The sequence below is a fragment of the Triticum urartu genome, chromosome 3A (genome assembly GCF_056163025.1).
Source record: "Triticum urartu cultivar PI428250 chromosome 3A, HENAU_Tu73, whole genome shotgun sequence".
Lineage (NCBI taxonomy): Eukaryota > Viridiplantae > Streptophyta > Magnoliopsida > Poales > Poaceae > Triticum > Triticum urartu.
The window spans coordinates 441,046,662-441,118,750 of record NC_141875.1 but is presented as its reverse complement, the minus strand read 5'-3'; the positions used below and the strand labels follow the sequence as shown (position 1 = coordinate 441,118,750).

The window sequence follows — 72,089 nt, the reverse complement described above, 5'->3', positions numbered from 1 at the left end:
ACGCGTATAACGTGCTGAAAATGCCAGGCCCGATAAGCGTCATTTCTGTCCCTGGTGACAAGAAGGACGCTCTTATCTGTGCCGACAAGATCTACCGGGAAGCAGCAGCCACGGCAGACCGCGATCCACTTGCCGCTGAAGCTCCCGGGACCAAGAAGACCAAGTCCGGCAAGAGTTCTGGTGCCAACTCCGGCAAGCGCGCCTCTTCGGAGTGCTGCGCTACCGTCGAGGACGCGCCATCGAGCTCCACCGGCAAGAAGACCAAGTCCGGCAAGAGCTCTGGTGCCCACTCCGGCAAGCGCACCTCTTCGGAGTGCTGCGCTGCCGTCGAGGACGCACCATCGAGCTCCACCGGCAAGAAGACCCAGTCCGGAAGAAGCTCTGATGCCCACTCCGGCAAGCGCGCCTCTTCGGAGTGCTGCGCTACCGTCGAGGACGCACCATCGAGCTTCACCGGCAAGCACAAGAAGACAACGGCGGCTCCGCCAGAGACGAAGAAGGTGTCCGCCAAGGAGGATGGCGCTGGTCGTACCTTCACCATCAGTGCCACGCTTGACCCTAAATAGGAAAGCGCGCTCGTTGCTTTCCTGCGGGCGAACGTCGACGTGTTTGCATGGCAACCGTCTGACATCCCCGGTGTTCCCAGGAAAGTGATTGAGCACCACCTTGCCGTTTGTCCTCGTGCGCGGCCCGTCAAGCAGAAAGTCCGGAAGCAGGCGGTGGAGCGCCAAGAATTCATTGCGGAGGAAATCAAGAAACTGGAAGCAGCAGGCCTCGTCAGAGGAGTGCTCCATCCCACGTGGTTGGCCAATCCTGTAGTCGTGCGCAAGGCAAACGGGAAATGGAGGCTTTGCATCGATTTCACCGATGTTAACAAAGCTTGTCCCAAAGACCCATTTCCTTTGCCGCGCATTGACCAGATTGTTGACTCCACAGCTGGATGTGATTTGCTTTCATTTCTTGATGCGTACTCCGGGTATCATCAGATCTTCATGGCAGAGGAGGATGAAGAGAAGACCGCATTTATTACTCCATGTGGCACGTACTGCTTTGTACGGATGCCTTTCGGATTAAAAAATGCCGGTTCAACATTTTCAAGAGTAGTCCATATCGCTCTTGAGCCACAAATACACAGAAATGTGGAAGCCTACATGGATGATATAGTGGTCAAGAGCAAGAACAGAGCAACCCTGATCCAAGACTTGGACGAGACTTTTGCAAATCTGCGCAAGATCAGCCTCAAGCTCAACCCAGAGAAATGCGTGTTCGAAGTTCCCTCCGGCAAGCTTCTCGGGTTCTTCGTGTCTCAGCGGGGAATTGAAGCCAACCCCGACAAGATCAGGGCCATTGAGCAGATTGAAGCCCCGAAGCGCGTCAAAGATGTTCAGAAACTTGCCGGTTGCGTGGCTGCTCTCAGCAGGTTTATCTCTCGGTCTGCTGAGCGCGCCCTGCCGTTTTTCAAACTATTAAAAAAGGCAGGTCCAATGAAATGGACTCCGGACGCGGAGGCTGCGCTGCAAGACCTGAAGAGATACCTGTCCTCCCCTCCAATACTTGTCGCGCCTAAACCACAAGAGAAGTTGCTGCTGTACATAGCGGCAACCAATCAAGTGGTTAGTGCTGCGTTAGTGGCAGAGAGGGAGGCGGATGACGAGCCAGCAACCGCGGCAAGCGCATCCAGCGACAAGCAGGGGGCCACCCCGACAAGCTCTGGTCCCGGCAAAGATGAACCCGTGCTGATACACGAGGAGATACGGAAGAAAACGGTGTAGCGCCCGGTTTACTTTGTCAGTTCCCTCTTGCAGGGGGCTAGGTCAAGGTACTCTGGTGTGCAGAAACTGCTTTTCGGCCTTCTCATGGCCTCGAGAAAGCTGCGCCATTACTTCCAAGCACATGAGATCACAGTGGTCACTCGCTTTCCGCTGAAGAGGATACTGCAGAATCCTGAAGCGACAGGCAGGATTGTTGAGTGGGCACTGGAACTGTCAAGCTTTGGTCTCAAGTTTGAAAGCACTTCAACTATCTAGAGCAGAGCATTGGCAGAATTCATAGCAGAATGGACGCCAACTCCGGACGAAGAAATCCCGGAGACGAGCATCCCCGACAAAGAAGTGAGCAAAGAGTGGCTGATGTACTTTGATGGTGCTTTCTCGCTGCAAGGCGCCGGCGCTGGTGTGCTGCTTATCGCGCCCACCGGAGAGCACCTCAAGTACATAGTCCAAATGCACTTTCCCAAGGAGCAAGCAACAAACAATACTGCAGAGTATGAGGGATTGCTTGCCGGTCTCAGGATCGCGGCAGACCTTGGGATTAAGAAGCTCATTGTCAGGGGTGACTCACAGCTTGTCGTCCGCCAAGTAAACAAGAATTATCAGAGTCCGTTGATGGAAGCTTACGTCGACGAAGTGAGAAAGCTAGAAGAGCGCTTTGACGGCCTGCAAATGGAGCATGTTCCGAGAACTCAGAACGCCATTGCTGATGGCCTGTCAAAGTGCGCCGCACTTAAGTTACCTGTGGAACCAGGGACCTTTGTGCTCAAGCTGACTCAACCATCCGTAACACCATCAACTGGACAAAGCAAGAAGAGGAAGTTGATTCCTGGTGACTACCTGCCGGCAGAGCTTCCCGAAGCCACTGCCAAGAAGGTCCCCAAGATCAACACCGAAGGCGCTGAGGAGCGAGATGCTCCGGCAAACCCCAGGGTTTGTTCCGTTGAAGCAGAAGCTCCCGGCAAGTTTGTCACGGGATGTCACGCTCCGGCAGAGACACATCTTCTCACCATAGAAGCAGATATTCCCGCAGCAACCTCCAAGATCAACGCCAAGAGCGCCGGTGAGCCAGATGCTCCGGCAAGCCCTAGGGTTTGTTCCGTTGAAGCTGAAGCTCCCGGCAAGCTTGTCGCGGAACGTCAAGCTCCGGCAGAGACACAGCTTCTCGCCGTAGAAGCGGACGTTCCCGCAGCAGCAGAGTTGCCTTTAGTCCTTGTTGTCGAGCCACAGGCTCCAACATGGGCGCAGCAGATTGTCCGTTTCCTTCAGACAGGAGAACTTCCCCAAGAGCAAGAAGAAGCCGAAAGAGTAGCCCGGCAGTCAAGTATGTACCAGTTCGTCGACAAGATGCTGTACAGAAGAAGGCTCAACGGTGTGAAATTGAGGTGCATTCCCCGGGAAGACGGACAGAAGCTGTTGGCAGAGATACACGGAGGCATATGTGGTCACCACATTGGCGCAAGAGCACTCGTCGGCAAAGCATTCCGGCAGGGTTTCTTCTGGCCAACAGCCCTCCAGGATGCAACTGCACAAGTAACCAAGTGTGAAGCGTGCCAGTTCCATTCCAAGCAGATACACCAGCCAGCTCAAGCTCTCCAGACGATCCCTTTATCCTGGCCCTTTTCGGTCTGGGGACTCGACATCCTCGGCCCCTTCCCCCGAGCTGTCGGGGGCTTTGAGTACTTGTACGTCGCAATCGACAAGTTCACAAAGTGGCCGGAAGTGGAACCAGTGAGGAAGGTGACCGCACAGTCAGCCGTCAAGTTCTTCAGGTCGATTGTTTGCCGCTTCGGGATCCCTAACCGGATAATCACCGACAACGGCACACAGTTCACGAGCCACACCTTCATGCAGTACATCCAAGATCTCGGCGCCAAAGTCTGCTTCGCTTCTGTTGCTCACCCAAGGAGCAACGGTCAAGCGGAGAGGGCAAATGCTGAGGTGCTGCACGGGATCAAGACCAGAACTTTCGACAGGCTGCGCAAGTGCGGAAGAAACTGGATTGAGGAGCTACCGGTGGTTCTTTGGTGGATCAGAACGACGCCAAATCGAGCCACTGGACAGACACCCTTTGCTCTAGTCTATGGAGCAGAGGCAGTTACCCCCACGGAACTCGTATACGGGTCACCTCGAGTGCTCGCTTACGATGAGCTTGAGCAAGAGCGGCTGCGGCAAGATGACGCGCTGCTCCTTGAGGAAGATCGTCTCCAGGCTGCTGTGCGAGCTGCTCGCTACCAGCAAGCTCTGCGTCGCTACCACAGCCGCAGAGTCAATGCCAGGAGTCTCGAGGAAGGCGACCTTGTTCTTCGGCGCGTTCAGTCGGCCAAGAATTCCAACAAGTTGACGCCGAAGTGGGAAGGCCCTTACCGGGTGAAACGAGTCACAAGGCCTGGCGCTGTCCGCCTTGAGACCGAAGATGGCTTTCCAGTGAGCAACTCCTGGAACATCGAGCATCTTCGTAAGTTTTACCCGTAAGGCGCGGTTGTCGGACCCCGTCTGGCAACCACCTTTCTGTACGAGTCTTGCCGCTGTTGCATGTAAACCTCTGTACAGAGCCAGGCGCAGACCCTGAGCACCAGAAAATGAAGCGCTGCATACCCCGGGGGCTATAGCATGCATGCTAGATTGAGTCTGAGTCTCGTCCTTGGTTAGGGTCGATAGTCCCTAACAGCGGCTAACCCCTAGCTTAGAGGTCGAGTGTCCGTCCCTTTGCTTTTCCTTCGTTCGCAGGGCTCGCACGTCCTGGCCAGACCACCTGGAGACGAAAAAGAGAAGAAGGGCGCGCCGGCACCTGGGCCCTGGCAAGAACGCCGGGGGCTGCGGATGCCAAAATGTCACCCCCGGCAAGCCAGAGTTGCCGGGGGCTGCAATATCAGATAAGTCTTTCATCCGTCTTCATGCATCCTCCTATGGACTGGGGAATGTGAAACCGCGTTTCTTCCCAAAAACTGCCGTGCTCCCCCGACTCTAGGCCCTGGAGCGCGTTCCCGGGGCCAAGTTTGGTCGTAGCCGCGGCAGCGAAGGGATGAAACGGGGAGGCCGCACCCACCTCGTTCCCGCCTCCGTCAAAGGCGCGAGAAAGGTCGAGCGACGTGGGAAGGCGGCAGGGCCTGTTGCCGGGGACGTCTGTCCGAGAGACACCAAGGATCTGTTCCTTGGCGTGGGTTCAACCCGCGAGGCAAATAACCCGGCAAACTTCCCCTTTTCATTAAAAAACATCCCATATAGGTACAGTCCATAGAGGATGAAAAACATGAAAGAGAGGATTACAAGTTTTAGATACAGCTAAGGCCCGAAGGCTTACAATTAAAAAGATAAGGTGCCCGTAATCCCTTTCCTGTCCCTCTCTTCAGGAGGTTGAACAAGCAGGCGAAAAGGGGAAAGGGGCGCCAAGGCGAGCTACAGGTGCCAGAAGACACCAAGAGAACATCCCGGGGGCCGGACGGTGATGGCGACGCCGGGAGAAGGGTGCAAAGGAGGGGCGGCAGGACGTCAGCACGCTGTCGAGGGCACCACGCCCTCGTACTCCGACCTGACGGCCTTGTCGCCAGCCCTCTTCCCCTTCCGCGACCTCCCTACGCCAGCCGCCCAAGGAGACGCCCCCGGGGAGTTCAAGAAGCCGGCGCCGTGGATGATAGGGTCGCCGGTGCCGCACGAGACGGCGCCCGACACCTAGTCGGAGCCGCCGTCCTGCCGCCCGCCACCCTCACCATCACTGCCGCTTTCCTCCTCGTCACTCTCGCTCGAGGAGGAGCCTTCGCTATCGGAGGAGCTGTCCACGCAGCACTTCGCCCGGGTGCCGAAGCACCCGAAGACCTTGACGAAGAGGAGATCGCCCTCCACCAGCTTAAAATGGAGGGTGAGTCCCCCCGTCAAGCTCTGGATGCGGGCGAACGTCTTCCACCCTCGATCGAGATACATCACACTAGGGGCTGGGAACACCACGCGGACTCGCGTGCCGCTGATCCCACAGCCCCTCATGTGTAATCTCAGAGTTTCGGGCGGGTCCGACTCCATCGCGCCCGCGAACGGAGCCGGAAGCCGGAGGCAACGACGAGGCGCCCGGCGCAGCTTGACGAAGAACTCGCAAGGGTTGTCACCTATATGGACCGCCGCGGGGGGAGGAGCCGCCGGCGGGGGCGAAGCTGGCGCGTCGCCCCGTCCGCCTCTTCCCCGAGCGCCTCGACCTCGTCCTCGACCTCGTCCTCGACCTCGTCCACGACCTCGCCCCCTCCCTCTTCCCCTTATGGCTGGCTCTGCCACCACGAGCGAGGAAAAGGGGAGGGTGCGCTGCCTGGCGGCGACCCTCGCCGCCACCGATGAAGGCCCAGGATTCCCTTTCTCCATGGCAAATGAGAGAAAGGGGAGCAGAAGCTGAAGAAAGGAGGAGACGAGAGGGTGCAGGCTTCGGTGCTCCCTTCCCGCTTCTTATAAAGGAGCGAAGTGGGAGCCCAGCCGCCCCGCTCGGCGAATCAAGGCACGGGAAGAGCAGGGAGGCGGGCCGACCCGCCCCCTCTGCTCACAACGGCCCAGGTTCCCGCTCCCGCCGTCTGCGATCCCGAGTGCATGGGAGCCGCGTGGCGGAGATGCAGAACTGAGGCGACGGATGGGGCGGCCTCGCCCTACCCCGTAATCTCGGGGAGTGGGCGCTTCGAAAACCGCATGCCGGCCCCGTCCAGTAAATGCGCCACGCCCCCACGCCTATCTCCGCTTGGAGAGGAGGGCGTGGGCCGTTCCCCTTCATCATGGCTTGACGCACGCTCGCGGGGCTCAGCCCCGCGCACCCGCGCCGCCCACGTCACCCACGACGCCGCGTTTGACGCGTGCCGTTCCGGGCGTACGCGGCGGAAGCGGAGGGATATGCGGCGTGACCTAGGCCGCGCATGCCCGTGCACTGTTTTGGGCCTGGCCCAACAGCGCTCGGCACCGTGTCTGGCCCAGGCCCGGGGGCTCCTGTCGGTGTACTAAAGTAGGGGTACCCTTAGTACCCCGAACTTGTGCACGGGCAGTCGCAGCGTCCCGCGGCAAGGCCTGCCAGGTCACCGCCAAGATCCTCCGTGGTCCCTTTGAAGACCATTCAAGAACAAAGTACTCAAGACAAGACCCCGGCAAGAGGAGCTTGCCGGGAAGAAGTCAAGACCCCGGAAAGAGGAGCTTGCCGGGAAGGCCATCAGAAGCGTCCCAAGGCCCCGGCAAGAGGCGCTTGCCGGGAAGGCCGTCCAAGGCATTCCAAGGAACTTGCCGCGGCGCGCTACGCGCCCCGACAAGGCCCGGTGAGCGACAAGCTCCCGGAAGCGACAAGACGACGGCCGCGGCAAGGCGCTTGCCGCGGCAAGCCCCCACTCCACGCCCGCGCTCCAGCACATCCACCCACGTGTCGCTCCGGGGCCCCTCCCGAGCGCACGTGGCAGGAGGCTGTGCAGCTAGGGGCGTGCGATGGCACGCAGGCGCTGACAAGACAACCATCGTGGCAAGACGGTGGCGTCCCTAGCGGTCCCTCTCGGTGCTGTCTAGGCGACATAGACAGGCATTTAATGCCCTTGTCCCCTGCCGTCAGGGTTAGGTATGATAGCACTGTAGCAGCTAGTTGTGCCTACTACAGCACCTAGCTGTGCCTATCCACGACACCTTTTCCACTTTTGCCCTCCGTTGCCCTATGTCGGTAACCCCTTGAGCATATAAAAGGAGGCCCGGGGCAACGTAGAGGGGGGTCGGCCATCTCGAGAGCTCTCGCGAGGTTCAGCAATTCCACACACTCACGCTCGATCTCGCTCCCGGGCTAGAAATCAATACCAATCCACAAAGCAGGAGTAGGGTTTTACGCATCCGTGCGGCCCGAACCTGGGTAAACCGCCCGCGTGCTTCGCCTCGATCTGCTCTTTGCGCAACCTCCGCCCCCCGCCGAACCAAAAGGGACCCGGTCCGCCGGTCCCATAGGTGCCCGTGGATCAGAAACCCCGGCAGTCAAGGATGGAAATGACATGATCTTGGGATGATGATGAGGGTGACAAGCCACTATAAAACCTAGGAAGACATGATCTTCCCAAGTTTCAGAACCACATAGCCACGGAAAAGCAAATCAAATCAAAAATCCAAGAAAATCAAAGGAAAAAGAAAAGGGCTAAAATCCAGGCTGTTACAAACCTTCCCCCCTTAAAGAAATCTTGTCCTCGAGATTTGGTTGCTCAGGGTTAAATAATTTTTCTGACTTGAAGAAACTGTTTCCAACTGGGGTTTCTTTTATTCATTCTCATATAATATTTCCACTGAATTGGATCTGACTGACTGTCTTGATCTGGGGTGGTTTGCTTCGCCGTATCTGACATTCTGACAGGACGTGCCTCATATGTTCCTGTTTATACTGACTCAAATTTTCCTCCATATCTATTGGTTGAACTAGCATCCGAAATATTATTTTTACGGACATACTTGTCCTTCTTGATATTGATTCTTGCTGGAAATGTTATTTTCATATCGAGTACCGTCTTCCCGTGGAACAAAGAATCTCTTCTATCCAGGCATCGGGTTCCTTGAATATATGCATGCCTTCTGGGTTCAAAATAGTGATGTGGATTATATCTGTTTTGCTAACGGATGCTGACATCCTGCAGGAGTTTTTGACTTATCTTGACCGGCTTCATGTCTTGAGCCTTGGCATATTTATCCGGCCCGTGTGTGGTTATACAGATCTCAATACTGTTGTTGATTCTGTCGGATGGTGCCAGGGTTAATAATATCACCTTGCGGGGCTGATTTTGATAATCACTGCCAAGACTATTGCCCCAATGTTGTCTTTCCGTGAATTCTTCCTTATGCGAGAGACTTGCATGGACTTGGCAGCATACTCATTGGATGAACGAATATCTGATTTTCGAGGCATACCTTTGTTCTGACTGATTTTTGTTTCAGACCAAATTGTCGCAGATCTGCCACTTGGAAAACACTGTCATATGCTGATAATTCATAATTTAATGTCTTGTGACGTACAGAAGAAGACTGCGCAGCTTGCGTTTGGACACAACTAGGGTATCATGCTGAGGAAGACTGGATGATTTGTGCCCGAAGCCTTCGGTGGATATCTTATTGAGGAAAAAACGAGGTACCATACCTCATAAGCTTCCCACCTTAAAGACTTCGCTAGGGAAGACTCGGTACCTTATGCCAGAAGCTTTTACAGTATTTTATCGAGAAGACTGAATATCTTGCATGAGAATCCATTCATACCCTATCGATGCAGACTAGGAACCTTGTCTTTGTATACTTCGTCAATAAATTGTGGAGATGGATGGAACTGATTTTTTTTGGTGAATGGAATGGCATATATATATATATATATATATATATATATATATATATATATATATATATTCTTGTCAATCCGGCAGCTGATTATTTGTACGGCAAGAATTGTCTGACTATCCTTGTTGAATTCATTGTGTATTTGGACTGACTTCTATGTGTCGTAGTGTTTTAATTGTGACTTGTACCAGATTCAGTCATTGTGCATAGCCCATACCTTTGACTTGAAATGCACTGTTGATTCAATTTTGTTCTCTTGCTAATTTAATCTTTGTTGCGATAAAGTGTATCTCTAACATGTACTTGTTACTGAAAGTCAGATCAGAATACAATTTGTATCCAGACGGATGTCTGCGATACAATGCTGTCGGCTGAAAATCTCATTGCTTTTAACTGAATTTCTTGGTGTATATTTGTACTGCTTACGGCTTCTTCTGATCCGGTATCGGTCGAGGAATAATTTCCATAAGGGGGTAACACCAAGGATTCAAAACAAAGAAGCATGAGAAAATGATTTATTGCAACAAAGCATACGACAAACAAGCTACAAAGCTGCTCCACACACGCACACACAAGCATGATACTACAGCAGATGCACATGCACTACACGAATGTAACACCCACGATGCGGCTATATCACCCACGTGTCAGAGCACGACTTAGAGGCATAACCGCATGGTAGGCATGTCGCAAGAGGGGTAATCTTTACACATCCCATGTACTGAATAAGAAAGGGATAAAGAGTTGGCTTACAATTGCCACTTCACACAAATACAAGTTAAACATACATCATCCAAATTACAAACAAGGTCCGACTACGGAACCAAAATAAAAGAAGACAACCCCAAATGCTAGATCCACGATCGTCCCAACTGGGCTCCATTACTGCTCGACAGGAAACGAAACAACACAACGAACATGATCTTCATCGAGCTCCCACTTGAGCTCAGTTGCGTCGTCTGCACTGATATCATCGGCGCCTGCAACTATTTTGGAAGTATCTGTGAGCCACGAGGACTCAGCAATCTCACACCCGCGAGATCAAGACTATTTAAGCTTATGGGTAAGAAAGGGTAGTGAGGTGGAGCTGCAACACTAAGCATATATGGTGGCTAACATACGCAAATAAGAGCGAGAAGAGAAGCAACGCAACGGTCGTGAACTACAAGTGATCAAGAAGTGATCCTGAAACTACTTACGTTCAAGCATAACACAAGAACCGTGTTCACTTCCCGGACTCTGCCGGAAAGAGACCATCACGGCTACACACGCGGTTGATGCATTTTAATTAAGTTAAGTGTCAAGTTCTCTACAATCGGATATTAACAAATTCCCATCTGCCCATAACCGTGGGCACGACTTTCGAAAGTTCAAAACCCTGCAGGGGTGTCCCAACTTAGCCCATCACAATCTCTCACAGTCAACGAAGGATATTCCTTCTCCCAGGAAGACCCGATCAGAATCGGAATCCCGGTTACAAGACATTTCGACAATGGTAAAACAAGACCAGCAAGACCACCAGCTGTGCCGACAAATCCCGATAGGAGCTGCACATATCTCATTCTCAGGGCACACAAAATAAGCTAAGCGTACAGGAACCAACGTAACCCAAGTTGCCAAGGGACGGCCCCGCACGGTGCTCTAGTTTGGACCAACACTCAGAGGAGCACTGGCCCGGGGGTTTAAAATAAAGATGACCCTTGAGTCTGCATAACCCAAGGGAAAAAGGCTTAGGTGGCAAATGGTAAAACCAAGGTTGGGCCTTGCTGGAGGAGTTTTATTCAAAGCGAACTGTCAAGGGAGTCCCATTCCCCCAACCGCGTAAGGAACGCAAAATCAAGGAACATAACACTGGTATGACGGAAACTAGGGCGGCAAGAGTGGAACAAAACACCAGGCATAAGGCCGAGCCTTCCACCCTTTACGAAGTATATAGATGCATTAATATAAATAAGAGATATTGTGATATCCCAACAATATCCATGTTCCAACACGGAACAAACTTCATCTTCACCTGCAACTAGCAACGCTATAAGAGGGGCTGAGCAAAGCGGTAACATAGCCAAACAACGGTTTGCTAGGAAAGGTGGGTTAGAGGCTTGACATGGCAATATGGGAGGCATGATATAGCAAGTGGTAGGTATCGCGGCATAGCAATAGAACGAGCAACTAGCAAGCAAAGATAGAAGTGATTTCGAGGGTATGGTCATCTTGCCTGAGATCCCGCAAGGAAGAAGAACGAGTCCATGAAGAAGACAAACGGACGTAGTCGAACGGATCCTCACAAACGTGACGTTATCGGAACTAACCCAAAGAAGCAACACCGGAAAGAAACAAACAACATAGTAAACCAACAAGCATAAACATGGCATGATGCACAAAGAAAACTACAAATTAAGTGGAGCTCAATATGCAACGAGTTGCATATTGACGGAACACCACATTCAAGTTATTTAGTTCGATCTCGTTTATGTACCCAACAATATTAAATGTTGGTTAGCATGGCAAGAGGTGAAGCATATGAAAAACTACCTATCTAGGCAAGTTTAAATGAGGCCGGAAATAACAAACAACAATTCCGGAAAATCCTCATATGCATATAGTAGGTTTGGAACTGTTCTGCCCTAAACACAATTTTAGAGTTATTAAACAAGCAAAATGAGTGCATCATGTTAAACTAGGCATTTTTCTACCCCATTTACATATAAAGTTTATTAAATTTGGAGCTACGGTTATTAAGTTATGAAATAAAGCATTTTAACAAGTTATTTAAGAAAATTTAAATAAACAGTAGTTTAAACATTTTAAACATAGATGAAAATGGCATATTATTAATCTAGACAAAATTCTAAGCATTTTACATATAAAGTTTGTTTTAATCCGATGCACGGTTGTGAAGTTATTAAATGCATGAAGTTTAGGGCCTATTCTGCAAAACTGGAAGTCTCAGGATAAATACAGAAATTCGCAAAGCCTAAAAAAAATCTATTCGGGCCGAATCTGGCAGGCTGGCCCAACAGGTAAAAAAACAAGAGGGGGGCGCTGGGGTGTGGCCTCACCCATGGGCTAGGCCCAGTTCGGTCGAGAGGCTGGCCGGGCGCTGGGCCTGCAATGGTGTGGCCCAATTCGGTGGATCTGGAGGCCTTGGTCAACCAAGCGAAGGAGAGGCGGTCAACAGGTCGAGCGGGGCGGGTGAGCTGCTCTGCTCGTTTCTGAAGAAGAACGGCAACGACAGGTTCAGGGCGACGCCGGTCGGGAACGGGCAAGGGCGGCGGAGGTGATCTCCTGTGGGGCGGGGCGGCGTCCCAGAGGCGGGAACGAGGCCGAGGACACGGGGACTACGTCGGATCCGGCCGACGATTGGACTTGGCGGTGATTGGAGCTCTGGGACGCCCTGGTTGCTCCTGTCCAACAGAGAAGATGGGGAGAGCAGGGGAAGTTAGAGAAATAGTAAGGAGGGGAAGGATGAAGGAGAGGGCGCGATGGGGGCCTGCCTGCTGGGGCGCCTGGTCTCGGGTCGCCGGCGCATGGTGACGGAGACGAGACGCTGTTGCGTGAGCAGAGGAGGAACTCGACACATGGGCTCGGGCGCTTGCTCGTGGCTGACTTCGGCAGCAGGGAAGGAAGGCGCGAGCAAGCAGGGAGCTCGGGGTAGGAGGCCTCGAGTGTCGGCTTGGCGGGACCGATGCAGGCAACCTTGAGGGCGAGCAGCAGATCAACGTAGGCAGTGGCTCACTGCAATGCAGGGATGAGGTGGCACCGTACTTGGCGCGATCTCCGGTGACGCGGGAAAGGCGAGGGAGGACGGAGTTGGGCGGATTCGGGCGAGGAAGACCTTGGATGAGCGGAGGCTTGGAGCGGAGTAAGCTGCATGAGGAGTTCGGCGAGGTGAGGTGGTCGTGGACGAGGAGGCTGCGGCCTCGGACGCCGGCAAGGAAGAAGCAGAGGACTCGGGGCTGCAACTGCTGGCTCCTGTGGGCGCGGACGACGACGGCGGCGGGCGGCTGGACGCGTCCAGGAGCAAGGGAGGAGGAGGCACCAGGCTGCGCTGGGATCTGACGAGGCTGCTGGTTGGTCCGTGAGGGATCCCGAGGAGGACTTGGTGGAGAGAATTTGGACCAGGAGGAGATCCCGAGGTGGAAGAGGAGCGGCGGCGGGGAGGGACAAACCTCCTGGGTTTTAGGGTTAGCTAGATTAGGTATGGGGTGGTTTATAGCATAGAGAGTGGTTTTTAGTCCGTCCGGTCGTAATCGGGCGGTCGAGAATAAATATATTAGGGAGTCCGATAAATAAAATGAAGATGATTTATAGATGTTAGGAGATGATCTGAGTCCAAAGGTGACAACTGCCCAGGTCGGGTTTGGGACAACTTTCGGACGCGCGCGAGGGGTCGATGCACTGTGCAAGGAGGTGTTTTGGGGCCTGGCGGTTGGTAGTGGGCTATGTAGAAGGCCTCGGGCTGAGAGAAAAGAAGAGAGAGAGGCACGACGTCTGTTTCCGGAGACCGAAAACGTCCGACGTTTGACCCGGCTATGCTGCCGCTATAGTTTAACGGTTGGGCTATCAAACGAGCTCTGAATGCGATGAAACTTGGCAGGCGGCCTACTAACAACAAAACAACACCGCACGCCAACTATCATCCCATTCCGAGAACATTTCCCGGTCACTTATAAAATACTATTTCGGACATGCCGCAGGCGCGTGCAAGTGTGTCTGGGCTCAGCACGGACAACGGAAAGAACGGGGAGGCCGGGACGGATGCAAGTTTTGAAAACATGCAGATGCAATGCGGATGATGACATGATGAAATGCAACACGCAAGCAAAAGACATGGCAACGACAGCGAATAACTGGAAGACACCTGGCGCAACGGTCTCGGGGCGTTACAACGAAGGACTACACCCTACGCTTGAGCAAACGCTCGCGCACTGATGAGGAAGCTAAGGGAGTAGCGAGTGGAACCGCTGACTCTGAAACTCCGGATGGACGAGGCGGAAAATTTGGAGAAGCTGGCGGAGACTGAGGTATAGCGACACCAAGAAATCTCCTCGCTCGAATGGCGTCTCGGACTAACTCAGAAACAAGTAGACACTCGGTTGTCATGTAACGAGACATGGCGAGGATAGTCGGGTCATCTTGAGGGTTGACAGACGGAAACTAGATCCGCCTAGGATTCTTGATGATGGTGGGATAATATTGATAAGCACGGTTCTCTTGCACCATGCTCTCTTGATGACAAAGACCGGTGACTCCTGCCATTGCTGCAAGCTGAACGGCACGCTCGGGAGTAGCGTCGTAACCACCGTGGAAACTGTAGGTGCGCTTACCGACAGGAATCGGGGCTGATAGATGGACATGAGCAACATATTCCTGAATTCTTCCTCTGGCAGAAAACTGGAATACTTGATAATGGGGTGGATCTTCGAGTGGATAAATGCTACACCACATGTCGCCAAGGAGGGCGGCAGAGCTGAGAGGTGCAGGAGTGGGACTGAACTCAATCGGAACAGCACCGGGAGCTATGGGAAGGGCACTAAACTCGTGGAAGTTGACCGCCATCTACGCATGAAACAGGGGTTAAGGTAACCGAAAAAGACTATATGCACCAAACAAATGCAACAACCAAATGCAGCAAACAAGGGCAACAACCAGACCCTATACTACCGTTTTCTAACGTTCTAGCGGAATAGGACGCTCTACAGCCAGACCTGCTCTGACACCAAGCCTGTGGCACTCCAGCTCAGAGAAAACCAGAACGCCCCGTATTCCAGCCCAGAAATCGAGGTGAAGTCTTCTGGAATACGGCACTACTTAGCATAGAACAAACCAGCTCTCTATTACAACACAAATAGGAATACATGGTCTCCGATATTAAAATGAATAACATCGGCAGTCGTGCAACTACGCCAACCACGCTTGCTCTATACAAGCAGCATAACAAATCGAGGCAGCGGAACAACAAACGGTGATGATGGACTCCAATCCGCAGGGACTTTGGCTGGAACATTTATCCTAGCTCGCGAACACAGGAACAACACCAAACAAGCAAGCAATCCAGGAACGACCTGCAAACTGGCATGACACGCCAGGTTGGTACATTGAATGTACTTGCAAGCTCACAATAACCAGAAGCATTCAAGACAAACAACAACATGACAATTACAGGTTAAGTAGAATTATCATGAGATCATCAAGATAACATGGCATGAACAACATGAACATAATATCGCTAGAACAATAGGAGCATGGCATGAACATATAAATCTGATGATACTAGCATGCAACATGATGACACTATATGCACCACTTATTCTGTTCGGGTTACCTCATAACCATCACATGCATCACTTACCCACCTCGGACATTACACGATCACCTCAGGATCAAATCAAGCTTGGTACAAACAATACCGTAGTAATCATTAAATGACCACAAGGAGCTTGATCTTTACCCACGATTCTCGCACAGCATCACGAATACTTATCAACTTGGTATCCTCGATACCACGGTGATCATTCACAGATCACGAACGGAACCACTCTGGGCTCAACGAGTTACCTCATAACCAAACGGTGATCATTCACGGATCACAGCACCAACTTATCTCATCATCGAACCGGGGTTGTTATTAAGCAAGTTATTATTATTACTGTTGACCCATAGTATGACCGACACGAACTGGGCACTTATCCGTGGGCACGGCTATCGATAGATTTAATATACACTCTTCAAGGTTAGTACACTGTACCCACACCATGGAACCCATGGCCTCTCGCTCCCATTCGGGTGGACCAACGACATTCCGACAAAACCGATATACTGCCATGACACTCTCCCGGCCACTCCGACCAACTCCCCTCTGGGCCAGGTCATGGGTGGCCCCGTGCCTACCAAAGGCACTAACGGCCACCGTCGTGGCAAAACGGCCACCATCATGGCAAAACGGTCCCAAACAGGGACAATCCGGATAGAACAACAACGGGCACACAAGGTTATGTCTGCTTACCGGGCCAGGGTACCGCACACCCATAACCTTCCCTCATTGGAGGCACTGGCGAGAGGCACGACAATAGACCCAGTTAGGATCTTCACATAAAGGCAAGCGTGGTTGCACTGGTCAGCTCGATATGGTGGTACCATGACTCAGCCAACAGTTGTTCAAGTTCAATTTAATCCGGTTAAACTTGAATGCAATATGCCGAGTCATGATAAAATAACATGATGCAATTACAATGCATGAGCATGATATCAACATAATCATGAGGGTACAACATAACTATCCACCATATCAACAATGAATCATATCCAACTGAGCATGGCATACTGACTAGCATGAACATCACAAGTACATACTTCTCAGAAACATAGCATGACCACTAGCATCAGCAATAAATATCATGCAAGAACATATCAACAATGCCATCATGCAAGCATTTAACCAACTGGATGCAATGGAACATGCATAACAACGGTACTCGGGACAGACGGCAGTCATGCACCGAAGACCATTACCAACATCAACATGTACTACTAGCAAGCATAAGCATATGAAAGGAATACTAGCAACTAGCAGGGCATGATAATCAGGTGCATAACAACATAGCCAAAAAGTAAGCACTAACCCAAAAGCATTACCGAAACAACGATAACCATATTTTAAACAAGCAAACATTTAATAAATATTCAAGTTGAAAACCATGGCTACTGCATGACTATCATGCAAGTGGGTATTGTGGCTTGCCTGGGGGTGACGGAGACTCCGGGAAGAAGTGCGGTGAAGCCGCGGAACGAAACGTCGGACGGTTCTTTCTCAGAGGGGGCTGATTAGGGGCAAGGGAAAAATGGTCATTTTCACTGTGAGACCACCTGGTGAAAATGCTACCAAAAGATAGAGTTCGATGAGACGAAGAAGTGAGCGATGGTTTCACCTCGATCGGAGTTACGGTTGAAAAGTTGCGAGGTGTTGAAGACCAGGGACCAATCTATGAATATTTTTATCACCAACGGGTCCCTGAGAGGAAAAACAGAAAGCACATAAGAGGAAATACGTTTTTTGAACGGTAAAATGTAGTATTTGCTGGAGAAGAAAGGAAATACGGTTTCCGAGCAGAGAAAGCGCACTTTAGGAAAAGGAAGAGTGAAGTACGCTTTGGCTAATGGAACACGTACTTACTGAAATATGGCTTCACTTATCCATGTGGCAGGGCGGGGTCAACGCCCGGTGTGGCTGCCAGGTGGGGTCCAAGGGACAGGGGGAGGGGCCGAGCGGTCGTCGTCTTCTTCCCCGCGCTGTGCCTCGTGTGAGGCAGAGGAATGGAGCAGGGGAGATGGGCGCCGGGGGATCGGCTGGCTCCGGTGGCCTCCGACCGAGCCGAGGCCACCGTCGGCCGCGGGGCGGTGCGCCGCTCCCTCCTGGAGCAGCAGCAGCGCCGGGGAGAGGCAGGGGCGATGGCGGCTCGCGGGGACAGGGGTGCAGGCGGCAGTCTCCAGCGACGGGCCCGGCCAACTCCGTCCAGCTCTGGCCGAGCTGAGGGCACCGGCGGGACCGGGATGGCGAGGGGGTCCCGATCAGAGGGAGAGGGGTCGCCGGGGAGGAGTGGAGGACGTGGGGACGGAGGGGAACCAAGAGGAGACAAAGGTGGCCGGTGGTGATGATCTTCGGCGATGCGGGCACTCCGGCGAGGGGGCAAGGGGGTGGGCGGCTCAGTGGGACGAGGGGAACTTGGTGGACGTTGTAGGAGCAGAAGAGGAGGCTCAGTTTGGTTGGAACCAAGCCGAGGTCGAGGCGGCCATGGAGGACAGAGGCGAACTCCGGCGAGATGGGGCGATCCTGGTGACCAAATGAGGCGAGGGAGAGATGGGTGAGCCGCGGGAGGACTCGGGCACGCTTATATAGCCAAGGGGAAATGCTCTAGAGCTCACGAGCGAGCTCCCGACCAAGCTTTAATGGCGGGCAGAGGCTGGACGCGGCACGGGCATGGCGCTAGCGGCGCATTTAAGGTGAACCACGACGAGGCAAAGGCACAGGGCGACGCAGGAGCTCACGGGGCAGCTACTAGACATGAATGGAGGTCGAGACGAGGAGGGAGGAGACGAGCACAGTGGCCAGAACAAGCCAGAGCACGCGTTCAGCTATGACGCAAGCGTGATCACCACGTGCACTGGCACAAGCGACGCGCTTTGGCGTGGCCGACCATGTCCAGTAGATGGACCTTGGTGCCCTTAGTCCAATTGAAGAAATAATTGGGTCCAGGGGCAAAGAAGAGATTTGCACTTAGCTCCAAAGTAAATCAACAGGGAGGCGCTTGTAACTTGCTATGGTTAAACTAGCTTGGTAACATGGTAAATAGTTTGTCTGGCGATGATCACACACTAAGGTGATTTTGATCACCAAAAATCAGACTAAGAAGGAGTTTAGATGAGGGTTGCTATAGAAAGTGCAAAACTGGCCAGAATTAGGGATCTGGATGATACACTCACATACTTGATTTTCATGAGCTGAAATTTGGCATAGAGGGGTTATATGATGATATGAAGCTGCTGTAAAAATTTCATGCCATTTGGAAATACCAAAGTGGCACTTGCTTCACAAAGCTTCATTCTAGACATAAAGTTGGAAAAATTGCAGAGGACAATTGGACTAACTAATTGAGCTAAAACTTGGTGGAAAGAGTTGATATAGGTAGAAGCATGTCCTGGTAAAGTTTCAGCTCAATTGAAGCAATATAAAATATAGTTGCTTCACAAACTGAAAATCTGACCAGGATCTAAGATTTGGAGCTGGGCTCATATAGATAAGTTACATGAGCTCAAATTTGCTGGAGAGTTGTGGTTTGATCATATGAAGGACCTTGCAAAATTGCAACTCATTTGGATATGCCTAGCTTGTACTTCTGTTACAATCACTTCCCTCGGATAGGAACTTTGAAAATTTGCTCAGGAATATTTACTAGGCAAATTGAGTTGAATTTTGTCATGAGGCAATTATTTGGACAGGAAAAGATTTCCAATAAGTTTGGGTTGAATTGGGCAAAGATAAATGGCACTTGCTTCACAAACTGCCATTTAGGACAGAACAGAAAAGGAATTAATTGAGCATGATGAGAAACATGGACAATGATATATTTTGCCATATTTGAGGAAGATATGACGCAAACAATTTATGGGAATTGTTTGGGAATTTTAGGAGTGACAGAAATATAGGTTGCTTCACAACTTAGGGTTTTAAAAGGGTTATTCCTTTATCAGAAAAGGAATATTCCCAATAAAAAGAATATTGGTTTAGGTCAAGGATGGAAATGACATGATCTTGGGATGATGATGAGGGTGACAAGCCACTATAAAACCTAGGAAGACATGATCTTCCCAAGTTTCAGAACCACATAGCCACGGAAAAGCAAATCAAATCAAAAATCCAAGAAAATCAAAGGAAAAAAGAAAAGGGCTAAAATCCAGGCTGTTACAGCCTGGTCTCACAAGACATGCTTGTGGGATCTGCCTTACTTCAAAGACCTCCTTTTCCCACACAACATCGACGTGATGCACACTGAAAAATATCACTTAGGCACTTTTTGGTACATTGTTCGACATAGAGGGAAGTCAAAGGATAATACTAAGGCTAGAGTTGATCAGGAGGCGCTATGTGATAGACCGTTACAAAACATGCAAGAACCTAAAGGAAAACATAACTGGACGAAGCCAAAGGCATGGTTCAATCTTGAAAGACCAACTATGAGGGAAATTATCTTGTGGGTGAAAATACAGTTGATGTTACCCGATGGGTATGCAGCGAATCTAAAGAGGGGAGCGAGTCTTGAAAAATTGAAAATATTTGGTCTCAAGAGTCATGATTCACACATATGGATTGAGCGGGTAATGTCGGTGATGTTGCGTGGCTTCATCCCTGAGGATGAATGGCTAGTACTGGCAGAGCTGAGCTATTTCTTCCGTGTTCTTTGTGCGAAAGAACTATCGCCTGGCCTACTAGAAGAAATGGAAGAGTTGGCGCCGGAATTGATCTGCAAATTAGATAAGATCTTTCTGTCGAGCTTCTTTAATCCAATGCAGCACTTGATTTTGCATCTCCTGACCGAGGCAAGATTGGGGGGGAGGGGCGTGCAAAATCGTTGGTGCTACGCAACTGAGAGGATGCATAGGACGCTTCAAGCAAAATGTAAAAATAAACATAGAATTTAAGCATCGATGGTCAAGGCATTCATTACCAAGGAGGCGGCAAACTTTGTGACAGCACACTACGAAGCCAAAAATCGTCATTTGCATAATCTGAAGCCTCGGTACAATGTTGGCGACCCTAAAAAGGTGGATCCAACCTCAGCCTATTCAAAGGGAATCTCGCACCAGCCGGTGCTTCAAAACCATTATCATTGGATGTTAAAGAATGGCGGACCATTTCGTTGTATATCTTCAACAACCTAACAGAAGTGCGTCCGTACATCGAGTAAGTTCTCGCGGTACATTGTTTCGCAACTTCTAATTCCTTTGAACTACTCTTATTCCCGGATATTTGATACAGTCGATACATCGCCAAATTCCCGGATCGAGCGGTGATCCAAAAGGAATCCATCGAAGAGTATGAGCTTCTAGCAAAGCAAGGGGCCGCTTTCCCGGTTTCATCTCTTGGTTCAAACAAACGGTAATTTTTATTAGACCATTCTCATTTCTTCGTATAATTTGCGACTAATGCAACAATCCTTTCGTATTAAACTTGTAGGCTAATTTAGAGTCTATGGACACCGAATTGAGACAAGTCGCTAATGGTTTTGACTATAAGGTCCGTTCATTTGAGAAATACTACATCAACCGGTATTGCTTTCGTACCTTCAGCAAAGAGTTATCTATGGCCGATCAAAAGTCTACAAATTTTTGTGTCTCTGCTATCGATGAAGGTGATACCGAGTATTATGGGAGAGTTGAAGCAATTTATGAACTTCTATTCTATGGTGAAAACCCACTGAATGTCGTAATCTTCAAATGTTACTGGTTCCATTCAAAGGAGATTAGAAGGACTCATGAACATATAGGGCTAGTCAAAATCAAACAAAGCACCCATTTAGATGTCCCCAATGTCTATATTAAGGATCAACGGGCGACCCAAGTTTTCTATCTACCGTGGGCCTGCCAAACTGATCCAAATCTGAATGGTTGGGATGTCATTTAGTGTTAGACCACCTCCCCCCAATGAAGAGGATTATGAATCTCACATTAACCTAGATACATATGAAGGAGAATTCTTCCTAGAAACACGTGTTTCCAAAAAACGCTTCAAGAAACACTCTACTTCAGCCCAGAACATTGAAGTAGACAGTGACAGTGAATCCGACTTCACCCCTGAGCCGGAACAAGAAGAGACGGAACAAGAAGAGGTTACTGATGCGGATGACTTGTCAATGCTTGACCGATTGCGTAAAGGTGGCCTTCCACATGTTGATGCCGCTGAACCCGATGAGCACGTCATTGATGATATTGATGATGATGATGCATTTATTGATCCCTGAGCATATACAAACGATCAAGATTATTATTAGTTCATGTCAGGTGTTAAATTTGTATTACACACACACGCATATATATATATATTGTTAGTTCATGTTAGGTATTCAAATTTTTATGTTGTACTTGATTTATATAGTTACTTGTATGATTGTATAGTTTATATAGTTACTTGTATAATTTTCTTACTTGTAGTGCCATGGTCTTGATATCCGTCCCCGTCGGCCCTCGCCCGGTTTATGATTCATATGTGGTATATTCTCTTTTATAACTATTTGTTGCATTTTGCATTTATGACAATTATGGCCATCAAGTTGACATAGAGATATTTTTATCTAGGAGGTGTCTGAACCGGAAATTGCAACTGACCCTCTTGTCGAGAAGTTAAATTTAGTTGAAAAAGCAAACGAGTATTTGAAAGAAAAAAATGAAAAGAATTAAAGATGAGAAGATGAAATTGGAGTTGTATGTTACCAATGTCGTCGTCGATGATCACAAGATGAAGATGGATGCGATGCGCTTGGAGATGAATGCAATGCGCTTGGAGATTAGTAAGATTATAAAATATGCCATTGATAATGAGGCTTGGTATCATTATGCCATTGGATGAATTGTTACCTTAGTTGCGATCTTGATCGCATTTGTTGTGATGAGGGTAAGTTTTCTTTGGTGTTTTGCTTAACAAATGCATACTTAGCTTCGTACATGCTTGTTAGCCCTATTATGCCACATACTTAGCTTATTTTCCCCCAAAAAGACGTACTTAGCTAATTATCCTCCAAAATGACATAATTAGCTTATTCATTTCAAAAATGGCATAATAACCTTGGTTCTCTCATAAATGTCATATATTTAGCTTATTTTCCTCCAAAATGGCATAATTACCTAAGTTAGATAAAAAATGAGCTATACTTACCTAAGTTGGCTCAAAAATGGCATCATCACCTAGGTTAGCACAAAAATGACCTATACTTACCTTATTTTCCTCCAAATTGACATAATAGGCTTAGTTATCTAAAAATGGCATAATTACATAAGTTAGCTCTAAAATGACACAAATAAGGAATAAGAAGAAGAAAAACAAGGAAGAGGAGAAAAAGAAAGAATAGAAGAAAGAGAAAAAAAAGAAAGAATAAAAGAAGAAGAATTAGAATGAGAAGGAAAAGGATAAAAATATAGAAGAGAAGAAGAAAGATGAGAAAATAAGAAGAAGAAAATATGTTCTTCTTCTTCTTCTTCTACTCATCTTCTTCTTCTTCTAACTTTCTTACTCCCATTTTTGCAGGTTTGATTCACTTCATGGAAGCAACATTGATGGACATCTAGTGTTTCGTTCTTGTTTTCATTTGTATTGATGAACAATGTGAAACTATGTATGTATATATGGATGAACTCCGTGAAACTATGTATGTATTGGATCTTTTAATACCCTATGTGTTCTGTTGCATTGATGGACTTCTAGATGTTTGATACATGGGCTATGTTTGAGGTTGAAACTATATATATCATATATATCTTTTGAAAATACAGGGATATTACAGAAAAATAGAAAAAAAAATAGAAACATTACAGGCACTTTCTCGCCTGCCACCGACGGCAAAGGGGTCTTTGTCGTCTGCCACCGACGGCAAAGAAGCCACGTGGCGCAACCTGTGCACCTGGGAGCTGACCCATTTGGTTACTTTGCCGTCTGTGGCAGACGACAAAGGCTGGGGGGGCATGACGCATGGCTGACGTCACATAGAAGACGTCAAAGGGGAGGGCATGTTTGCCGTCTGCTGGCAGACGACAAAGCCTCCCATTAGCCACCTAACATGGCTAACGCCTGTTATTTGTCGTCTAGGTTCTTTGCCGTCTGCCACTTACAGCAAAGGGTTTTTGCCGTACTCTTTGAGGAAGCAGACGACAAGAACCTGTTTACCGTAGCTTTCTTTGCCGGGCACCTTTGCCGTCAACGGCAGACGACAAAGAGGCTTGCCGTCCTCTTTGGTTCCTTTGCCGTGTCTGCCATGGCAGACGACAAAGAAGCTGATTCCAGTAGTGGTTGTTATTGCATAAGTTGAGATAATCACTACACAGAGCCTAACTAAAACTGAAAATAACTAGAAAATTTAGTAAACAACACAACACTGCAGAGTATCCAAATAACGATAAATTTCAAGTGTAAGGATCTTAACATAGTACTCATTTTGAACCAGAGGAATACCACATATACATATTTTACAAAATAACAAAGAGCACATGAGTACATGAACTTCCAAAAGATCCCAATATTTGGAACCTAACTAAACCCTTCTCTCTCTCCCATCGACTCCAAGCAAGGCAGCACAAAAGGCCACAGAAAAGTGGCCATCTTTGGAACCTAGCCAAACCATCGACCCAAAAAATTCTAATACTTGGAATCTAGCCAAACTTGAGAGCACAAAAGGCCCACAGAAAAGTGGCCATCTTTGGTACCTAGCCAGACCATCGACCAAAAAAATCCTAACTTGGAATGTAGCCAAACCTGAGAGCACAAAAGGCCGCCATCTTTTGGAATATGGTCTGAATCCAACATCATCTACAGACAAAGAAGACAAAAAACTTACAAGCCTAGTCCTACAAACAAACAAGAATAGATAAAGGAGAGAGAGAGAGGCATACGAACAAAAAAAGATCAGAGAGGGAGATGTGGTGAGGAGTGGAGGCACCAAATCGAAACATGGAGGAAACAAAGTGTAAACGGTGGCTTAGATATATGACTTGGTCTCGCCAAAAGCCGCGACGGTCCCTGCCCACGCAGTCCCTAGAGGCCCTGCCACCGCATCCAGCGCCGACGATGCCGCGATGGCTGCACGAACACGATCCTCCAAGCCGGCGGCATCGCGACGCCGGCGGGAGGGCTGGCTTCGTGATGAGGAGGGATTCGCCGCTGCTGCCGCTTGGGAGCACGGGCCTGCGCCATGGTCCAGGCATCCTCATTGAGTGGCCGCGGTCCTTGGTGGCACGGTCATCAGCCACAACGAGCGGGACGGGCGGGGCGGTGGGGATGGACGGGCGGGTCGGTGGGGTGAGTGGCTGGGAAGGGGCGAGAGCGACAACGAAGGATGCGCGGATGGGGAGGCGGCTAGGGTTCTACCACGGGGTTGCACGGGGGCTGCTGAGATTTATACCCAAAAGTGAAATGACTAAAATGCCCTCGGCGGGCATCGAATTCACATGCGGTGGCATGAGATATTTCATCGTGGGAGTAATTATTCCTTGCTACAGGAGCTCGTGTTCGATCCGACGACCGACGTACTCCAGCGCCCCAATCCAAACGGCCGGAAACGCATCAAGGAAACGCAATGGACAACCAGATCTTCCTAACCGCGGTGAGAGCTCGGTTATCCCCGCAGTTCTTGTTTTTGGATTTGTTCGTTTGATTCTTCTTTATGGTACGGTTGTTTATTTGGATTCTTTTCATTTACCATAGATTGTTCGAAGCGTGACAAGTAGAATTACGAGGAATTATGAGTGTAACGATATTCATCAAACTTACCAGGCAAGTTACACCTTGATCACCTTTTATCCTATTTTTTTCTATTGCATGTACTTTTATGTGACATTATGCACATGTGTAGGAATATTATGGTAGTATGTTATTGCTATTGAGATTCAACTTAGTATGGCCTTATTGTAGACCGTGGTAGTTTTATTCTTGCAATGCTATGTAGACGGGGATAGGTTCATGTATTCATCGAGATTATGTGATAACTTATTAATGAAATGAGTAATAGCTAAAGATATAATTCACCTCTGAGCGGAAGTGGTATTGCTGGGTGGCTTCAAGAACATCATGGTTTCTACCCTCTGAATGCAAGTGAAATGCCTCACAGGTTCAAAAAGATCAGACAGACTTAGTGACTACTGGTTTCCATGCACAACCACTAGCTATATGGGTTTTGCCTTAGTTGAGTAGGTTGTGTGAACCTCGCTTGGGCAAAGCTAGCAGATATAGTTTTTGAGTAGGTGTACTAGCTGCCGGTGGGTGGAGAGGAATGCTTCTAAAAGACTTCGTCTCAATCTTAGGGTTGAGTCTAGTGGGTAAAGTGTACAAACCTTTGCAAAGTGTAAAAACTAATCATGATTAGCCGTGTCCTCAGTTACAGACGAGTTGAGCAGCTAAACCATTACACTTGTTGGATGAACTTGACAGATGTTACACCTTAATAAAACTTGACGGAACTTAATAATGGGAATAGGTTGGAGTTAGATCAATTCAACCATATGTATTTAATTGTAGCAGGACAATTTAAATTTTGACAATTATGTAGCTATTATGAAAAATTAGCTTTTCTGCAAAACAACCATTAGCCTATTCTTTTGATATACCTCGCATATAGAAGCAGGTCTGTTATATCATTCCTGTATGACTTGCTAGTACATTCGATGTATTGACCTGCACGACTATAACTTATCATATTACATGGTTTTATACGATGTGTAAGTGATACGACGTTGGGTTACAATGTCTATAGTCAACATTTTGCCCGTGGTGTTGGTGGACTCCATGAAGATCTTATTTGATTTTTCGTCATATTATATTTGTAAGCTCACCTTGAGCTGCGCAGGTATGTAATATTGGAATTATGAATCCATGATTTTATATTTATGACACATAGTTTATTCTTGATATTACATGATGTATTGTGTGTGCTACCTATTGATCTAAGGCCCAACACTTTGATCACAGAGACTCAAATTTTATTAGGTTAGGTCGTTACATAGGTTTAGCCACACCCGAGCAACCGACGGGTAGAAGAGAGCAGTGTCTAGAGCATCCTCATATGGAAGGCCCCACGACAAAGTGCAGGCTAAAAACGTAGACCGCCTCGGAACGTGAAATGGCGCCAATAAAAAAAATCAACGATAATTAAGGTGAAAGTTTCGGGGCATATATAGACCATCAGGCATCAGAGCCACCACGAGGGAGCCCCACAAGCCCTGTGAGCCCCAGGTTGGGCCTTGGCCCCTCGGTATTCTTTTGGCACAAAAACTCCTCACCTATGTTTGTTTGATTTTTTATAAACCTTTTGCATCGTGATCCTGAAATCCCCAAAATAGCAAAAATAGGATTCAACACTTGATTAATATGCTACACCAATAAGAATTGATAAAAGGTATTCCAAAGTGTATAGAATTGATAACAATATAGACATTTTCCAATAAAAATGTGAAACATGAACTGCATAAGTATGTTTCAGGCGTCCACCATATACCATCCATGATGACACAAAAACTAATGCAAACAAGTACTCTATCTGTTCCGAATTACTTGTCGCAGGTGTGAATGTATCTAGATATATTTTAGTTTTAGATACATCTATTTCTGCGACGAGTAATGTGGAACGGAGGAAGTAAATCTGAATTGGCTGCCTGACTTGCTAATGGACATAGTTGCATGAGTAGATTAATAAAATCACCGTATGATTGCATGGTAGTGAAAAATATATTCTTTAAGTAATAGAGAAATATGTAGGGTTGCATTTATCTAGAAGTAGAAATGTTGATTTCCTTCACTAAAAAGGCATACTTTGATTAGTTCTTATATTACTCATATACGGCGTAGTCAAAATCTAGCTAGTCATTTTATGGCCAACTTTGGAAGGTCACAAGTTCGAACAGCTGTGTGACTTGAATCTGGTCCAGAGAAAGTCATTGATATCATACATCGTGATTGTAACATTTGAGTTTGAGTAATACTCCCTCAGTTTGAAAAAGCTTGTCCTAAGCTTATCTCTCAAATGAAGTAGAAATGTTTGGGACTTCAGGGTTTCCTATCAAATGCTATTCAGAAAGCCCAAACAAACAATTAAAGCAGGTAAAAGGCCATCGAAAGGGGAGCAAGCCCACCTTACTCCCTCCGCGTGTCTCTTCTCTCCCGTCGTTCAAGTCCCAAGTCGCAACTCAGATCTCCCCGTGCTCCCAACCCCCGCGAGCTACCACAACACTGCACATCGCCTCTGCTCTCCCCCCGGATCTCTAGATCTCTCGCGCACCCACCCCTCGCCCGCTACGTCGCCGCCGCCGCACGCGGTGGCCACGGCGAGATGCTCCGCCTCAGGGCGTTCCGGCCGACGAGCGACAAGGTGGTGAAGATCCAGCTCCACCCCACTCACCCCTGGCTTGTCACCGCCGACGCCAATGACCGCGTCTCGGTCTGGGACTGGGAGCACCGCCAGGTACCAGCTCGAATTGGGCCCTCTTAATACTTTTCGTCCCCATTTCTTCTCGGCGTGCTAAACCAGCTTAGCAAGCTCTGTTTGCGATCGAATTGATATCTACTTGCTTTGGAATTATCGGCGTTGGGTGGCTAGGTGATCTATGAGCTGAAGGCTGGTGGCGTCGATGAACGGAGGCTGGTTGGTGTGAAGCTTGAGAAGCTCGCCGAGGGAGAAACTGGTATTCTTTGCAGTAATTTTGGTTGCAACAGCTTGTTAGGAATGACATAGGATCGTTATGCGATGTTAGAGTGGTAATGGTAGATTTGCTGGTTTTCTTGTTTGTTGAATCACAATGGACTGTTACTTAAATTGTTCAAATGCCTGTGTTTAACTGATTGCCAGAAGCCATGATGCATGTGTGGAACTACTTTACTTATTGGACTAGTTTCATGTAATGTCATTTATTCTCACACATTCATCCTTAAAAAGTAACAGCAACGATAATTGTTGCACTGAGGGGTTTGAGAGACTTTAGATTTACTTTTTTAGAGCCAATACATATTTTTGTCCTTGAACTATCATATGAAGCTCATTTTCTTTCTTGAATACACATGTTGTATTAGAAGGAGAACGCTGATAAGGCGTAGTACAAGTAAAACCGGCGAAAAATCAAATAAATAGAACAAAATGAGATCTAGGCTAGACAAATCTAGAAACTATGTACAAAGGAAAGAAAGCCAAAGCAAACAGAAGCAGAGCAAAAAGGAGACCAAATCCTATGGCTGCTTCTCCAAGGATGTAAGTCTGGTGGCCATGTGTGAGACACAGCACAGTTGTGTCCTCAAACCACAAAACTGACGGAACCAGTCCCTGAACTCTGAATTTTCACTAGCTTACGTCCCACCGCTTATGTGGTGGTACATGTGGACCAACTGACTCAGTACGGCTAAGTCACTGTCCAGTCATAGGGTGCAAAAAAGACATTCAACGTTCATGACAATAGTCAACAGTAAGGAAGAGAGTTGAAATTCAAAGTTCAGGCCTTCAGGGGCCTGCTCGGTGGCTATATAGTTCAAGAGCAAAATTGTGCCCCAAGTGGATAGTTTGAGAACCAAAGTTTGTTTCATTGTTTATATGTTACCAACATCTCTAGTATAATTTTGAAAGTAATTTGCGAACTTACTTGGAAAACATTCCATAGTCCGAAATCAACTGCAGGCTAGGTTTTAATCCGTGTCGAAGCTAGCTGTAATTTAGTTTTCATGACAATAGTCTGTTTTCTGGCTTCACAACATTCACCTCAACCTTCGCTATACATGGTTTTTGGCATAGTTTTAAATGGTGGGCTATGCCAAATAGGGGCACCCTGCCCAAACAGCTATAGCGGGGCCATGGCCCCCTATTTTCTAACTTTATGAGACATACATCAATACCATTTAGTGGCACACTGCTATTTAGAACTTTAGTTTTTGGTTGTTTGCTTTATTTTTTTGTTGAGGAAATCGTTGACCGGTAGCTGCTCGGTTGGCTGGGGAGTAGGGGATTAATAGGCGAATCGGCAAGTTAATCGGCCAGTTAATCAATTAATTGGATGATTTATCAGTTTATCGGCTACTCGATGACCCTACCAGTAGGGATTAATTGGCAAGTTAACTGGTTAATCGGCCGAATTCTTGAACAGTTTTTTTTGTATTCTCTCTTTTCAAGATGGGCATGCAAATTAGCATACTATATGAGATATAAACTTTTCGCTTAGTCTGGCCTTTGTCAAAATCTGTGCAGATTCTAAAGGAAAGCCCACTGAGGCAATCCGAGGCGGAAGGTATTGATTTGAAAGTTTTTTATATTTCCGCATGGCCCTTTCACATGGTATCTTTTACCTGACATCCTATGGGACAACTGTTATACTTCAAGTGTAAAGCAGGTTTCTTTTTATGATGACGATGTACGCTTTTGGCAACATTGGCGCAATTGCTCTGCTGCTAGCGAGGCTCCAACTGCAGTTAATCAACAATCGTCCGCTTTCAGTGCACCTGCACCATCTACAAGAGGAAGACATTTTGTTGTTATTTGTTGTGAGAACAAAGCAATATTTTTGGACTTGGTGACTATGCGTGGCCGCGATGTTCCTAAGCAAGAGCTTGACAACAAGTCACTTTTATGGTATGATTACTTTGCAGAGTATACATCATTATATCTATATGTAGTTCTTTTCATTTATTCATGGTGTTTACATGCACCTAAATCAGATGTGATTGCCAGGTTTAAGTTTTCTTTAATAATATTTTGGGTTGGTAATGTAAGGCATAAAATAGGAAAACCTTATTTTAGATGTGCGACACTTGTCCTGCATCAAAGTTTACAGGCTATACTGGTTGGATCCATTTCTGGCAGCTGAGTATCCCTGGGTCTTCAATGTTTACTGAAAGTAATAATAATTTATCATTATAGGCAGGCATTGTATTCTTAGTTTTCACAACAGCATATTTGTTCTTAAATCCTAATTACATGTGTTTTGTTGATATTAACAAATACATTTCCATTTGGTATGGGTTCCAACATTTTAGCATTATTCTGTAACTGGAACCTGGACTTGAACCGAGCTGAAATGCTACATTCATCATTCATCAACCTTATGTTTTTCTATTGGTGCTGCTGCATTTCATGGTATATTTACTTATTCAGATCATATACATAAGAAAATGAATCGATCACTGCCAAGTTCCGTACAGGATTAAGAACTACAAACAGCTTGGCTTATGTTATCTACCCATCTTGAAAACCCAATTCAACATACATCTCCTGAACAGCAAGTACTTTCAAACTTTAGACTAGTGCTAGATGTTGACTAAGAGCATGTCTGTGCTTTTGCAGTATGGAGTTCCTCTCCAGGTCATCTTCTAGTGATGCCCCTCTTGTTGCATTCGGGTCGTCCGATGGTGTGATTAGAGTTCTCTCAATGATGACATGGAAGGTTACACATCTTATACCTGCCCCCTCTGTTTCTCCGTAACTGCATTTTAAACCTAGCAGTTTGGTCCTTGCAGCTTGTGAGAAGGTATACTGGTGGACATAAAGGAGCAATATCTTGCTTAATGACATTCATGTCTGCAGCCGGCGAGGTAAATTTTCACATAGTCTGTTTTGTTTTAGGCTTTGGTCTCATCTGTTTGGTCATCAAACTGTGATTTACCCCTGTTGACTATTATGTTCACATGCCATGTGTCGTTTGTTGTACTTATCTCTATTTCATTGTTGTTAGTTTCTGCAGCATTTTCATTTTTCGCATGGTACTGTTGACCAGTAAGGTACTATTGTATATTTACTAATCAATAACAATGTGTGGCTACAGGTACATTTAGTTTCTGGTGGTAGTGATGGCCTGCTAGTATTATGGAGCGCTGATCATATCCATGACTCTCGGGAACTTGTACCTAAGATTAGTTTGAAGGTATCATTTTTAAACATTTATTTATTTCTGTTTTCCCAAAATGCAGAATATTTATGTAAATCATGTAAATGGTAGAATCGCCAGCTTCTCTAGCTCTCACCCAGGACTCTCTCTAAAGAGATGTGCTTCACACACACAAAGAGCTACTACTAGTGGGAAGCTTTATTAGATATCTCAATTGCCACAAGCTTACATTTTACATATCGGGTGCCTGCTTCTTATATAGGCTTTAGGGGAGGTGCTACAGTAGCCAACCTACACAATTCACAGCCTAGCTGTGTACCCTGGAAACTACAGCTAGCTATTACAGCTCACTCTCATCTTCCTTAACTACTAAGTCACCCAAGACCAAAATATCCTAAAAGGGCTGCTAGTCTGCTACTACAGGACACAAGGATTATCCTAATACATTTTGCCAAACTCAAATTGTCTTCTTGTTCTTCCATGCATCTGTTTGGTATATGACAAGATTAACTCTTAACAGTAAATAAATAACATTAGTAAGCAGTTTAGCATCTGGGTTGTTTAATACTGGCTTCTTTTTTATGGGTATCTTTTTGAAGGCTCACGATGGAGGGGTGGTTGCGGTTGAACTTTCAAGGGTAATGGGAAATGCGCCACAGCTCATTACAATAGGGGCTGATAAAACTTTAGCCATATGGGATACCGTTACATTCAAGGTATGCACATTCAATATTTCCATGTAACTGTATGTTTTGTTAGTATTCTATAAAGATATATTATAGACTAGCATATTTGTTGTGCAGGAAATAAGGCGCATTAAACCAGTACCTAAACTTGCCTGCCATAGTGTTGCATCTTGGTGCCACCCTCGTGCACCAAACCTTGATATTCTGACTTGTGTCAAGGACTCCCATATTTGGTATTTTCTTTATCTGTTTGGAATGAAAATCAGATTGTAGATATTCTGTATTGATGACAAAAGAAAAAAAACACATGCATAATTTTGCATTCTGTATTGCTACAGGGCCATAGAACATCCGACTTATTCTGCTTTAACAAGACCACTCTGCGAATTGTCCTCGCTTGTTCCTCCACAAGCCCTTGCACAGCATAAGAAACTGAGGGTATGCTTCTGGACTGATTCCTTTAACAAAAAATGTTATTTTGTCATTTCAGGTCAAGCTATTGTCTTTTCTGACCTTTATCTGATGACAGTACAATATTGTGTAAATATTTGTTTCTTTTTCATGTTCTCCCTGCTTTGGTTACTGTAGTGCTACAGAGCTAGGCATGTGCGTTGTAACTAAAAATGTGACACACAGCCAGAGCGTAAAGCTCACAACAATCACCTGTCATGTACTCATGTTGTTAGCGTTCTTTATCCATTAATTATGTTTAAGTGTTAAATGTATGCTCCGAGTGACCTGTGGATGATGCAGTTTGCAAAGGCCGTATTCCACATCGTTCTGGACTTAAAAATGGAAAGAGAATTATGATGCATCAGCGAAAGATAACTTGAATCTACATAATGCCAAAAAAAAATCTGGTTTACGGTACTCCATATCGCTGAGGGAATGCTGGTTTCCATTTAAAGATAAGGCCACCATGGTACATTTTGTCAAACATGCTAACATAGTCTGAAATTTGTGACTACTCTAGGTTTACTGCATGGTGGCACATCCCTTGCAACCACATCTTGTTGCTACTGGAACAAACATCGGTATTATTTTAAGTGAGTTCGATCCAAGAGCACTACCGGCTGTTGCTCCTCTACCAGCACTGACAGAAAGCAAGGAACACTCTGCTGTTTACATTGTTGAAAGAGAACTTAAGTTGCTGAATTTCCAATTGTCAAACACAGCAAACCCGTCCCTTGGAAGTGCATCTGAAGCAGGAAGATCAAGGAGTGAATCTATAGATCAGCTGATAGTTAAGCAAAGCAAGAAGCATATCAGCACACCCGCTCCTCATGATTCGTATTCAATTCTTTCAGCTAGCAGTTCTGGAAAGTAAGTATTTCTGCCATCTTATCACCTAGCACTTGACTACTACAAAAGATAGAGACAATTACACACTCGGTTTTTCTATTTCATGAATCTCTTGTTGGCTGCAGTACACATGCCCCCTAGCTGAATACTTTCTAGTCTTTATTCTGGATACTGTTGCATTATACACTGTGCGAGAGCTTTAGTGTTAGATGGTAGTTATTTCGCCCGTTATGTGCTGTGAGTTATTTGTTGCAATCTGTGAAAATTTAGAAGTCAATGTTTGCAATATCTATTCTGTTTTGCCATGTCCTAATGTTTTGCGGTGCTTGTGTAAGCTATAGTTAGTTGCTCTGTGGATATATCTTGTGATTTCAAATAAATTTCTAAAACAAAGTATTTACTTATATGCAGGTATGTTGCAGTTGTATGGCCAGACATTCCTTCATTCGTTGTGTACAAAGCTAGTGATTGGTCAGTTGTTGATTCAGGCACGGGAAAACTTTTTGCATGGGACAGCTGTCGTGACAGATATGCTTTGGTCGAGAGTGCATTGGCTCCAAGGATGCCACTTATTGTGAAAGGTGGTTCCTCTAAAAAGGCAAAAGAAGCAGCTGCAGCAGCAGCTCAAGCAGCAGCTGCAGCTGCTAGTGCTGCTTCTTCAGCCACAGTACAAGTTCGCATTTTGTTAGATGACGGAACAGCTCATGTTCTGCAGAGATCCATTGATGGCCGTAGTGAACCGGTAGGTAATTGTCGTTTATGATATATTCTTTATGAACCATGGAGAATCTTTCTTCTCCTTTCAATACACCAGTTTGATGGAAAGACAGTGATTATATCTGTTTACTTTTGTGGTTGTTTCTTGATGGAAATGCAAAGATCATCGGCGTCACTTATAGAAAACCATCGTAAAATGCCTGATACATGCTGGAAAATTTCCATCCTAAGTAGCTTAGTTACATTCAAACATTGTCGAAACAAATATTTGGCCACATTTTGACATGATGCAGTAATGTTTTTTTTTGGGCGTAATAGAGCTATAATTTTGTAATTATTTGATATGAAAAGGTTCATTTTCTCTTTTCTGGGCTGAAATGTTTTTAGTTCATTTAATGTTACTCTTTACCATACAAATTACAATATGAAATTTATTTCTGATTATATTGTGCTTGGTTAATTGTACTGATTACTTATTTTAAAAATCTGTCGGCGTTGCCGTTGTTCAGGAAATGCCTGTGCTTTAATACCGTGTTGTAGCTGTCTTGCATACATCGTTGCTGAAACATAACGTGGTATGCAATGCTAATTTAGATGTTCGCATGGTTGCGTGTGTTAGGATAATCGTGACTTGATTCGTTCAAAGTCAGTTGTATTAGTGCGCGCGGCAGGAGCAAGCTGGATGCGCAAGTCTGTTAGCCGTGCATGTAGTTTGGCGTAATCAATTAGGTTGCTAGGAGTCCTAGTCAAGTGGATAATGGAGAGATTCCAGCAGGCGTTGCGTGGCTTTGGACGTGGATATAGGTAGTTTGTTTACATGCATCCATGAGGATAGTGGCTGGTTGAGAGGCCGGGTCGTGCGTGCACAGGTTAGTGGCATGTGTATGTGTCTCCTATTTAAGGTGTAGCCAGAGGTGCGTGTGTGCGCTCACCGTGAGGAGTAGTAGCTGGAGTTAGTCTCCAGGCGTGTGTAGTCTCCCATGTATGGTGTGTGGTATGTCCCCAGTTTGAGTAAAGAGAAGCCGTTCGTCGCCGAGGCATATGTCGCCGCAAATAGTCGTGTGCTTGAGTTCGTCTCTTCCGTTTGGTGTTCGTGTCGCCGGAGGGCTGGTTCGGCGTGTGTCGCCGGAGGGTTCGTCGCAACAGCGTGTTCTTGCTTCCACCTCATATCCTTGGTTGACCAGTTAAAAGAATCTTAACTTTCTGATGGTTCTTTTGGGCTCCTTGTGAGAGAAATTTTTATAGCACTTTTGTGGGATTTCAATCTATAGGAATTTTTCCATTAGAGGCGATTTAGATCATAAGACTGACAAACTCCTATGGATTGCTTTCCTGCGCCCCAGTTCTATAGATTCCTAGCGAGAGGTTTGACCTAATTGAATTTTCCCTTCATTCCTGGATGCACCTTCTCTCTCTTGGAATTCCTGCAAAAATCCTGTTGAGCATCGAGAGGGCCGTGTTTGCAGTTTTCGTTTCCTGTAGGATTCATCAAGTCATGGCATATCAATTCTTATCCCTGTTTCTTAGAAATTTTGAATCCTGCATTCCAAAGAGGTTTAGTTTACTGTGTTACTCTTAGTGTTATATTGTTTCAAGAGATTTATGGTTCTGTTCTTGCAGGTCGTTGGCTTGCATGGTGGTGCTCTTCTTGGTGTTACATACCGAACATCTCGTAGAATCAGTCCTTTGACGGCCACTGCTATATCAACTGTTCAATCAATGCCCCTATCAGGCTTCGGAGGAAGTGGATCATCTTTTGCTTCGGATGACCCATTTTCCTCCAGAGAAGGGCCGCCCCAAAATTTCCAGTTATACAGGTATTTATGCACCTAGGTATTTCATGCTTTCTGCATATCTAGAAAGTTTATTTATTGGCAAATGCGGAATGATCCTATGCTATGTATTATTACTTGTATTAACTTAGCTAACTTTTTTCTTTCCTATACCCATGATATTTGCAGCTAATGTTTGTGTTATCCTGAAACTGCCTACTTAACTACATTTGGTTGGTGCAGCTGGGAGACCTATCAGCCCGTAAGCGGCTTACTTGCACAACCTGAATGGACTGTGTGGGACCAAACTGTTGAATATTGTGCATTTGCTTATCAGCAGTACATTGTAATTTCTTCCCTGCGACCTCAGTTTAGGTATCTTGGGGATGTTTCAATTCCTTCTGCTACTGGTGCTGTTTGGCATCGTAGACAGTTGTTTGTGGCTACACCAACAACCATTGAGTAAGTTAACCCTTTTGTGTATAGTCCGAATAATTCATTTAGTGCCCCCAATATTTTCGTTATCATGTGTGCCCAATTTATGCTGCTGAGTCTGTTTGAAACTCTTGATTGTCTTCTAATAATGCTACACTTGGTGTGCGATGCAATATGGTAAATAGAAAAAGTGCTGTAGGAAGCTTATGACTCTTTGCGTGATTCACGTCATGTTGCCCAATAAATTTTGAAGACCATTTTACAGTCATGAAGTTGTATTGTAATATAATTTACATCCAATGGCTTAGAAAGTGGCAGTGCTAGGATATTGAGAAGGCAGCTACTTATATATTACTCCCTCCATCCCAAAATACTTGTCATGGTTTTAGTTCAATTGAACTAAAACCAGGACAAGTATATTGGGACAGAGGAAGTAGTTCTGTTTAATTTTTAATTTTAAAGTGCTATTATTTTGAATATTTGTTGTGGGTAAAATGGAGTTGTGGTCTAGGTAGATTTTTGCCAGCAAATGGTGTTTTCATGCTTTGACAGCACTCCTGGCTCTCAGAAAAAAAGCTTTGGTAGCACATGGGACTTCTTTCTATCTCTTGAACTTTTGAACAATATTTTGCAGGTGCGTCTTTGTTGATGCTGGAGTTGCTGCCATTGATATTGAGACAAAAAAGAGGAAAGAAGAAATGAAAGCAAGAGAAGCTCAGGGTCGAGCAGTTGCAGACCATGGAGATTTGGCTCTTATCACAGTCGAAGGTCCCCAGGTCACTGCAAGTGAAAAAATATCATTAAGACCTCCTATGTTGCAGGTGCGTATTTGTGTATGTTGAATGCTGCTAGTAATCCTTTTTTACTCTATTAGCTTGTTTTCTTCCTTGTTCACTAAGGGTGTGTTTGATACCCTGCATGACTCTAGCATGCTACCCCCCCACCCCCACCCCGCCTGAGACATGCTTAGTACATACAACTGATGGTTGCCTGTATGTGCTGAGACTTCGTTTGGTAGCCTGTTTCTCTTGAGAGTTAAGACATAATGTGCTGAGACTTTGTTTGGTAGCCTTTATCTGAGGTAGATGTGGTTACCTCCTCCTTAAGGTGGTGAGGATACCACAATAGTTAGGAAACACAATGAAGTAAAATTTGCGTGCACAATTGAATGAAGATTTCTTCTTTACCTGGTAGTGTGTTCCCCTACTGTTTTATCAATGGTTAAATGGTAACAAGAGCACATGCTTTCTCTAGAAAAACTAATTAGTAACAAAAACTGCATATTCAAAGGAGTGTTTCATACGTGGGTCATCACAAAAACATTTGCATTCTCTTGAAACAAACTAGATGCACGGTGTACAGGAACCATATGTACAGAACAGTAACCAGCAACTTGTATCACAGTGCTCTTTGTACGAAGGTTTCAAAAATCCCTGATATATATCAAAATATGCACATTCAGATTCTAAAAGTATAAATATTCATATTCTTGATTATCAATTTCTATAATCACAAATTGGGGATAGAAAGCCTGCTAACCAACCAGGAGTTACTATTGCCTGAAGTAGTTTGACATGTTAGTTATTCAGTTCTTGGCTGCCGGCTGTAGCACTATGCTCGTGAGCCACGCTTCTACTTGCTCCAAGGGCCTCCCGACACCGACAATACCAGCTGGGTCGCGCCCTCGCCACACCTGCGGGTGGCGGAGGGTGGAGGACTGCGGCGCTGGCGAAGAACAGGGGGTGGCTTGACTTGGACGGCGGCGGTTCAATTTGGACGGCGGCCCACAGTGCTCTGTTGCGGCGGAGAAGATGAGGAGGAGGAGGCGCACGGCGTGGTGGTTAGTCGCCGGAGTAGGCAAGAGCTCAAAGCGGAGGAGACTGCGCGGGGAGGTGAGGAACTCCGGCGAACAGGGCGGTGGTGGGGATGGGCGTGGCGGCGGCGGTGACGCTGGGATCTAGGAAGTGATGCGAGTCAGTGAAGGGGCTCCGGCGGCTGTGGTTTCCTTCGTCTCGAAGGGTTGAGAGAGTGGCGGCTAGGTTAAGGGGGGTTCATTTCGGGTGGGTAGCCCTCGTCGTCGTGCATGATGGGTTGGGGAGGGCATTGGTGGGTTGCGGGAAGATTTTTCTGGGGGTTCAATGGAGTGAACCCTCCCACCACCTGTTTGCAAGCGAGCATGGCCGAGGCCCTCTTTTGCATGAGATGGGCATGGCTGAGGAGAGCCCATACACCCTACCAAACAGCAAACAGTGGGCCGGGTAGGGAATATCTGAGACCATTCGGCCTCCCAAACACACCCTAAATGTTATTAGAAGCCAGGGTTAATAGTAGCCAGTTTTGTAATCTATGTCATTTTGATGTTCTTCACTGTGTTATGCACGATTTCTCTTTACCTGTACAGCTTTCGTCTCCATGCTCCTTTTTACATATAGTAGCTAGTATTATGTGCTATTGTTGATTACAGCCTGTACTCTAATTTTCCAGGTTGTTCGTTTAGCCTCCTTTCAGCATGCTCCATCGATACCACCATTTATAGTGCCGAAGCAATCCAAATTAAATGGGGATGATTCAGTATTTCTGAAAGAATTGGATGATAGAAGATATTCTGAAGTGGCTGTTGCTGGAGGAGGGGTATCGGTTGCAGTAACTCGCTTTCCTCCTGAGCAGAAAAGACCTATTGGGCCACTTGTCCTGGTTGGTGTCAGAGATGGAGTTCTGTGGCTCGTTGACAGGTAATACATATTGTAAGGACATCAAGAGCAGTTCCTTGATCCTTTATGCACAAGAGAGTGCTGGTGGAAATGGAAATAAAATTCACTCAAATAAGCCTAAGTTCTTAATTTTTATTTGTTCTGGTGATATCTGAGATGCCGATTTTGATGCAATTCTGACACTTACAATATTCCTATAAGGTATATGTGTGCACATGCCTTGTCTCTCAGCCATCCCGGTATTAGATGTCGGTGCCTTGCAGCATATGGAGATCCAGTTAGTGCTGTCAAATGGTATGTGTTTATGCTTTAGAGCGTTGCATTTTGTCTACTTACGCAAGCGGTAGGAATGACAACTTAAAACCAATCATGCAGGGCTACTAGACTTGGCCGAGAGCACCATGATGACCTTGCTCAATTTATGCTTGGAATGGGCTATGCTACTGAAGCACTTCATTTACCTGGAATATCCAAGAGGCGAGAATTCTTGCCGCTTTGATTGTTCTGTCGTCAGATATCATTATAGCATCGCATCATATTCATGTGTTTCTCTTTATTTAACTGTATTATCATGTTTTGAGTCAAGGATATCTGTTGATATTGATAGATAAATCCTCACTATTTTCATGAGTTTAAATTTGTGCTGATATTTCTCAGGTTAGAATTCGATCTTGCAATGCAAAGCAAGGACTTGAAAAGAGCACTTGCATGTCTGCTGACAATGAGCAATAGCCGAGACGTGGGACAAGAAACTACTGCTACTGATGTTACGCAGATTCTCAATTTAGCAGTAGCTAAGCAGGCTAAGCAAGAAAGTCTTGCAGATGCCGTGCAGGGAATAGTGAAATTTGTCAAGGAGTTTTTTGACCTTATTGATGCCGCAGATGCCACCGGCCAGGCTGAAATTGCTCGTGAAGTTCTGAAGAGATTAGCTGCGGCAGCTTCTGTAAAGGGAGCTCTGCATGGGCAAACCTTACGAGGCCTGGCACTACGTCTTGCAAACCATGGGGAACTTACTAGACTATCGGTATGGTACTTTGACCTAATAATATTTTACTGACAGAACTCGGTTCTCGGCTATAATGATGATTGCCATCCATAATGACAGTTATGAAATGTCATGATTATGGAGTACACCTAGACCACATGCCTACTATTGGCAATTATTTCTGGAATATGGCAAGACACCTTGTTCATGCATGCATGCTAAAACCTCTTGTCTGTTGACGTATTATGTTTCGTTTATGATGATTTGCACATGTTGCACTTTTTCAGGGTTTAGTGGCCAATTTGATCACAGCTGGCCATGGACGTGAAGCAGCATTTGCAGCTGCAGTTCTGGGTGATAATGCCCTCATGGAGAAAGCATGGCAAGACACAGGAATGCTGGCTGAGGCCGTTTTACATGCTCAAGTAAGTTTTATATTGAATTCCATTCGAAGAGCACTGGTGTCAACCAATCATCTTAGCCATCCATAATCGTTAGATCCAATGGCTAAGAAAATAAGTTGGTCATGCGTATGGCCTATTTGGTAGGTATCCAGATCATTGTTTTTGCAGCTCTCTGCTCTTGATCCACCGAGGATCTGAATCTAGCTGGTAAAAGCATTCAGCTACTGGTTGGCTCCAAAAACATTGAAATGGTGGTTTTGGAATAAATAGACCATAATACCCTTGGTTCCAACACCTGGGACTAAAAGGACACGCAATTGCTGGCTATCTTTTTAATTTTCTTATTAAGTCGTATGATTCCTTATGCATTTTAATGGACAAAATATAGCGTCCCTCATACCTCAGTGAACATGGTATACTTTGCACTGTGATTGCACTACATAACGCTTGTGTATACATACACACTTTTTACTGTCAACAAGCTTTCAGGTATGCCTGGTTGGAATGTGCAACAATATCTAGTCCATATACTGTTACAACATGTTTGGTTGGGGGTAGTTAGAGTTAGGGATGGAAATTGAAGGGTACAGGCTTTAAATCTATGTATGGTTAGAGGGAATGGTAATTGAGGAGGGATTAGGTATTGGAGTTGAGAATGCAACTCCCACAGTTTAAACAACAGGGGAGGGGTTGGAAATTGTTTTAGTGATTCATCTTGGCCCTTCATCACAACTTATGTTATCATCCCTTACCTAATCCTCATCAATTCCCAGTAACCCAAAAAGGGGATGAAGTTCTCCCTCCCACACGTAATTTCTGTTAGATACCAAACAATGGTTTGGAAAAAAACCCTGACACACCATGTCTAATCTCAATACGATTCCTTCTAAACTCCCATTCATCTTCCCAATTATGCCAGACACGCTGTTAGTAATTCGTCTAGGCATACACGTACAGAAGAGCCAACAATTTTCAATGATCAAGCCTGATTTGCTTCAGTTTAACATCAAGTGATTGCTTACAGTCCACAACAGAGATCAAAATTGCATCAATTACATTCGTTCAATACACAAGGAATCACACACACGCAATGTAGTGCATCCTGGCACATGATGCGACACAAATTTGGATCTGGGCACACATTCAGTTCATCTCCATGGATCTTGCAAAGGGAAGACATTAGAAGAGCAGCGCAGCAACAAGGATCAGTTTTTTGGGGGCGTCATATGAGTAGGGTATACACGGTGCAGAAGGCTGTCGCCGATAGTTACTGGTACTGGTCGTCGTCGCATGAGCTCGTGCCGGTAGGAATAGGCAGCTCTTGTGCTCACCGTCGCCTCTAAGTTCAATGTAGGGGGCTAGAAAAGGTTAGAAATGATATATCAAATAAACCGGTACGGGGTCAGAGATGGCTCATGGCATCTGCAAGTAAGTTGACCCATCTCCTCTGGACAGATTTGTTTTGCCCCGTGAGGATTTACGGAGAGGCTGCCCCTCCGTTCTAGTTGTTTTTCTGCCCCAGCTCTTGCCTGCTCCATGGATCTCCTTTTGAGGAGCCAGATGTGTTTGGCTCGGCCCGTTCGGCTACCATCCAGAATCTCAGTTTGGGAGCCGTACTGAAAATGCCCTTATTATCTGCTACTCCTCGATTAATTGCTTCAAATATCAGAACATACTCCTACCAATAGTCCCTATAAGACTTAAAAGCACCACTAACACCCTGCCTAGATGCATGTGTTTTCTGCTCTGCCTATATGACTTGTTCTTCCTCTCCTTCCCTTGATACCCTATTCTCCTCAATTGATTTCTGTATATTCAGAATGCATGAGTAAATGATTAAAAAGAATGGAGTTGATGCACTTCCTTGCAGTTTCAAGTTTCACCTAGCATGAGATCAGTCCATCTATTATGAAGCACTGGTTCGTCCTCCAAAAAATTATAATATTACAGAACATTGTGGCCGGAGGTTTGGTTTATATAATTCGTGCAAATACATTGCAAAGAACTTGTATGATTGCTAGTGACGTCATTGCTCGTGAGATAGCTAAGCATTACGGTTGTCTATAATAAATGAGTTCAATGCATTGTGCTGCTGCTGGTTCCCCTAAAGATGACGTCGCCTTTTTCACTTTGCCGAGTGATCTACAATGAGTATGATTTTCAAGTTCTTACAAGGATCTTCCTCTCTCTAGGCCCATGGTCGTCCATCGTTAAGGAGCTCAGTCATAACATGGAACAAGATGCTGCAAAAGGAGCTGGATCACACGCCAACCGTAAAAACCGATGCTGCAGCAGCATTCTTGGCTTCTCTTGAGGACCCGAAGCTCACTAGTTTGGGAGAAACTGAGAAAAAGCCACCAATTGAAATACTTCCTCCTGGAATGCCGCCTCTATCTGCACCTCCCATTATTATTAAAAAGGCTGCTGCAAAACCTGGGCTTCCTAATGCCGCACAGACCCCAGGTGCTCCCATGAATCAAGGCACCCCAATGGCTCAAGGTACTCCCATGAATCAAAGCACCCCAATGGCCCAAGGTACTCCTGTGGCTCAAGGTGCCCCCATGGCTCAAGCCCCTCCTGCTCTGGCACAAAGCACCGATGAGGTAAAGCCATTGGAGGCTACAACAGCTCCTGACAATGTGGAGGCTACAGCAGCTACTAGCAATGCCGAAGCTACTGCAGCCCCTGGTACTGCGGAAGCTACAGAAGCTCCGGTTCCAGACCCAACAAGCAGCAGTCCTGACGCTGCTGCTGCTCCTGCTCCAGCAGCTGATTCCAGTGGCACTGATGCACTTGCTGTTACTCCCAGTGATTCTACAAATGATGCACCTTCTACCAAGGAACCAGAGACACAGGATAAACCACCTTCAACAGAGGCGTCGCCATCACCTCCACCCAGTATTTCTGCTGTATAAAAATCTTTCTGATTCAGTTCTCATAGCAGTGTGACATTTTTTTTATGTGTGTTGATTCCTTTGTCCCACTGTAATTTTTTCCATTGGTATAGATATTTGTTATATGTAGTGCTCAAAAGACGACGAGCAGTATATGAGTAGCCATGTACATCTGCTGTTCTCGTCAGGAAGAGAACTATACCGCGACTGGAGCCGTAGCCCAAGCCTTTTGTGATTTGTCATATCATGTTGTTTGTGATTTGTCGAGATGAGGCAATTGAAGTTTTGTAAGATGAGTTAATCATGTTTGGATGCCAATGCTGCATGTTGATGTGCCTTGGAGTTCTTGTCGTGTGACCAGTTTGTATATAGTCCTAGCTCCATTTCTTTTTTACTTTCTGCATAACTTTTTTGTGTTGTTTTGCGTTTTTTTACCATTTAGTCTGTGCCTTATGCATGTGAATCATGCATTGATATGTGTGTCTGAAGTTATATGCAGACAAAGGATGTTATGTGATTCATGGGAAAAATGCCGCCAGGTGAAGTAACATATCAATCTCTTAACTATTGTCGGATATGTTTTCAGGAAAATATAGCAACGAGCCACATACTTGTTTGCCCAGAATTGAACGTGCCTGCAGCTCAGTCAAAGTCGTCTCAAATAGCTAGTGTGTCTGAAGCGGATAGCGTAGGACGAACGATATAGTTGTCGTCAATCCCGAGACTTCTTCTGCTTGCTTAAACACATTCGTCAACCCGAAAAAGCTATGCCACTTTCCGTGCTACTCACGCTTCAGCATACATGTTTGCAGTTGTACTGCTTCACTTCGGTTTAAGAGAAGTCTACGATTAAACTTAGGGCATTGCAACCACAAGCACACGCACAAAGAAGGAAAAAAATGGAAAGCATATCTCCATGCATCATCAGGAAGCATATTTCCATCAATTAGGTTTAAACATATTTCCATGATCCACATATTAGGAAGGAAAAATCTTAGGAACTGAGGCTGGGGGAGACTTTGTGCAGTGGCTTTTTCCTAGAGGACTTTCTTTTTACCGTGGCTAGTTTGCTAAAGTGGTAAGGGAAGCAGCCCAAACCAACTATCAAACAACATATATACACTGTCTGACAGGGTGGCCTCATGGCCCATCACAACCTCGACCAACCACATGGCTTCTTTCCCAGGAAGCTTAGAGTTTTAGTAGATGCAGATGTTTTTTGTTTTGTAAATGTCACTGGTGCTGTAGCCGCAGTTCTTTCGAATTCTTGGGGTGAAGCTGTTGCTGGGACGCCGAAGTTGCTATAGGATCTGAAGCTAATTACTGAAGTCAGCTGCACTAAGGTTCTTGTTGTCCGACTATCGAGCTGGTTGAAGCGTGCAATGGGAGGACCGACATTTGGAGCCCTGATGCAGCAATACTTGCAGATTGTTTCCATTTAGCTACTGATGTTTTTTTTTTCAAGCATTGTCCAAGGGAAGCAAATAGATCGACACATTATTTAGCGAGGTTTTATTATGATTGTAAATCTAGATATGATTGGGTAGATGATGCTCACAGGTTTTTACTAGCACATATACCCTTAAATGTAACTCTGCCAAAGTTTAAATAAAAGTGCAATGAGGCTTTCCCTTCAAGAAAAAAAGTGAACTAAAATTTCAGAAGCCACGTAACTTCAGAAAATTCAGTTCATTTGGTTGAACTAAGATGGGTCTGAGGGTACCTTGAGGGTCACAAATTTGCATCTTTCTAGACCTCCAAATGCTAGGATGTGTGATTTTTTGAACTCTTTAAGCTTTTATGATGTAGAATGTATTCGGAAAACTTTATATAATTTTTTTAGTTGGAACTCTGTATAAGCCTGGTCGTAATGAAAGTATCATCTCATTGATACCATATCATAATAAATATTATACTACTATGTGTCATGCATGACAATAATTAAAGTCATCTATTATACTAACTAGAAGAACGCCCGTGCGTTGCAACGGGGCCACATTAACTTTAAAAGTTCAATATCAATTATGTTAATATTACATTTAATATTCTCATACATATTAAATGACATTGACGACCTTTTTTACCATCAAATTCTCACACACACACCCTCTCCCTCCCTCTTCCTCACTCTCTCTCCCCCCCTCTCTCTCTCCCTCTCTCTCCCTCTCTCTCTCTAACACACACACACACATATCCATCTTATTGGGTATGGGACCATAATCCATCTATTTCACACGCACACGCGCTGCATAACAATATGAATTATGTGTATTATATTTGCCACCACAACTGAGGGAATTAATTTCATGTAATCGGCCAGCCACAGCTCCATGACAAACAATACATCTAAATTCTCAGCGTTATTTTTATATAACATTGGCGAGAGGTAAACGACGGTGATTGTTTCCTTTCTTTGGAGATTGATTACCATCCGTGAGTTAAGCTGGGTAGTAAAGAAGAATCGGATTGTGATACGCGAATTGATTGTTGCCTTGTACGTTTGGTTTTGGTATTTGAAGATTGATTACCATCCGTTAGTTGGGTTACCAAAGAAGAAATCAATCACCATATGCAGAAAAAGGAACTACATTGCACATGCTTACACCTCATCTACTCGTGAGAATATATAGAATTGGAGCAAACAAAATAAGTGCAGATAAGAGATAAAACATCAATGAGGATCCCTAATGTCTCGACTAATATGTTGTCCTCCAGTTTGAGAAGCACCTACAAGAAATTGGGAGGTGGGAGGGAGGACGAAAAAACCCAGGGGAGGTGGAACGAAAATAAACCCAAAATGGAGACTACCAACTGAGACACTAGGAGTAGAGATCATTTAGTTGATAAGAATAAATAGAAAACGGTGTTAAAAAGGAGAAACAGGTTAGAATACATTGAAAAACCAAAAGGACGATGTACAAGGGGATTCGCCCTGCCCCCCCGGGCCTTGCCACCGAGCCGGCTCAGCGGTCCAGTCCCCGCGCGGTCGTCTTCTCCCGTTCCCCGAGCTGCGTCGCTACAGAGCCGGGCTCCCGCCCAACTACCTCGCTGGCATCAAAGGGAAATGGATAAGGGTGACGCCCTGCCTTCCCTGCCCCATGGCCTCACTCCTCCTTGACACCCCCTCCCAAATCCACTTCTCCTCCTCGCTCGCTCGATCCCGTCGATCTGGACGAAGTCAGACGCCACGGCCACCATGACCGACCCTGTCCACACGGCCACTGACCTCCCTGTGGGCTAGGAGCTTGCCGAGGAGCTCCGAACGCCTTCGCTACTTCGTCTGCGCCAACGAGATCAAGTCCAACACCCCCGCATCGACGTCGCTGCCGTCTTCCTCAACCTTGGGCCACCGCGACATTGCCGTACGATCCGCGCCGCCCCGAACTCCCATGTCTTCCCCTAGGACGCCATTGACACCGCCATGATCTCCTCTTGCCTTTCCCCTATTTTCCCTCTCGTTTGCTCTTGTTAGGTATTTCGTCGTGGCCAAGAACCGCCGTCCGCCATGGCCATTGCAGGGGTAGCCACCGAGCTCCTCGGATTGACCCCGTGGCACATGCCCGCTCCTATGCACGCCCATGCCCGAGCCTGCCGCTCTTCCGCGCCCGCGGGGCCACTCCCTCTCCATGCCCACGCCCGTGGTACACCGCGTCGGTCGTGCCCGCCGCTGCCGTCACGCTCGCCGCAACCACCGCACCACTGTGCCCCGCGCGACACACACCCTGGCCGCGCGCCACACTCCCGCTGGCTGTGCTCGCCCCGTCTGCCGCCGCCTATCCCTTCGCTCGCCCCGCTGTCGCGCCCCTGCCTCGCGCCGCCTCCAGTCGTGGCCATCTTCTGCCAGCCGCCCCCTCAGCCACGCCGGCCGCATCTCTGCCCTCCACCGTCGGCCGCTCGCCTCGCCTGCTGCATGCTGCTTCCTGCTGCTATGCGCTGCTCTACCGATGGTATGCTGCCGCGCCATGCCCTCGACACTGCCGTGGACAAATGTGGCGGAGGGATTGTTAATGAAGTACGAGAAGGAGGTGGCGGAGAAGGTGTGGAGAGGCAGGAGGTCTGGGGTGGTGTCACCTGGCTGTAGTGGAGGTGTTTATGCGAGAAGGAGCCGGAGTGGAAGGAGAGGTCACAATTGGAAAGAGTCGCAAAAAAAAATCATAACCCGGAGATCTCATTCCAAAAAAAAAATGCTAATATCGATGGATGGGTGATTTCCTTCAATAGGTGGAAAAGATAGGAAATATTGGTTGTTATCAAGGAAAGGTAAAAATTTAGGAAAGTTAGGATTTTTGAATTGATTTCTATGCAAATGGGGTTTTATTGTTTGGTAATGTGATATCAGTACGTGCCCGTTTGTGACGTGTCTGTTATTTGTTTCCTAAAGCAAATTTCACTAATAAGAGAAATCGATTGATTTAGATAAGTTAGGAAAGTTAGATTAAAATGTATTATTTGTTTCCTGAAAATCTGTTATTTGTTTCCTAAGACAAATTGAACCAATAAAAAAATCGATTGATTTGCATAATTTAAGGAAGTTAGATCCGTGATTTGTTATACGTTAGAAAAGTTCTGATTGTAATAAAGAGTGGAGAGAAAAATAAACCGATGGACCAGGATGGGAGGAGGTGGTGGGAGGAGAGACGAAAAAATCCAGCGAAAATAAACCGCGAAGACTATTCATCAACTCGTCCATTAAGAATAGAGATATATAATACTATGCATTAGGAATATAGTATTACACACTAGTATCATATAATACCAACCATTACAAGCAGCATAAAGTTGTTATGCTATGAATAAGGTGTCGCTCATTCTCTAAAACAATTTAGACCCGTTTAGTATCATAGCTGGCAGTTCATGTGGGAAGCAGGAGAGAGAAAAAGAAAATACTAAATAACATACTGTATTTATGATTATTAGTGTGCCATAAATCACTAAGCAAGTGCACATGCTGGTGAGAAAACTAATCAAACTCAGAAGGGTACGCACAGAAGGTCTCGTTCTTGACACAAAGGAAGAGCCTCTCGTACGCTAGTGCCATCTTGGTGGCCGCGAACATGGACCTGGCGTACTCCCTGCACGCCCGGCCGCGCTCCGCGGCGCGCCGGGCGCCATCCTGCACCACCGCCTCCAGACTCTCGAGCAGCGACTCCACGTTGGGCGCGAACATGTGGCCGAACTCCTCGTCCACCACGATGCTTCCCTTGATGCTCGGGAACCGCGTGGCCACCACCGGCTTGCCGCATTGCATCGCCTCCATGAGCGTCAGGTCCAGGCCCTGCGGCCGCAGCGTCGGGTCCACGAACACGTCCAGCGCGTTGTAGAACGCCCTGAGCTTCCCGGGCGGCACCGCGCCAAGCACCTTGGCGTTGCGTCCCAGGTCCATGTACCTCGACTCCCACGGCCCCTTGCCGGCGACGAGGAGGTACACGTTCGGGTGGCGGAGGGCGAGCTTGGAGAAGGCCTCGTAGAGCAGCGGGTGGCCCTTGTCCTTGACGAGCCTCCCGGAGACGCCGAGCACGAGGTCGGCGCTCTTGGGGAGCCCGATCTCTTCCCGGAAGGCGCGGCCGAGCTCCGTGTCCGGAGTGAACTGCGCCTCGTCCACACCGTTCAGGATTACGTGCACGCGGCGGCCGGGGATCTGGTACACGTCGCGGAGCATCTCCCCGGTGGAGTCGCTGATGGCCACCTGGTGCGCGTAGCTCCGGAAGAAGCGCACCTCGGACAGCACCCGGTGCACCGACTGCGACAGGCTCTGGTTGAACGCCGGCGACATGGGCTCGTCCTCGCCGCGGGCGAGGTCCTGGTAGATGCCCGAGTGCAGCGCCTCCAGGGAGATTCCGTGCCACGACACCACCAGGTTGGGCACGCCGCGCGCGTACCGGTGGAACACCGCCACGCTCTCGGAGTGGATGACGTCGAATGGATCGTTGTCGCCCTCAGCCTCGTACAGCTTCCACGCCTCGTCGCACCGCCACTGGCCGGGGGTGCCGTCAAGGAAATGCAGCTGAGGACCATCGGCGGAGGGCGAGGGCGCGGCCTCGGTATGCGGTGGAGGCGAGGTGAACACGTGGACGCGGTGGCCCCGCGCGGCGAGCGCCGTGTGCAGCGTGTGCGCGTGCCGCTCCATGCCGCCGGGGGCCGTGGCCACGGGCCACTTCCGCGAGAACACGGCGATCTTGAGCTTGGCGAGGGGCGGCTTCGACGACATGAACGGCAGGTGGTTCCACGAGAACTCGATGTCGCGAAGGTCTCCGGCGAAGCCGCTGACGCTCGAGGATGAACGCCTGGCGGTCGTGAGGCTGCTGAAGGGCGGGGAGCACGCGGAACGGTGGATGAGGAGGTAGAGGAAGGGGACTAGGAGGAGGAGGGAGAGGAGGGCAGGGGAGAGAGAGAGCATGGGGTGGGAGGGGCACCTCGGCTTCCTCGGCCTCTGCAGGGACGTTGGTGCCATCACGTCATGCACTAGCTCTACTGCTCGAGCTAGCTAGACAGTCAGTCATGCATGCATGAAGGCTGCATACAAAGGAAGATGGAAACAAGGGAGAAGGGAAATACAGCAGTTTATGAGATGTTGTGGAAGGAGGGAGAGTGGAGTTGAAGTGCGTTGTAAGGTGTTGACATTGGGGTGCGAACTTCATGCTTGCTTTCCATGCCTGAAGTTACTTAGGAAGATGGCCATGGGGGATGTGATCATCGTGCAATGTGAATTCCCCTAGTTTCAGATTTTTATTTTCAATTATGGCACAGGATTTTTTTTAGCAAAATTAACGCACAAATATTTAGATTTTTTGGGGGCAAATGGGGAGAGGAAAAATTAAATGGCGAACAGTTGCCAGATTGCAAGAGGTACCAACGTATCCCGATCCGTCCGATGCGAATCACTGGAATCGAGCGAGGCGAGCGCTTCTGCCGCCATATCTCGCCTATAGCGAGAGTACCTTCTGTCCCGCCTACAGTATTTGGCCGGCCCGTTCTAGCGATCGAGGCGCTCGCTCGTTCGCTGCTAGCGCTTTACTTCTCTGTTTTTGTTTTTGTTTCTTCACACGTTTCTTCACTTTTTCTCTTTTTTTCTTCGTTTTATTCCAGGTTTTTACTGGGGTTTTTTTCTTCAGTTTTTTGTTTCTTCTCAGTTTTCTCCGGTTTTTCCTGTTTTCTGCGTTTTCTTTTCTTTTTTGCACTTCTCAGGTTTTCTTGTTTTATTTTATTTTTTGTTTTTTCATTGGTTTCCTTTTCTTTTTTTCCCAGGTTTTGTTTTCCTTTTTTTAGTTATGCTTCTGTTTTTTTGTTTTTCCTTGGTTTTCTTCATTTTCTTTATGTTTCTTTCTCAGTTTTCATATTTCTTCAGCACATGTATATTTTTTTCAGTGCTCAATTGTACACGTGATTTTTTATACACGTTGCACATTTCTCAAATACATGATGTACATTTTCTTAAAAACAAGTTACGAACACTTTTTCGGATACATGGTCAACAGTTTTTCAAATACACGCTGAACATTTTTTTTATGATAATGAACATTTTCTAAAATTGCATATACAAGATTACTATTTGTTCAAACATATGTTTTTGATGTCTAATTTTTCTATAAACATTTATACATTTTTCGTATACATCATAAACATTTTATACACATCTAATATTTTCCAAATACATGATAAACATTTTTTTCATACACATTGTACACTTTTTTTGTATACATGCAAAATATTTTTCTAGACACATTTTACATTTTTCAAATGGCTGATTAACATTTTTCAAATACCCGATCAACATGTTTTCAAATGATTGATTAACATTTTTAAATACATGATCAACTTTTTCATACACATTGTATATTTTTTGTATACATGAGATTTTTTTACACATTTTACATTTTACAAATGCTTGATTAACATTTTTCAAAATACTAGTTCAACATTTTTTCTAATGCTTGATTAACATTTTTAAAATAAAGATCAACTTTTCTCATACACATTGTATTTTTTCGTATACATTTTTCATATACATGAGTAAGATTTTTTCTATACACATTTTACATTTCTCAAATGCCTAATTAACATTTTTCAATTGTATTATGGAAAGTTTTTATATAATACTACCTCCGTTCCTAAATATAAGTATTTTTAGAGAGTACAATATGGACTACATACATGGCGAAATGAGTGAATCTACACTCTAAAATATGCTATATACATCCGTATGTAGTTTGTATTGAAATCTCTAAAATGGCTTATATTTAGAAACAGAGGGAGTATAAATTTAGAATATTTAGAAGTGACAAAAAAAGATGTAAAAAAGGAAAAATGAGGTTCTGGCATCACATGCTTGGTCGGCCCAGTCTGGCGTTTGCTTTGGGCGAGGCTGCCCTACGTCTCGCTTTAAGCAAGACATAGGGGCACCCAACCGAGCTCATGGGCTACACTAATGGGCTTATATACACTTAAATACCAAAAAATACCATGGCATTATATAAAATAGACCATGGCATTATATAATGCTTACAAACACATACCATAACCCTAATCCTAGTGTATAATGCTTACAGCACATCATAAACCTCATAGAAACCTACATCCCACCATTTTTACAATGAATTTATGACAAACCCCCAAACTTGGTTTGCGGTTTGCCCAAAAGTTAGTTGTGCCACCAAAAAGGAGATTCAACAAATCAAATTTGTGGAAGTTGAGAGAGGTTACCTCAAGGGATGGAATTCACCGAACAAATGTCACCGATTTAAGGTGGATTTGAGAGGAGTTTGAATGAGGGAGAGAGCCAGAGAGGGCACCACCTCGGGTGGGAGAGAAGGAAGAAGAATGGGGGTTGAATGAGTGGGAGGGTGGCCACTCGACCATGCCTCCAACCACTTAGCTCTTCCGGGGGCTACCGTGGCCTGTCGTGGCGGTAGGGTACGTATCTAAGCTATGACCATGATCAAAATAGTGGCCGCTTGGCCATGTTAGTTCGGTTAACGGGAACTGCCCGAGCATGAACCATGGCCTACCGCTATTGATTGTAGCGGTAGCCCAGTTGCCCTACCGTCACCATGTAGCAATCACAATGTGAAGGGTTATTAAGTGTTAATCTTGTGATCCAACTTGTAAGCTTTTGGGTCACGTAACCGCCCGCATTGACCTTGTTTAGCCTACCAACTTTAGAAAGGATGCACATATTGTGTGCATGTCACGTCTGGAGGATGCGTTGAGTGAAAATTCCATCATGGATCGTTCGCCCACGAGGATACCTCGATGTGACACATCTTTCGGCTCATGATTATTTTGCTTAGGGCCTGCCTCGCGAACTTCTTACCGGCGCTTATAGCGCTGCAGTCGTGTTACAACACTCACGCAAGTGTTGTATGGGTCGCTCAGTTCCTCACTCGCGTGCTCGCCCGCAGCCAGTCCTATGTGGTGCATAGCGCGCTATATAGATGTAACACCCCGGATGTAATTTTATCTTATATGTATCCCAACTCTTGTCGTTTCCGGCCCTAAGTTATATTATTTCCCCGTTGTTGGGTTTTTGTCTCCGTGTGTTTTGTCTTTATCATGCATCTCTTATCATGCCATCATGTGCATTGCATTTGCATACGCGTTCGTCTCATGCATCTGAGCATTTTCCCTGTTGTCCGTTTTGCATTCTGGCGCTCCTATGTCCTCCGGTAGTCCTTTCTACCTCTTTTCGTGTGTGGGGGTTAAACGTTTTTGGATTGGATCGAGACTTGTCATGCGGCCTTGGTTTACTACCGGTAGACCGCCTGTCAATTTTCGTGCCATTTGGACTTCGTTTTATACTCCAACGGTTAACCGAGGGACCGAAAAGGCCTCGTGTGTGTTGCAGCCCAACACCCTTCCAATTTGGCCCAAAACCCACCTAAACCCTCTCCATCATCTAGAGCGTTCGATCACGATCGCGTGGCCAAAAACGGCACCTCATTTAGAGCTTCCTAGCTCCCTCTACCTATAAATATGTGCTCCCCTCCCGAAATTCGCGGTCTAACCCTAGCCTTCCCCTTCCTCGCGTCGCCGGACATGTCCGTCCGCGTCGGACGCGTCCGCCGGCCACCTCACTCCGCCCAATGGCAGCGTGCCACGTCACTCCGCAATCGCCGCCAGCCACTCCCCTTGCGCCACCTCAGCCCCACCTCCCTCTCTCTCCTCAGCGCGCCGCCGTGGCCCGCGGGGCCCGAGGCCGGCCCGCGCGGGCCCATCTCGCTCCGCCGCCCGGGAGACACCGCCGCCTCCCACCGCTGCTCCACCATGGCGCCTAGCGCAGCCGCCTTGTCATGACCCGATCCGGCCCCGGGGGCCGAGCCCCGCCGGATCCGCTGCTCCTTTGCCTCCCCTGCCTCACCGGAGAAGTCCGCGCCTCGCCGGAGTTTGTTTCCTCGCCGGAGAAGAAGGTGGATGAGATCCACCACTACGCCGATCCAAACGCCTCCGTCCAGATCCGGATCCCTCCGTCCCGCACCCCTTCGTCCCGGGTTGACTTTTTCCGGAGAGGTCCAAATTTCACTAAGTCCCTCAGTTTTTAGTAATTTTTTTGAGCATATTCATCGCATCATAACTCCGCAACCATTGCTCCGATTCGTGCGTATAGCATATCAAAATGTTCGTCTCGATGAGTGCATCATTTCATCTCATTGCATCATTTTCATTTGAGCTCATCTTGATGCTCGAAATGCTGTTGGAAGAGGGCTACGTGAGGAATATGTCAGATCTGTTTCAGCAAATGGCCTTTTGTCATTTTTGCCATGATTAATGTGTGCATGCTATGATTCTGAGCTCTACATGTGTTCTGTTATATGTCATGCCATCTTTACAGGGGTATATGCCATTTTTTTGTGATCTTTGTGGTGACTAGAACAAGCATGCAAAGTAGCTTACTCGATGATGCTGATTTCAGGGACTTAGGATTTCACTAAGTCCTTGTCCTGTTTTTATTTTTATGCCATATGTTCATGTTGTTTCCTAGTGATTCGTGCCTTTTTTGAGGATGATCAGGAAGGATGTTTTGTTAATATTGTTGTGCTCTGTCCATCCATGTCTTGGTTTGCAATTATAGAGCACCCTAGCTTGAGTCAATCGAGCTCTACTTTTGCTATAAAATATTCCTGGCAGATTATTGACATGTTTAGCGATTTTGCCGAGGTTGTTGCTATTGATCCGTGCATGCTATGTTATTGTTCTTGCCATTTCTAGCTCCTATGCCATGTCTTCTTTATGGGTGTATGCTTAGTTTGCCATGCCATGCTTTGTAGTGAGTGCATCGAGCTCGTAAACATGCCTACTTGCTAATCTGTTTTGCATGCTCCAGTTTTTCACTAAGTCTGAAGCTGTTTATGTTTTTGCTATGTTCACATGCTTGCAATTGTATTTTCTGATCCCTTTTGGCTGAAGGTCACCAAGGGACTTTTGTTATATGCTTTGAGTAGCTTCATGCCATGCCTTGCTTTGCCATGATATGTTCCTGTAGCATGTAGTTTTCATGCTCTAAAGTATGCTTCCTGATGATAAATTCCAGACTTGTGTTAATTTCACTAAGTCTAAAACCTGTCATCATTTGCTCTTTTGCCATGCTTGTTTGAACCTGCTATTGAGTGAATTAGCCGTAGCTCAGTGTTCATCTTTTGTCAAGCATCATGAGTGGATCCCTGCCATGTATTTTGTTGCCAAATTTGAATGCTGTAGCATGTTGTTCTTGATGCATTTAGATGGCCACTTGCTGATTATCGCAGACAGGTTCCATATCTGTTTTGCTTGCCATTTCCAAACCGTGCATCCGATTCTGGTGATCTTTATATCGATTTCAACCGAAATCAACTCCTCTTTCCAGTGGCACTCTTGGTTTTCCAAGTTGAGGCCAGGTTCAATCATTTCCTTTCCGAATCTTGCATATGCATCGCATACCGCATCTCGCATATCATGCCTTGTTTATGTGTTGGTTGTTTACTATGTTGTGTGCTTCTTTCCGGTGTTGCTTCTTCGGGTTGGTTCCGGTAACGTCGCGTTTGTGAGGGCCCGTTCGACTATGTCCGTTTGTCTTCTTCATGGACTCGTTCTTCTTCCTTGCGGGATTTCAGGCAAGATGACCATACCCTCGAAATCACTTCTATCTTTGCTTGCTAGTTGCTCGCTCTTTTGTTATGCCTATGCCGCGATACCTACCACTTGCTTATCATGCTCCCATATTGTTAAGCCAAGTCTCTAACCCACCTTGTCCTAGCAAACCGTTGTTTGGCTATGTTACCGCTTTGCTCAGCCCCTCTTATAGCGTTGTTAGTTGCAGGTGAAGATTGGAGCTTGTTCCATGTTTGGAACATGGATATTTTCTTGGGATATCACAATATCTTTTATTTAATTAATGCATCTATATACTTGGTGGAAGGCTTGGCCTTATGCCTGGTGTTTTGTTCCACTCTTGCCGCCCTAGTTTCCGTCATATCAGTGTTATGTTCCCGAATTTTGCGTTCCTTACGCGGTTGGGTTATAATGGAACCCCTTGACAGTTCGCCTTGAAAGTGCAACTATCCCTATGTGGTTTTGGTAATTCATAACAACATATAGCTCATTGAGCTAATGCTATTCCAAGATGATTATTTCAGGAAAGCTCAATGATTGGCATGGCATGGATGTGAAAGTGGAACCCTCAAAATGCTAAGGACAATGGATTGGCTCAAGCTCAAAAGCTCAAGACTCTTCATTTCATATTTTAGTGATCCAAGATCACATTGAGTCCATAGGAAAAGCCAATACTATTAAGGAGGGATGAGGTGTTGCTTAATGAGCCTCTTGCTTCATGTGCTTAGTGATATGCTCCAAAACCCTCAACTACTTTCCCATATCCACATATGACCTAAACTCTAAGCCAAACTCGGTCCTACCGATTTTTCCTATCCGGCGCCACCGAGTTTCACTTGTCATTAGCCACTGCCAAAACCCTAGCAATTCGGTTCTACCGATAAGGTTCTCGGTCCCACCGAGATGGGGTTGCAATCTCTCTGTTTCCCTTTCGTAACTTTTCGGTCCCACCGAAAGAGCGAATCGGTCCCACCGAGATTGCAATGTAAACTCAGTGTTTCCCCTTTGTAACTTTTCGGTCTCACCGAGTTTCACTCGGTCTCACCGAAAGAGCAAATCGGTCCCACCGAGTTTGCCTGACCAACTCTCTGGTTAGCTAATTACCAAATTCGGTCTCACCGAGTTTGTGTAATCGGTCTCACCGAGATTACGTTATGCCCAAACCCTAACCGAATCGGTCCTACCGAGTTGCATGTCAGTCCCACCGAAATTCCTAACGGTCACTAGGTTTACTATTTCGGTCAGACCGAGTTTTATGATTCGGTCCCACCGAGATTGGAAAACTGTGTAACGATTGGATTTTGTGTGGAGGATATATATATACCCCTCCACCTCTTTCTCATTCGAAGAGAGAGCCAACAGAACACACACATCATTCCAACTCATTTGTTCTGAGAGAGAACCACCTACTCATGTGTTGAGATCAAGACATTCCATTCCCACCATATGAATCTTGATCTCTAGCCTTCCCAAGTTGCTTTCCACTCAAATCTTCTTTCCATCAAATCCAAATCCTATGAGAGAGAGTTGAGTGTTGGGGAGACTATCATTTGAAGCACAAGAGCAAGGAGTTCATTACCTACACACCATTTGTTACTTCTTGGAGAGTGGTGTCTCCTAGATTGGCTAGGTATCACTTGGGAGCCTCCGACAAGATTATGGAGTGAATCAAGGAGTTTGTAAGGGCAAGGAGATCGCCTACTTCGTGAAGATCTACCGCTAGTGAGGCAAGTCCTTCGTGGGCGATGGCCATGGTGGGATAGACAAGGTTGCTTCTTCGTGGACCCTTTGTGGGTGGTTGCTTCTTCGTGGACCCTTCGTATGTGGAGCCCTCCGTGGACTCGCGCAACCGTTGCCCTTGGGTGGAGCCCTGTGTGGACTCGCGCAACTGTTACCCTTCGTGGGTTGAAGTCTCCATCAACGTGGATGTAGGATAGCACCACCTATCCGAACCACGGGAAAAACATCCGTGTCTCCAATAGCGTTTGAAATCTCCAAACCCCTCCCTTTATATTCTTGCAAGTTGCATGCTTTACTTTCCGCTGCCAATATACTCTTGCATGCTTGCTTGAATTGTGTGATGATTGCTTAACTTGTCCTAAAATAGCTAAAATCTGTCAAGAACTAAAATTGGGAAAAGGTTAAGTTTTTATTTGGTCAAGTAGTCTAATCACCCCCCCTCTAGACATACTTCGATCCTACAAGTGGTATCAGAGCTTTGGTCTCCATTTTCTTGATCTCCATAGCTTTTGGTGGTCATAGCCTTGGTTTCACAACCTAGGAGAGTATGACGTCTAGCGAGGGAAATTATCACCGTAGAGGTCCTTACTTTGATGGTACTAATTTTGCTAGTTGGAAGCATAAAATGAAAATGCATATTCTTGGACATAACCCCGCCGTTTGGGCTATTGTGTGTGTTGGCTTGCAAGGTGACTTCTTTGAAGGGAGAGAACCAAACCGTGAAGCTACTGCGGAAGAGTTGAAGATGTTGCAATACAATGCTCAAGCTTGTGATATTCTCTTCAACGGATTGTGCCCCGAAGAATTCAAAAAAATCAGCCGCCTTGAGAATGCAAAGGAAATTTGGGATACTTTGATTGATATGCACGAAGGTACCGATTCTGTCAAGGAATCCAAGTTGGATGTGCTTCAAAGCCAACTTGACAAGTTCAAGATGAAGGATGGTGAAGGTGTCGCTGAAATGTACTCTAGGCTTGCTCTCATCACAAATGAGATTGCCGGCTTAGGAAGTGAAGAGATGACCGATAAATTCATCATCAAGAAGATCCTAAGAGCCTTGGATGGAAAATATGATACCGTGTGCACATTGATCCAAATGATGCCCAATTACAAAGATCTCAAGCCAACGGAAGTGATTGGAAGAATTGTTGCTCATGAGATGTCACTTAAGGATAAAGAGGAACTTCACAACAAATCAAGTGGTGCCTACAAAGCCTCATGTGAAGCCCCTACATCATCAAGTGAGAAACAAGGCTTCAATGAAGAATTGAGCTTAATGGTGAAGAACTTCAACAATTTCTACAAGAGTAGAAGCAAAGATAGAAACTCCAACTCAAGGTCCTACAATGACAAAAGATCTTCTAGTCGAGAGCGAAACTGTTACAATTGTGGAAGACCCGGACACTATTCCAATGAGTGTACGGCTCCCTACAAGAGAAGAGAAGATTCTCCAAAAAGAAGAAGCAAAGGATCACCACCAAGAGAGAGAAGGAGTAGAGATGATCGTTATGAACGAAGATACTCACGGAGAAGCAAGGATTCGGAAAGGAAGGAAAAATCATCAAGGAGCTACACAAGACGAAGACATCAAGCTCATGTTGGTGAATGGGTATCCGGCTCCGACTCCGACAGCCACTCCGAGAGAAGTTATCACTCCGATTCTGAAGATACTCAAGATGAAGGTGTTGCCGGTCTAGCACTTGTGTCAACCAACTCCTACGACATATTTGACTCACCAAATGAAGGAATTGGAAGATGCTTCATGGCCAAAGGTCCTAAGGTAACACACCCCGAGTATGTTGATTTCAATAGTGATGAGGATGACTTGTTAGGAGATGATTTGATTGGTGACAACTCTAGTGATGAATACTATTATGAAAGACCAATTAATCATGCTAATCAAGATAAAACGAGTGACAATGATAAGGAGAAGATTGAGGCCCTAACTAAAGAACTAAAAACTCTTAAGTTAGCTCATGACACTATCTTCGAAGATCATCGAGAACTTTTAAGAGCTCATGAGAAGCTACGCTTTGAAAAGCTCAATCTTGAGCAAGAGCATGAGTTCTTAAAGGCAATCAATGATGATCTCCGCAAGAAAAGTTCTTCTTACATTGCCAAGCGTTTACTCTTATCCACTTACATGCCTCAAGTCAAGTCTAACAAGAAAGATTCTTCCGCTAGTAGTAACAATGATCATGCTAAATCCAATATTGTTGCTTCTAGTAGTTCTCTTGATTCCACTAATGATTCTCTTAGCCAAGTTACACTTGAGCAAGAAAATAGCTTATTGAAGGGAATTATAGAGAAAGGAGTGTACAAAAGCCTTGCCGGGAGTAAGCAATTCGAGGAAATTGTGCGCAAGCAAGGAATGCACCAGAAGAATCAAGGTGTTGGTTTTGAACGAAAGTTCAATGCCAATGGAGTTGAATGGGAAGAAGATCAATACCCCAAGACGAAGTTTGTCCCTCAACAAGAGAAGTTTTTCAAAGGGACACAAGCTCAAGATGATCTTCCACCACAAGACTATGAGCAAAAAGGAAAGGACAAGCTTCAAGAGGAAATTGATGCATTTGAAGAAGCTCCTAAGACCTTAGTCAAGTGGATTCCCAAGACTACTTCAAGTTCCACTTCATCAAGTACGACTACAACTCCAAGGATTCCCATCAAGATGATGTGGATCCAAAAGAAGAAGAACTAGAGAGTTCTTGAGGGTGACTCCGCCAACATACTTCACTCTTATCATTTTGGCAAGAACAAGTGCACTCAACTTCCACATCTTGCACTAGTTCAAGGAGTCACAAACCCTCTTGTTGGTAAGACAAGGGACAAGGTAACCTAAAGTTTTCATGGACATCATCTTGTGTGTGCATCACTCTATGTCTATGGATATCCTTGTTTGTTCCTTGTGGGACTAACCCATGTAGGTATTGAAAGTGCAATTCACTCAAAAGGGTAGCTCCAAGAGATCTACATCAACATTGAGCATCCACATCTTCAATATCTACATGAAGTCATCATCGACAAAACCCAAGGGTCAGCAGTCAGTTTGCAACATGTCTGATCAAAGTGACAGCCAGAACCTCTCAGAGCAGCAAGTTGTGATGAGTGAGGGCACTAGCCCCTCAAGTTCTTCTGATGATGGCAGCAGGAGCACACCCAGCAATCTGCCTAAGGCTGCCACACGTCAAAGAAAGAAGAGAACGTCTGATTCTGAAGATGAGGACTATGTGGCAGAGGAAGAGGCCACTTCCAAAAGGGTTGAGCCAGCTCAAGGCTCAAAGCCAGGCCTGAAAGTCAAGAGGCCAGTAGGGAGGCAGCCAATGTCAAAGGCTAGAGCCTCAACTGAGAAGCCTGCTCCCGTTGAGCCCATTGCTGCTGAAAGTAAGAAGAGGAAGGAGAGAGTAAAGAAGACTGTAGCCAAAGTGCTTGGGAGAGCCTCCATCATGGTAGAAGAGGAGGAGGAAGTAGAGGTTGCTGCACCAGCACCCAAGGTAGCCAAACTTATGGGAGATGCCATAAGGTCAGGGGGAGCTGCATCCAAGCCCAAGGAAGCTCCTAAGGCTGCATCTAAGCCTAAGACAGCCCGAAAGAGAAACACAAGGAGTATACCTGCTGCAGAAAAGAACAAGGCCCCAGTGCCTGAAGCTATTGAAGAAGAAGAAGAGAGTGTCCTTCGGAAGCTCAAGCCCAAGATCCCAGACCACAACGATGCTCATCCTGTGGCTGAGGACATGAAGCTCAGGAGAGACTCAGGGCTCAGGAAATGGAGAGAAGCAGATCCATATGCCTCTAGGAGAAGGACTGCCGTGGACTACAGATTTCACACAAAGGAGCAACAAGATTTTTATGAGACTGTTTTGCTTGACAAGAAGCCAATCGTTTTTGACATGAGATGGGTCGACTGGACATACATCAAGGAGAATGAAGAGCACTACCCAGGAGTTCAGGACAGCTTCAGAGCATGTGGAGTAGAGGACTTTGTTGGGCAGAAGCTCACAAAGTGGAACGAGGAACTCATCATGCAGTTCTACTCCACAGCTCACTTTTATCCAGATGGGAGGATTACATGGATGTCAGAGGGTACAAGGTACCAATCTACTGTGGCTGAGTGGGCACAGATCATCAATGCCCCAGAAGAGCAAGATGAGGACTTGGATATCTATGCCAAGAAGAAAATGGACCATAACTCCATGTCCAACATGTATAAGGAAATTCCCAATGAAGCTCTTGACACATTCAAGTTTGGCTCAGTGCACTGTCTGCTATCAGGATTGCCTACTATCAATTGGATACTAAGGCACACTCTGTTGCCTAAGTCTGGAGATCACAAGATGATCAGAGGTCATGCTATCAACTTGCTTCATGTTTTTGATGTGCCTCAAAAATTCAAGGTCATGAGTCTCATTGTGGAAACCATTAAGAGGACAGTTGCAGATCAGAAGAGAAGCTGTGAATATGCCCCTCAGATTCAGGAGCTCATCAACTCCAAGATGGGCATGGGCGTATATTTGTTGGATAAGGAACACCTGCCCATCCGTCCAGATTTCGAGGACAATGAAGTTGTGATGACAGAGAATGAGCCATCGTCTGCACAAGCATATGCAAAGAAGGAGAAGGCGAAGAAGGAAAAAGCTGCCAGGATGCCTACTCAAGAGGAGGCATCTGACTATTTCTTGAAGACCAAGCAAGAGCAGCTCAGTTACTTGATTGCATCCACGCTGAGAATTGAGCAAAGTCTAGCCAACCTCACTAAGAATCAGCAGAGCCTAGAGAGGATCATGGAACAGAAGTTCTATGACTTGGATGTCAAGGTAACAGAAGTTCAGTCTGTAGTGGAGCAGCTCCAGGAGGACATGAATGAGAGGAGAGGCAGGACCACAACTCATGCTTTTTCTAGAGTGCCACGAGGTCCGAGGTCGTCTGCACTGCCAGTTGCTGACACCAGAGCTACAACGTCTGCACCAACCACAGCCTCAGCTCCAGCATCTACCTCCGCTCCAACTCCAGCGACTACTTCAACATCTACAGAAGCCTTCGTCCTTGGAGTGATCCGGACTCCACCACCACCTGAAGATCAAGCCTGAGCGTCGATCTAGTGCTATGCATTTTCTAGGAACTTTTTGGTAACTTGTTGCCAAAGGGGGAGAAGATGTATAGATCATAGGCTTCGAGAGAGAGAGAGTGTTGTTTTTCTCTCTTGTTTATTTGGTGGTTTCTTCGAACTTTGTTTGCTTGTGTGTGAGATACTATGTCATTATTTGTGAGACATCGATGATCATGTGTTTGATCATAAGCTACACTTAATGTTTGCTTGATGCTTGTTTAAATATTATCATTATATCTATCATTTGTGATCATTCACTATTCTTGGTGATGAGTGCATGTATTTCAATCTTATCATTTTGAGCGCTCCACCAAGATGTATGTGACATGGAAGAGTAACCCATGATTCTAACTCTTTGTGCATTTGCAGTCCAAAGCAAATTTTAAATATGCACAAATTTAGGGGGAGCTCTTACTTATCACATACTTCTCAAAGCGATGATATATTTCATGCTTATTATCATTTGTCGAAGCTTTGATCTATATGTTGTCATCAATTACCAAAAAGGGGGAGATTGAAAGTGCAACTATCCCTAGGTGGTTTTGGTAATTCATAACAACATATAGCTCATTGAGCTAATGCTATTCCAAGATGATTATTTCAGGAAAGCTCAATGATTGGCATGGCATGGATGTGAAAGTGGAACCCTCAAAATGCTAAGGACAATGGATTGGCTCAAGCTCAAAAGCTCAAGACTCTTCATTTCATATTTTAGTGATCCAAGATCACATTGAGTCCATAGGAAAAGCCAATACTATTAAGGAGGGATGAGGTGTTGCTTAATGAGCCTCTTGCTTCATGTGCTTAGTGATATGCTCCAAAACCCTCAACTACTTTCCCATATCCACATATGACCTAAACTCTAAGCCAAACTCGGTCCTACCGATTTTTCCTATCCGGCGCCACCGAATTTCACTTGTCATTAGCCACTGCCAAAACCCTAGCAATTCGGTTCTACCGATAAGGTTCTCGGTCCCACCGAGATGGGGTTGCAATCTCTCTGTTTCCCTTTCGTAACTTTTCGGTCCCACCGAAAGAGCGAATCGGTCCCACCGAGATTGCAATGTAAACTCAGTGTTTCCCCTTTGTAACTTTTCGGTCTCACCGAGTTCCACTCGGTCTCACCGAAAGAGCAAATCGGTCCCACCGAGTTTGCCTGACCAACTCTCTGGTTAGCTAATTACCAAATTCGGTCTCACCGAGTTTGTGTAATCGGTCTCACCGAGATTACGTTATGCCCAAACCCTAACCGAATCGGTCCTACCGAGTTGCATGTCAGTCCCACCGAAATTCCTAACGGTCACTAGGTTTACTATTTCGGTCAGACCGAGTTTTATGATTCGGTCCCATCGAGATTGGAAAACTGTGTAACGGTTGGATTTTGTGTGGAGGCTATATATATACCCCTCCACCTCTTTCTCATTCGAAGAGAGAGCCAACAGAACACACACATCATTCCAACTCATTTGTTCTGAGAGAGAACCACCTACTCATGTGTTGAGATCAAGACATTCCATTCCCACCATATGAATCTTGATCTCTAGCCTTCCCAAGTTGCTTTCCACTCAAATCTTCTTTCCACCAAATCCAAATCCTATGAGAGAGAGTTGAGTGTTGGGGAGACTATCATTTGAAGCACAAGAGCAAGGAGTTCATTACCTACACACCATTTGTTACTTCTTGGAGAGTGGTGTCTCCTAGATTGGCTAGGTGTCACTTGGGAGCCTCCGACAAGATTGTGGAGTGAACTAAGGAGTTTGTAAGGGCAAGGAGATCGCCTACTTCGTGAAGATCTACCGCTAGTGAGGCAAGTCCTTCGTGGGCGATGGCCATGGTGGGATAGACAAGGTTGCTTCTTCGTGGACCCTTTGTGGGTGGTTGCTTCTTCGTGGACCCTTCGTGGCTGGAGCCCTCCGTGGACTCGCGCAACCGTTGCCCTTGGGTGGAGCCCTGTGTGGACTCACGCAACCGTTACCCTTCGTGGGTTGAAGTCTCCATCAACGTGGATGTAGGATAGCACCACCTATCCGAACCACGGGAAAAACATCCGTGTCTCCAATAGCGTTTGAAATCTCCAAACCCCTCCCTTTATATTCTTGCAAGTTGCATGCTTTACTTTCCGCTGCCAATATACTCTTGCATGCTTGCTTGAATTGTGTGATGATTGCTTGACTTGTCCTAAAATAGCTAAAATCTGTCAAGAACTAAAATTGGGAAAAGGTTAAGTTTTTATTTGGTCAAGTAGTCTAATCACCCCCCCTCTAGACATACTTTGATCCTACAGATATCACAATATCTTTTATTTAATTAATGCATCTATATACTTGGTGGAAGGCTCGGCCTTATGCCTGGTGTTTTGTTCCACTCTTGCCGCCCTAGTTTCCGTCATATCAGTGTTATGTTCCCGAATTTTGTGTTCCTTACGCGGTTGGGTTATAATGGAACCCCTTGACAGTTCGCCTTGAATAAAACTCCTCCAGCAATGCCCAACATTGGTTTTACCATTCGCCACCTAGCCTTTTCTTTCCCTTGGGTTCTGCAGACTCAAGGGTCATCTTTATTTTAACCCCCCCGAGCCAGTGCTCCTCTGAGTGTTGGTCCAAACTAGAGCTCCGTGCAGTGCCACCTCGGGAAAACCCGAGGGCTGGTTTTAGTTGTACGGACTGCTTATCTAAGTGTTCCCTGAGAATGAGATATGTGCAGCTCCTATCGGAATTTGTCGGCACATTCGGGCGGTGTTGCTGGACTTGTTTTACCATTGTCGAGATGTCTTGTAACCTGGATGCCGAGCCTGATCGTATTGTCTTGGGAGAAGGAATATCCTTCGTTGACTGTGAGAGCTTGTGATGGGCTAAGTTGGGACTCCCCTGCAGGGATTTGAACTTTCGAAAGCCGTGTCCGCGGTTATGGGCAGATGGGAATTTGTTAATGTCCGGTTGTAGAAAACCTAAAGTTGACCTTAATTAAAATACATCTACCGCATGTGTAACCGTGATGGTCTCTTTCCGGCGTAGTCCGGGAAGTGAACACGGTGTTTGAGTAATGCTTGACGTAGGTTGTTCTAGGATCACTTCTTGATCATAGTTTCTCGACCGTGCTTTGCCTTCTCTTCTCGCTCTCATTTGCGTATGTTAGCCACCAAATATGCTAGTCGCTTGCTGCAGCTCCACCTCATACTTTTACCCTTCCTATAAGCTTAAATAGTCTTGATCGCGAGGGCGTGAGATTGCTGAGTCCCCGTGACTCACAGATTCCTTCCAAAACCAGATGCAGGGACCGATGATTCCGCTCCAGGTGACGCGTTTGAGCTCAAGTGGGAGTTTGATGAAGACTCTTGTCGTTACTACGTTTCTTTCCCAGATGATCAGTAGTGGTGCCCAGTTGGGGCGATCGGGGACTTTGTCGCATTTGGGGGTTGACCTTTATTTTGGTACCGTAGTCAGACCCTGAGTGTATTGGATGAATGTAATGACTTATTCATGTATTTGTGTGACGTGGCGAGTGTAAGCCAACTATGTACTTTTCCCCTTTATTTATTTACATGGGTTGTTGTGAATATTACCTCACTTGCGACATTGCTTTCAATGCGGTTATGCCTCTAAGTTGTGCTTCGACGCGTAGGAGATATAGCCGCATCGAGGGCGTTATAAGTTGGTATTAGAGCCTTCCCCGACCTTAGGAGCCCCCTGCTTGATCGAATCGCTGGCGTTGTTGAGTCTAGAAAAATGTTTTGAGTCATTTAGGATTATATATATTGGAGAGATATGAATTCTTTTTATTCCTCGGTCCCTTCGTCGCTCTGGTGAGGCATCTTGATGTAGAGTTTTGACTCTTCTCTTCTCAAATTTCACTAAATTTTTTTAGGATCACGCGGTTATCTTGGAATCGTTCCGATGGTTTTGTGACGAGAACATTGTTCTTGGTGCCTCCTGACATTTAGGGGTTGTGGCAGTGTCCCGGGGAGTTGAGCTCCAAGGTGTTGTCGTCACAATTTTATCGTTGAGATTCTGGAATACCTGAGTTTCGCCGACATCGAAAATCTCTTTTATGCAGTTGTTGGTGAGATAACCTCTAAGCCACCCAGTACTGGGGCGGGAGTTCGGGAGTATTGCCATAACTCGTATAACAGATGCTTTTTGAAGGTTGAGGTAAATGATTTCCGAAGTTTTTCTTGGTTATGTGTTGAAGGATGGATACAGCTGGATATAGGATTTGCTAGCTTTGGGTGAGATATTATGCTTCCCCTATATCCCCAACACCTGATTGCATAACCGGAAAGGTTCGGGAGTTTCATATGTGGGAATTCTTGTAGCTCTAGTACTTCTTCCGCGGATATTTGGTTTGGGGATTGGGTAATCCTCACCAAGTATTTGTTCTTGTCCGTACCTTGTTGTTTTATTCTTCTACCTCAATTCTAAGTGGCTTCTCAATTTATGGAAATGTGACCATTTCAACTGGAATGCATTCGTTCATTTTGTTCGGATGTGAATACTATATGTTGCAATTTCAATCCGTTCGATTCAGCTTGATTATCTATCTGTCAAGATGCTAACGGATGTCACCTTCTTCAGAATGGCTCCTCCAACGCGCACGACTCCGAATCCTGATCCGCCACCACCACCTCCACCTCCGGAGGCATGGCAAGCTGTGATGGCCGCTACCAATGCAAACACGCAACTGATCATGCAGCTCTTGCAAGAGCGCACTCAAGGGAATCATGGCCATGGCAACAATCAGAATCAATTTGCTACACTCAACCAGTTCCTCGCTAACCAACCAAAGACGTTCAAAAACTGTGTTGAGGCAATAGACACTGATGATTGGCTCGTGGATATCTGAAAGTATTTCGAGTGCAGCAACGTCAGGCCTGAGGACTTTGTCAAGTTTGCCTCCTTCCAACTCAAAGACCAAGCTGCAGAATGGTTTCAGCAATACAAAAATTCCAGAGGAGGCCGTGTGATTACCTGGGATGAATTCCGTCAAGACTTCAAAGCTCATCACATTCCTTAGAGTGTTGTTGAGAGCAAGCGTGAGGAATTCCGCAACCTGAAGCAAGGCTCTTTGTCTGTTTACCAGTACAACATCATGTTTCAGAAGCTCGCCCATTTCGCTAAGCAAGACATCCCTGACGTGAAGAGCATGATATACCAGTTCAGGGGTGGTCTCAGAGAAGAACTCCAGCTAGCTCTTGTCCTCTTTGAGCCCAAGAAGTACGATGAGTTTTACAGCATGGCACTGAAACAAGAGGCTGCCCAACTAAAGTGCGATGCTTCCAAGAAACGAGTCAGAGATGTGACTCCTTCTTCCTCAACTCAAGTGGCTAAGCAGCAAAAGTATTGGCTGCCTCCTCCTCCTTCATTCCGCCAGCCTTATCAGCAGAAGAGCAAAGGTGGCAGTGGATCTTCCCACCCACCCAACCCTGGCTTTCAGAACAAGACTTCGTCTCAAACTCCAAGATCAAGTGCTCCGTATCACCGTCCGCTTTCAGAGGTCACGTGCAACAAGTGCCAACAGAAGGGTCACTATGCCAACAAATGCTTCAATCAGAGGCGTCTTCCTCCTCCTCCTCCTGTGAGATCTGCAAGTACAGCTGTGGTCAAGCATAACCCCAAGCAAGCCAAGGTCAACATGGTGAATGCAGCTCAGGCAGAGGACTCGTCAGATGTCATCATGGGCAACCTTCCTGTTAACGATATTCCAGCAAAAGTTCTTTTTGACACTGGTGCATCGCATTGTTTCATCTCAAGACCTTTTGCATCCAAGCATGATTTTGTTACTCAAGTGTTGCTGAGACCATTGGCTATTGTCTCCCCAGCCCGTCAAATGACTTCTCGAGTATGCGTTCCGAATGTTTCAATCACATTGGGTGACTATAAGTTCTTGTCTTCTCCTATTGTTCTGGGCAACTCGGATATTGATCTTGTTCTTGGAATGGATTGGCTTTCTAAGCACAAGGCTCACCTTGATTGTGCTGCCAGGCAGATTCAATTGACTCATTCGTCTGAGGATGTAATTGTCTTTGCTGCAAGGGATGATACCATCCGTTTGTTTTCTCTCAATGAGAAGGGTGAGTTGGATGCCATCTCTCAAATTCCGGTCGTTTGCGAATATCAAGACGTCTTTCCAGAAGAGCTTCCAGGAATGCCTCCACACCGGCAAGTTGAATTTGTCATCGAACTTGAGCCTGGCACGGAACCTGTTTGCAAACGTCCTTACAAGCTGGGACCGAAAGAGTTGAAGGAATTGAAGAAACAGCTCGATCATCAAGAGCGTTTGGGCCTCATCCGACCTAGTTCTTCTCTGTGGGGTTGTGGAGTTCTTTTTGTGAAGAAGAAGGATGGAACGGACCGACTTTGTGTCGACTACCGTCCATTGAACAAGAAGACCATAAAGAACAAGTACCCACTTCCCAACATCAATGAGCTTTTCAAACAACTCAAAGGTGCTAAAGTTTTCTCCAAGCTTGATCTCCGTATGGGCTATCACCAGATTCGCATTCGTGAAGAGGATATCCCCAAGACAGCATTCAGAACAAGCCATGGTTCATATGAATACACTGTCGTGTCTTTCGGCCTCGTCAACGCTCCTCCAACATTCTCTCGCATGATGAACTTCATCTTCAACCCCTACACAAATGAGTTCGTCTTGGTCTACCTCGATGACATTTTGGTTTTTTCCAAGAACAAGGAAGATCATGCCAAGCACTTGCGTTTGGTGCTCGATAAGCTCAGAGAACATCAGTTCTATGCCAAGTTTTCAAAGTGCGAGTTTTGGCTCGATGAGGTTCTCTACCTTGGGCATATCATCTCTGCCAAGGGCATAGCGGTTAATCCTGAGAAGGTGTCTGCAATCTACCTTGGGCATATCATCTCTGCCAAGGGCATAGCGGTTAATCCGGAGAAGGTGTCTGCAATTGTGAATTAGGAACCACCTCAGAATGTGAAGCAACTCCGCAGCTTCCTTGGGCTCGCAAGCTATTGCAGAAGGTTCGTTGAGAACTTTTCACAGATCGCGAAGCCTCTTTCCAACCTCTTGCAGAAGCATGTAAAGTACGTCTGGTCTCCTGATTGTGACATCACTTTCAACACCCTGAAAGAGAAGTTAGTCACTGCTCCAGTTCTGACTCCTCCTGATGAATCCAAACCGTTTGAGGTCTTCTGTGATGCTTCTCTTCAAGGTCTTGGTGCAATGTTGATGCAAGAGAAGAAAGTTGTGGCCTATACTTCTCGCCAGTTGAAGCCCAACGAGAAGAACTACCCCACTCATGACCTCGAGTTGGCGGCAGTTGTCCATGCTCTTTTAACTTGGAGACATCTCTTATTGGGACGAAAAGTGGACATCTTCACTGATCATAAGAGTCTCAAGTACATCTTCACTCAGCCAAATCTCAACCTTAGGCAGACTCGTTGGGTTGAAATGATTGAAGAGTATAATCCGAGTATCGAATATACTCCAGGCAAGGCCAATGTAATTGCTGACGCATTGAGCAGGAAGGCTTACCGCAACAGTTTGATTCTCAAGCCTTACCAACCCGAGCTTTGTGAAGCTTTCCACAAACTCAATCTACAAGTTGTTCCTCAAGGTTTCCTCGCCAATCTCCAAGTCTCTCCTACTTTGGAAGATCATATTCACGAAGCTCAACTTCTTGATGCTATGGTGAAGAAGGTGAAGATTGGGATTGCCAAGAGTCAACCCAAGTACAAGTGCTATCGTCTTGAGGACAAAGATACACTATTCTTCGAGGATCACATTGTTGTGCCTAAAGGTGACCTTCGTAAAGTCATTATGAACGAGGCCCACAATTCACTCGTCTCTATTCACCCTGGAAGTACAAAGATGTACCATGACCTCAAGCAGTCGTATTGGTGGACTCGAATGAAGCGTGAGATTGCTCAGTTCATGAATGAATGTGATATCTGCAGAAGAGTGAAAGCGGAACACCAACGACCAGCTGGTCTCCTCCAACCTCTTGCCATTCCAGAATGGAAGTTTGACCACATTGAGATGGACTTCGTGACTGGGTTTCAAAAGTCCAAGTGTGGCAATGATGCTATCTTCGTTGTCATCGACAAACTCACTAAAGTGGCTCATTTTCTGCCTATCAAAGAATCCATCACAGCAACTCAATTGGCAGAGCTATATACCTCTCAGATTGTCTCTCTGCACGGCATTCCGCAGTTGATTTCTTCAGATCGTGGCAACATCTTCACCTCCAAGTTTTGGGATTCTTTTTAGAAGGCCATGGGCACCAACATCCGTTTCAGCACAGCTTTTCATCCTCAAACTAGTGGCCAAGTCGAGCGAGTAAATCAGATTCTTGAAGATATGCTCAGGGCTTGCGTTATCTCCTTCGGTATGAAGTGGGAAGATTGTCTTCCATATGCCGAGTTCTCCTACAACAACAGCTTTCAAGCGAGTTCGGGCAAGGCCCCATTCGAAATTCTCTATGGCGGGAAGTGCCGTACTCCTCTTAACTGGTCAGAGACGGGTGAACGTCAACTTCTTGGCAATGACTTGATCACAGAGGCAGAAGAGATGTGCAAAGTCATTCACGAGAATCTCAAAGCCGCGCAATAGCGCCAGAAGAGCTACTATGATAGTAAGCATCGTGATTTGGCTTTCGAGATCGGAGACCACGTTTACCTCCGCGTCTCTCCAATGAAAGGTACTCGTCGCTTCGGTATCAAAGGGAAGCTTGCCGCTAGATACGTGGGTCCTTTCAAGATCGTCAGCAAGAGAGGCGATCTCGCCTATCAACTTGAGCTTCCCTCCAACTTTGCAAACGTGCACGACGTGTTTCACGTGTCTCAACTCCGCAAGTGCTTCAAGACTCCTGACCGCACCGTCAACTTCGAAGACATTGATCTCCAAGAAGACCTGTCTTATCATGAGCACCCAGTTGCTATTCTTGAAGAAACTGAGCGCAAGACTCGCAACAAGTCGATCAAATTCCTCAAAGTCAAGTGGTCACACCATTCCGACCGTGAAGCCACCTGGGAACGTGAGGATCACCTCCGTTCTGAGTACCCAGAGTTTTTCCAGTCCTAGATCTCGGGATGAGATCCTTTCATAGTGGTGGAGTGTTGTAACACCCTGGATGTAATTTTACCTTATATGTATCCCAACTCTTGCCGTTTCCGGCCCTAAGTTATATCATTTCCCCGTTGTTGGGTTTTTGTCTCCGTGTGTTTTGTCTTTGTCATGCATCTCTTATCATGCCATCATGTGCATTGCATTTGCATACGCGTTCGTCTCATGCATCTGAGCATTTTCCCTGTTGTCCGTTTTGCATTCTGGCGCTCCTATGTCCTCCGGTAGTCCTTTCTACCTCTTTTCGTGTGTGGGGGTTAAACATTTTCGGATTTGACCGAGACTTGTCATGCGGCCTTGGTTTACTACCGGTAGACCGCCTGTCAAGTTTCGTGCCATTTGGACTTCGTTTTATACTCCAACGGTTAACCGAGGGACCGAAAAGGCCTCGTGTGTGTTGCAGCCCAACACCCTTCCAATTTGGCCCAAAACCCACCTAAACCCTCTCCATCATCTAGAGCGTTCGATCACGATCGCGCGGCCAAAAACGGCACCTCATTTGGAGCTTCCTAGCTCCCTCTACCTATAAATATGTGCTCCCCTCCCGAAATTCGCGGTCTAACCCTAGCCTTCCCCTTCCTCGCGTCGCCGGACATGTCCGTCCGCGTCGGACGTGTCCGCCAGCCACCTCACTCCGCCCAATGGCAGCGTGCCACGTCACTCCGCAATCGCCGCCAGCCACTCCCCTTGCGCCACCTCAGCCCCGCCTCCCTCTCTCTCCTCAGCGCGCCGCCGTGGCCCGCGGGGCCCGAGGCCGGCCCGCGCGGGCCCATCTCGCTTCGCCGCCTCCCACCGCTGCTCCACCATGGCGCCTATCGCAGCCGCCTTGTCATGGCCCGATCCGGCCCCGGGGGCCGAGCCCCGTCGGATCCGCTGCTCCTTTGCCTCCCCTGCCTCGCCGGAGAAGTCCGCGCCTCGCCGGAGTTCGTTTCCTCGGCGGAGAAGGTGGATGAGATCCACCACTACGCCGATCCAAACGCCTCC

At 46.4% G+C, this 72,089-nt stretch overlaps 2 protein-coding genes across 2 annotated transcripts; one reads left to right on the top strand and one right to left on the bottom strand.

Moving 5' to 3' along the window:
- Positions 1-27,447: 27,447 nt before the first annotated feature.
- On the top strand, positions 27,448-43,424 carry LOC125544247 (Transducin/WD40 repeat-like superfamily protein). Its single transcript, XM_048707865.2, has 21 exons — positions 27,448-27,781; positions 27,917-28,001; positions 29,546-29,585; positions 29,678-29,926; positions 30,638-30,737; positions 30,811-30,885; positions 31,116-31,214; positions 31,778-31,894; positions 31,982-32,097; positions 32,203-32,302; positions 32,838-33,187; positions 33,578-33,908; positions 35,504-35,700; positions 35,899-36,117; positions 36,725-36,911; positions 38,575-38,822; positions 39,003-39,095; positions 39,177-39,278; positions 39,459-39,828; positions 40,077-40,214; positions 42,386-43,424. The coding sequence occupies exons 1-21, from the start codon at positions 27,650-27,652 to the stop codon at positions 43,106-43,108; spliced, it is 4,071 nt and encodes a 1,356-aa protein (XP_048563822.2). The 5' UTR covers positions 27,448-27,649; the 3' UTR covers positions 43,109-43,424.
- Positions 43,425-47,828: 4,404 nt separating this feature from the next.
- Positions 47,829-49,660, bottom strand: LOC125548451 (UDP-Glycosyltransferase superfamily protein). Its single transcript, XM_048712041.2, has one exon. It carries the CDS (start codon positions 49,536-49,538, stop codon positions 48,048-48,050), a length of 1,491 nt encoding a protein of 496 aa, XP_048567998.1. The 5' UTR covers positions 49,539-49,660; the 3' UTR covers positions 47,829-48,047.
- Between the last annotated feature and the right edge of the window lie 22,429 nt (positions 49,661-72,089).

Coding starts and splice junctions, on each gene's coding strand:
- LOC125548451 (XM_048712041.2), bottom strand. CDS start 49,538: ATGGCACCAACGTCCCTGCAGAGGCCGAGGAAGCCGAGGTGCCCCTCC.
- LOC125544247 (XM_048707865.2), top strand. CDS start 27,650: ATGCTCCGCCTCAGGGCGTTCCGGCCGACGAGCGACAAGGTGGTGAAG. Junction 32,303..32,837: donor CACAGCATAAGAAACTGAGG/GTATGCTTCTGG, acceptor TGACTACTCTAG/GTTTACTGCATGGTGGCACA. Junction 39,829..40,076: donor GGGAACTTACTAGACTATCG/GTATGGTACTTT, acceptor GCACTTTTTCAG/GGTTTAGTGGCCAATTTGAT.